Here is a 72,089-nt window from a genome sequence, read left to right on the forward strand (position 1 = left end):
TATTACTAGGACCTAGATTTATTATGTTGTGATTATTTAGTGAACTATAGCGCATCATCAATCAACATAAAATAAATCTATCATGCATAATCTACTAATGCATAAGTAAAACATGACATAGTATGGCCCCTTAATCCTAAGAAAACTAAAAAAGCAGAAAATACTCCCACTTGAATTTTTATGGATCTCATCCATCTTATTCCTTTGGGCCTCCACTCCATAGGCTTCTTAGATCAACTACAACGTGTAATATTATTCTATTCTATCTACTACTTAAATAAAATAAATTAAATTACAAAAATACTTAACAGTATGCAGACCATATTTAGATAACAAAAATACAAAACGATGCATAGATCGTATTTAGAATCTATTGGCCATACTAGTATATATATAGAAATAAATAATATACTATATTATAAAGTACCGCATAATAAATCACTCATCATGCTTTCCTAAACTGCAACATCAAATGTTCACAATAAAGGAAACATGGCTCCAAAATATCTCATTTTTTTTAAATTTATTACCGCAATTAGATAATATCACATATTATTTCTAAACAACCATAAAATATCATATATTTTATTTTAGGTAAGAGATAGAATCAAATCATATTTTAATTATGAAAGATAAATCATATTTATTTTCCATGATTATCCTAACTAATTTAGGAGATTCTATCCTAATTGCCTAGCCAATCACATAATTTTAAATCAATTATTATCCAAAATTAATTGTGGGATAGACTCATTAAATCAAATATTATCCAAATAGAATCTTTTTTCTCCATAATTATCCAATCTTAACAAAATTAACAACTCTAACTTTGTTAATTATCTTTCAAAATAAAAATTATCTCTTTAATATTAATTTTGATATCTGATTTTTATTAAAATAAAATTTAAAAAAATCATGCATTAGCCACCATGGTGTGGCCAGCCGAAGCCGGCCACGGTGGCCGTACACCGTAAGGTGTACGATGTGATGGGTGTCATTAATGGAACCCGTTTGATGAGAATTTAGGTTGTTTTCTTCCCCTTTTCATAAATTTCATGCTCAATAATTGCCTAGTTTTATGCTTTTGCTCTTGGTTTTACCATTTCTTTCACATTTTGTAGCTTTTGTGCATTTTTATGGTTTTTCTAATCTTTTCTCCATTATTTGCTCTATTTTCGTGGTTTTAGTTATTGTACGAGGTCTGATCTTGATATTTGTGATTTACTAATGTGGAAGATGCTTTTGGAGCAAAATCAAGGCAATTGGAAAGTTTAAGATACAAAGAAGTTGATTCTCCAACTTCTAGCTCTTGCGCTCTCGAGACGTCCTCTCATGAAGATGGGGTGTTGAACCAACTATCAAGTACTTTTTAGGACCGCCACTATTAGTGTTCATCATCATTATATCGCGCGTCCACTCGAAGACCTCAGCGAAGGCGCGAAGCCGCGTGAAGATCCAAGAAACCCAAGGCAATACAGGCGCGCGCCTCCTAGGGTATTCGTCTTGCTCGGTTTTTGTTCACGCCTCCTATATATATCTTTGTAACCCGATTTTTGGGGTAAGTTTTTAGAGAAAGTTTCATTTTAGATTTTGATCATACTTTTAGCTTAGTTGAGAGTTTCTCTCTCTAGTTTTAGGTTTAGTTTTAGGAGTAGAATTTAGAGGTAGAAAGTGAGGAATTTCAATGGTTATTTGAGAGGGTTGTAGATTCAAGATGACAATTATATTAAAGATCTCCATTAACAATCAATGAGGATTTCTCACTCTCTCTTCTCTTGATTGCTTTGTTTGATCTCATTTTTGTTTGGTTTGATTTTGATGTTTGATGCTTGATTAGTGTAGTTGTTTTTCATATATTGTTGATTCTTCATTTCTTTAGTTGTTTGTTGATTAGATGATGATGTTTGAGTAGTTTTTTGGCAAGGGATAGGATAAAACTTGTATGATTTATTGATTATTCTTAATTTTGGGATTGTGTTGATTAATTGTTGAGATTAAAGTGATTAATGGAAGTTTACATGTGTGTCATTCAATTAGGCCTTGAGAATTATGCTAGATTGCAATGTAGTTTCTAATGATACGGACCATTGATTTAGGAATTGCAATTGTCAATTGATCTTGATTAGTAATACTCCTAGTTAGAGTCTCTCGTAGTTGGCGCTAGTTTGACCTTTAAGAGATAACGTTTTTACTCTTTTGATTGAGCTTGCAATTAGTCTTCACAACCATTGACTTGAAATTATTTTTGAGTTGGTAAAATTGTTATGATTACTTGTTGATCCCCATTCCTAGTGTTTTATTTGTTTTGTTCTTCGTTTTGTTAGTTGGTTAGTGTTTACCTTTAATCCTTAAACTTTGACCTAGCTTAGGCGCATAATTGAGAGCACTTGAACATTACCATTCCTTTGGGTCTGACCCTTGACTTGTCGCTATACTAGTATTTGGGTTGGTTAAGTGTTTGTAAATTTAGATTGACCGATGGTGGATTAGTTTCAACGACCTAGTTCCACCCCTCGTCAAAATGGCGTCGTTGCTGGGGAACGGTGTCTATGTTTGAGTATTTTTTATTGCTTGAGTTTAGGTCTTTATATATAGTTTTCTTTTATTTGATTTTTGTTTGTTTTGTGAAAAAATGGCATGTCTATCATTTCCACAATATAACAATGAGCCTTTTGTGAATATTTCCGTAGACTTGAGAAATTTATTGATTATAATTGTTGTAATCTTTGTGAAGCTTGTGAGATATGTTATTTTGGTTTGAATGAGAAACCTGGGAATGTAGTTGAAAGCATGTATAATTTTGAATTTAGTGCATTGTCAATAGATGATGCTTGGGATTTCTATGTTTAGTTTGCTAGGGATATTTATAATAAGGTGTAATCATGATTTTAGTGTTGATGTGCAATGTGTTGAATCTTCTAATGTTAGCATGATTTCTCATGATTTGTTACATGATCCCATAGTTAAACCTGGAACAAATGATTTCAATTATATTTCCTCTTTCGCTCATGATGATGAAGTACATGCTCAAGTTGATGCTAATGGTGTATTTCAATTTTCTTCATTATTTGCCATGTCTTCTTGTGATGTAGTTCATTCCCTTAGTAACGAATCTCATATGCTTGATTGTGCCCCCACTTCCCCATTTAATGAAAATGCTCATGATTTTATTGTGCATGGTCCCACGCTTGGTTATGATTCTTCTTTTACTATTGATCAACCCTTTTTGCCTTTTCATTCTCTAAACTCTTGTTATGAGTCTCTAGTCCCCTATAGCCAAATTGATGAATCTTTGAGGGAGTTAGAGATGAATCCTAACTTAAGGCCCTTGGAGAGACAAATAATGGAAACTTTAAGGAGCCAAATGGACATGATTAGAGAGCGTGAGGGTGTTTTGAATGAAGAATTGAAAAGAAGAGAAGAGTTGGAAAATCAATTGTTATCTTTGATGCTTGTGTGTGAAAATTTCTAATCCAATAATGTGTGTGTTTAAGATGATAATGATAATTTATAGCAACCAAGAGAGTGTGAGGATCCCTTTGATGAGCATATGAGCGATGGTGAAAGAGTTGAGAATGAAGAGAGTGTTGAATTTGAAAATCCTAACCCTCTTTCCCATCTTGATGAGCCACAAAAATATGTGTAAGAGCCTTCAATCTATGAATACGTAGACTCTTTTGAGGTAATGTCCCATTTGTTTTACGAAAGTCATATGAAGATTTATAGATTTTTGGATGTGTTCATCGAGAACGCTTTTTGGGATTTAGATGAGTTTACAATGACTCTACCTCCATTCATGCATGATTTTAAGGACTTAGGTTTTGAGATAGTTGAAGGAAAGGTTGTTTATTATGGGGGAAAGGAGGATGAGGTTGATTCCCTGGGAGTTTTTGAGCTTGAGGGAGGTGTAGATTGTGACAGCTCTTCATTTGAAGACTCTATGATTGATTTCCATGCCCTCATTGGCGATGTGAGACCTTGTGTTAAGGGAGTAGCTACCCATTTTCCTATTTCTCATACCCCTTTTTCTCAAATGTTTGACCACATCTCTTCTTGCCCTTTTTTTTCCCATCCTATCTAAAAGAGTCTATTGGGGAGCCGATTTCTATTGGTGATCTTATTGTCCCTCATTCGTCTTTTGTTGAGGAAAAAGGTGATGTTGCCACCCAAAAATATTTTAGTGAGGAGGATTTTCCTTTCTCTTTTTCTTTCCATTTTTTTAATTCCCCCTTCTTCTTCTTATTTTATTGTTTTTCTTTTTGATCCTTCTTCTTCTTTCTTTTGGCATCTCCCTTCTCACTTGCGTGCAATAATCCTATTGCACGTTCTTATCTCTTTATTTGCCTACCGTTTATCTTATGAAATGATTAGTAGTGCATTTGAAAAGCTCTTGCGTTCGTTGCAATACTATTTTACTAAAGCGGTCAAGCTTAGACCTTAAGCAAGCCTTTCTCGGGAAGTAACCCGTGTTTTATTGCTTTCATTTTATTTTCTTTTTAGAATAGATTTTCTCTAATGGGAATGTTTGTGTGCCTTTTGCTAGGTACATGACCTGATATACTATGGTGCATTGCTTTGGATCAAGAATCAAGGAAGTTTGACTCCTATTTTTGCTAGCATATGGAAGGCAAGGTTCAATTCTTTAGGAAATTAGCTTTGAAAGGTTTAATAAGGTCATTTGCGGGTATTTACACCCACCTAACATCCGGTAATATTTTTCTTTGCTCCTTCTCTAATAGATGATTCCTAGTTGGACTTGTGTTGGTATGGTTGGATTCACTACTACAAAAAAGCCTTTAGAGAACGGTTGGAATAGGCTTTATAGAACGCCTTAGAACCGTTCTTCTGCTAAGCGATGTGTAAAGTATATAGATCACCTTAAAGAGGCGTTCTATATGTTGAACAATAGAGTACGGTTCTTTGTCATAACTGTTCTCTTTTCCCTTCTTGAAATTAGCAAATAATGAAGGAAAAGAGAACGGTCAGAGTACTTAACAGTTCTATATTATCCTTACAAAATAGAACTGTTACCTAAGACAACAGTTCTATAGAAAAAAAAAAAATAAACCCAAAATTGCTAGCTTATACATCATACCGTTGTATTCCTATATTTTCAACTGTATTTTTCTTCTATATCTTTTTTTTTTATATATTACTATGAAATTACACTAATGAAAAAATTATTTTGCATTTATATAATATCAAGCAAAAAAATTATGCATTTCTTATGTATAAACACTCCCTGTATAATATGAACTATAAAATACGGAGTATATTAAAAGTACCTACCAAATTCAAAGGTTTCAATTAAAAGTACTACTAAATTCAAAGGTTTCATTGCTACTAACTTGTTTGTTGTGATGTATCTGGAATTGGTAATACAATTAAAAGCAAAACAAAAGCCAAGAAAACAAAATCCACATGCAAACTATGGAGTAAGAAATGAAAGCTCCCAGCAAAATCATTTCATTACTTTGTAATATATATTGTACTTAAAAACAAATTTTGACTTGACATCTAATCTTGTGCTTGAGTAACCTCAGAAATTATACTTCGTATATCAAGGGCCGAATTTTTGTACTTCGCTTTATTTGAAGATTGTATTCTCTGAAGCTAAGCAACAGAAATTTGCATTATTCTTCATTGGATGATTGAGATTTAAACCCATGTTCTGTGAGCTGCCAATAATTTATAAGCCGGGTTAATCCAACAATAAATTTAGCAATCACAGCTTCATTACCAAACAATAAAATTCATATACCACACAATTAAACAAAAAACCCAATTCAACAAGTGAGAACAACAAAAAGTCACGAAGTTGTATATGATGATTTAAAAAGGAAGATAAAAAGGAAAACTCACAAAAAATGGAGGAGAGAAGCCCGTCAATTAAGAGCACGAAAACACTTCAATGGAGAACGCGAAAATCGTTTCAATGGAAAACTAGCACAGAGAAGGTGACGACGGAGGCAGTAATTTCCGAGCTCTCCATTGAAGGTCCCACCACCCACAACCACCACCTCTGCCGACAACGCCGGCACTACTATCACCGCTGACGTAATAAATTATCAAGATTTAAACATATCGACCGTAATTAGCCATAAATTCCTTAACAAATGCATGAGGATAATCATATAAATGAGTAATTTCTACAATTAGATTGTAGATCAATACCAACCAAATTCAATTGATAGAGAAATTGATACTAGAGCAGAATAGAATCAATACAAATTTTTGATCTATCTTATATATAAATTAGGATTGAATTTTTTTGTTGCTAAAATGAAATAAAAATAGAGTATGTATGTGAAAGTTGAGCAATAAAGCTAGAGGAAGAAAGAGGAGGCGGGTAGAATAACATGATTTCTTTAGTTGTTTGTTGATTAGATGATGATGTTTGAGTAGTTTTTTGGCAAGGGATAGGGTGAAACTTGTATGATTGATTGATTATGCTTAATTTAGGGATTGTGTTGATTCATTGTTGAGATTAAAGTGATTAATGGAAGTTTTCATGTGTGTAATTCGATTAGGCCTTGAGAATTATGCTAGACTTCATTGTAGTTTCTAATGATATGGACCATTGATTTAGGAATTGCAATTGTCGATTGAGCTTGATTAGTAATGCTCCTAGTTAGAGTCTCTCGTAGTTGGCGCTAGTTTGACCTCTAGGAGATAGCTTGTTGACTCTTTTGATTGAGCTTTCCATTAGTATTCATTACTATTGACTTGCATGTATTTCCGAGTTGCTACAATTGTTATGATTACTTGTTGATCCCCGTTCCTAGTGTTATATTTGTTTGGTTCTTCGTTTTGTTAGTTGATTAGTGTTTACCTTTAACCGTTAGACTTTGACCTAGCTTAGGCGTATAATAGAGAGCGCTTGAACATTACCATTCCTTTGGGTTCAACCCTTAACTTGCCTCTATACTAGTATTTTGGTTGGTTAAGTGTTTATAAATTTAGTTTGACCAAGGGAGGATTAGTTTCAACGACCTAGTTCCACCCCTCGTCACGTTGCTATGCAGCGGTGCACAACAGCAACAGTAGTGCCACGCAACCCTTGCACGGTGCTGATGTTGCTGCCCTTACTGACCCGACTTTCTGCCCACCCCCCTCCCTCCGGACTGTCTGTAGCAGCAGCCGCCGTGGCTGCGCCACCCAGCCGCAGTTGTCGCTGCTTAAAAAACCTTTTTTTAAATTTAAATAAATTAAAACACATTTTTTTAAAATTAAATTAATCTTAATCTGGTTTAAATAATTTCAAAATTAAATCATATTCAATCTTGAAATTAGTGTTTTTCATGAAATTAATCCCTAATTTAATTTAACTCTTAAATTAAATAATTTGACTATGAAAATTCATAATTTAGGATGAAATCAAATACTCCCTCCGCTTCATGTTACTCGCAACAAAGGACATGATTGCGGAGGTCGAGGCAAAAGATTGAAAGAATGATTATGGAAAAATAAGGGTATATGTTTAACTATTAATCCACCCTAAAAAAAAGGAAAAACAAATTCGACATTAATTAAATTAAATACCCACCACCACCCACACCACCAAGCAGCAACCGAAGCCAACCACCACCACCCAGCATCAACGAAACCACCCATCACCACCACCACCAAGCACCACCGATGCACCCAACACCACCCACGAACCCTCCATAGCACCGACCACCCAACACTGAACCCTGCTCCACCACCCAACACAACCACGTACCCAGCACTACCGCGAACCCAACACTACCACCTAACACCGATGCATCCAACACCACTTACGAACCTCCAATCAAATACCCCAAAACCACCAAACCTCGCAGCAACTGAAACAAAAATCCCAATGTAACCCATGATGCCCTAATCCCCTCTCAAACCAAGAACTAGCAATCAAACCAATTCCAAAATCAAACCCACAAATCGAAACCGAAACCAAACCCACAATCGAAATCAAACCCACAATTTGAAACCGAAACGAATCCCACAATCCTTCTCTATAATCAATTAAAGCTCGAATTAGTTAAATTTAACCATCAAAACTCTTTAAAACTCTAGATCTAGAGTTTTGATGGTTAAATTTGACAATAAACCTTTCGAATTTAGGTTTCATCGCCTATGAGGAAAACAAAGGCAAAGGAAGAGAGAGAAATTGCGGCGGCGATGTTGATGGTGGTTTCCATTAAAGATGGTGGTCGGTGGTATTGGCAGTGGTGATGGTGGTGGTTGCCATTGAAGGTCGTAGATTATGAAGGAAGAGAGAGAAAATAATGAAAGAAGATGTTGAATGTAGATGAGGAGGGGAATAAATTAGGATGGATGTGGTAGTAAGGTAAAATTAATTAACTTTAGTGATTAATGTAATAAGAATAGATTTATAATTTAATTATTTTTTTAAAAAAAGTAAGGGTATAATTGTCATTTTGTAGCAAAAAACATACTAAAAAGGGAAAGAAAATGATTTGTTGCAAGTAATGTGAAGCAACCATTTAAGGAAACAGTTGCGAGTAATCCGAAGCGGAGGGAGTAGATTAAATTAATTAATCACATAACTATCGAATTAAATCAAAACCAAAACAAAAATTTCACAAAATATGGTTTAAGGTTTCGAATTTTTCGAAAATTAGGGTTGGGGGTTCGAATTTTTCGAGTGGTTTAGGGCAAAAAATCAGATCTTTGATGGCTAATTTGGAGCAAATTAAACAACTTTTAATGATTCTATATTGTTAAATCACATTTAAAATAATAATTGACCCATAATTAAATTATTCTCCCTCCTAATTAAATAAAAATTGTGGACTATCAAAGAATTAATATTCAATATATGTAAATGCATAGGCTAACTGATACCACTATAGGAGTTTTTATAGGTACGAATTGCGGAAGCATGGATCACATTCATATAGCACCTAATACCAAGATCATGCATAACACATAAAGAATTAGAATTAATACCTTTGAAGCGTGATTCCACATGTGATCGAGCAAGAATAATAAGGAGAATAAGAACCCCACGTGTGATTCCTCTACTAAGTCCACGAGCACGGATCAAACCTCCACTAATGCTAGTTAGTTATGATCTAACACTTTAATCAACCTTTTACGGATATGTGAGTCACGAGCACACTACGAACAACCCAGACAACCACCACAGGCGCCACCCAAGGAGGGGGGCCATACGGACAAGGAGGAGAGATAGAGGGCCGAGTGGAGAGAGAGAGAGAATTAGGGTTTTGGGAGTTTGTTGCTTGGTTCACAATTAACTTTTAATTGTTATATCAAACAACCCTAGGCATGGATTATTTTTATAGATAACATCTCTAAATAAATCCATGTCAAGCCCAATACAGACTAAGCTCTTCTAACTATTCTAGCCCAACAATCAATGTGGCATGTCATAAACTCATGAGGCCCAATAATCGGCCTCTAACTTGTTTCACCCAATACTCTTGTGTGTGACCTCATAGGATTCATTCTATAAGGCTTTGGACTACTCAACTAGCCCAAAGATCAATTGTCATATCTAGCACCAAACATTGACGACTCTATAGAATGAACTAATTATATCCATAACTGTGATCCTTGATATATCTAGTATTGCACTTATCGAAGACAAAAATCCTTCAACACAAACACACAAGGCACCCCCCTTTGCAGCCACATGCTAGCTGCGGTGCAGCCCGGCTAGTCAAGGGTGGATTTTGCCTCAATTTTTGAGCCAAAGCCTCAGGATTTAAACTGAATTTTGCGTGACTTAAATAATTAATTCCAAATTAGTTTAGAACTAATATAATGAGAAAAATGAAAATTATAACAAGTCCAACTTAAATAAATTCATCCATATGTCCACTAAACCAAAATTATTTCTAAGAACTATTCTTGAATAAAAGTGGTTCAACTTAATGCTACAAAATGAATTAAGGGAAATACTCACTATTAATTTAATTAACTTAAATTCATGATGAGATTTGACTAAAAATAAAGGGGGGTTGGAATTATGAACACAAATATTCAAATAAAGATTCCAACTTTAACTTGTGAATCTTTGAAAAATTCATCTTCCAACCTAAAGATTAATGAAATTTCTATCACAATATTGAGACTTTATGATATTAATCAACCTAAAATGATTAAATCAACAAAGTTCAACAAAAATTTATGGAATTTAGTAACTCAAAGTTTCAATCACTTAAAATAATTAAAGATTGAATCTTTATTACTTAGAAGCCTTAAATAATAAACTTTTCATACTTAATGCAATGAATTTGCAATTATGTGAAAAATTAACCAATCTTTCAAGAACTTATTACTACCAAGCAACCATGCTTAAAGAGGTTCAAAAATGCAGAAACATTAAGGAAAGAACCAAATACATAATCACCATAAATATGCCATTAAGATTCAAGGTTAGAAAGACTTAAAAAATTTCGTCAAAACGAAAAATCCCTCAAAATTACTTGAGCCAAAATCAAACTCACAATTAATTTAATCAAAAGACATAATTAACAAGAAGTAAGGAAAAATGAAATTACCCTTGTAGCGTGCTTTGCTCGTCCACAGAGCTCTTACTTGAGAAAGCTTAAGTCTCGCAACATGCGATAACCTCCTACGGTATCCATCCGCAACACGACCACGACTAGGTCTACTACTTGGAGGTTAGCAATGTCCGACCAATAAAACTACTTGAGAAATTTTGAGTTTAAAGGTTTTCTTTCAAGTGGGGATGCCTTTTCTAACTCTTACTCAAGTTAGTTATCTCATACCGCAAGTTGGGTATTGTAGACACCTAAAAATGTCTCCCCAAAACCAAACCCGATGATGAACAACATTTCACCGCCATTATTGGTTGGGTTGAGTATTTAATCTTGGAGTGCTTAAATCCATATTTCTATTTCATAAAACCTACCGAACTTTTATTCCATTTCCCCAAACCATAACTTATTTTCCTCTTTTCGTGCCTTTAAACCCAAAATAATTCATTTCGTGTCCTTTAAAATCATTCATTTCGTGTCCTATTTATAAAAACGTTTAGTCTAGTTTATTTTGGTCAATTATCTAGGTTCAATAATTGAATAGTTGGATGAAGATTTGAAAGATCTTTCCAATGATATATTATAAGCCCAAATCCGAGTTATAACAAATAAGTTATGGCCAAAATATTAAATTGAGCCCAAACCGAACCTAAGCCCACCTTACCTACGACCCAATGATCATGTGGAGGGTCCAAATTATTTAATCCCATTCCTAAACCAATTAGGATTAATTAGAAGCTTCTATAAGTTTCTAAAAGATCTTAATTATCCTTTTTGAAAAGATAAGATCAAAGAGTTTGAAATTGAATAAAACTTTTCTTTTTGAAAATCCTATTTCTATCCGAATTGAAAGACGTTCAAAGATAGTCAGATATGATTTTCATGCCTCATATTTTTTATCTTAATTTTATTTGGTCTGATATCCCTTGAAATTATCTTTCCAATGATATATTATAATATCAATTCAGAGCCAGAACGGAAAAGATATGAATAAAATGTCAAACTCTATCTAAAACTGACACCGTCTCACTATTTTGGCCATATCTTTTATTCTAAAAACTATTTTAATCTGATTCTAATTGTATTAGAAATTATAATTCAAGATATTTCCAAAACTATCTTATTTATCATATTCCGATTTTTGTATTAAATGATATGATAAAAACAAAAACCGCAAAACCTGCAGTCTATCGAGTTTTATTCCGATTTAATTCGGATCTTATCTTGTTTTTTCGACTCTTCTTTTTTCTCTATAAATAGAGGTCATATCTCCACTTTTTCAATCATAAACAATATTGATCACAAATTTATTCTCTTCTCACTTTTTAGCCTAAACACTAGCTTCCCCATTCTTTCACTATTCCTTCCTTTAAGCACTCCAAGGAATCCATACAATACCTGAAGTTCTATACTTTAATCAAGGCGTGATAGGTATTAATAACTGAGGGTTTGGACCAAATAAACTCTACATTTATTTAATTTAATTTTCATTTGCTTTATATTTTTTTATTGAATTTACTAACATTTTATTCAAGATGTAGCAATTTAAAAGAACGCACAGAATGTGAGTAATTAATCAATTTAGTTACTCTTATTTTATTTCAATATTGCTAGCATCATGATTAGGTTATTCTATATTTGATTTGACTAACGCTATTATGGTTAAAATGCTTCCAATATAGATGTTTATTTTATTATATTTATTGATCATCATATTGCATGTTAAAGGGAATATGTAATTGAAAATCACGCCTAATAAGATAATTTGGACAACCGATTTAGGTTCCTTTTTAATCTTATTGTTTAATCAAGTGATCACTAATATTTTAGAATTATGTGTGCATTAATATTAAACATTCTTAGCTTAATAATAGTTTGGATTAAATTTAATATTTGTTTGTATGCCTTTGAGATCGTAGGAATCAATTTTCACTATAAGAATCGAGTAGAGGCCAATACGGGCGAATGTGACTGCATGACTCACTTCGTACCATCAACCCCGATTCTCCTTTCGTGGTTCTGAACCATATGGAGTTAGTAATCTCATGGATTATGAATGGGGTATAACATTCACAGGTCAATCGTTGTTGTCTATCGTTGTCCCTTATCGTGGTTGCCTTTTTATGATCCGTGAACGGTTTACAAGTTCCTTAAAAACTTGTTGGAGGCTCCCTACTTTGCTTTGTCCCTAATCGTTGTCCCTAATCGTAATGTCAATTCCCACTTCCTATGAGTGCCAAGAATATTCACCACATGCTTTAACGTAAGCGCACTTCGAACGACGCCATACAATATGGCGACTCCACTGGGGAGGATTCTTGGTTATTTATCAATTTGAGTGATCGGTATTTAATTGAGATGAGTGGATAAGACTTGAAAGATTCTTGAAAATATTACTGTGATTAATTGGCATTTTCACATATGCATATGCATTTTAGCTTACCTATTTTGCCACAATAATACGTGTTCTACGTATGTGGCTAGCCCGGGGGATTTATGCTCTATCAACCCGAAAACGCTCATGGAAATAAGGGTTCATCCGAATTTTTAAATCCACCCAAACCATGGAGTCGAGTTCGATTTCATCACGAACTCGCGGAGCCACCCGTTGGCATACACCCTCAAGGGAGGCTGCCTTGCTAACGCGTCCTAACTGTTAACCATGGTACCCTTTGACACCCAAAAGCTTGACCATAGTCGAACATAGAACTTGACTTTAGGTTGCGAACTTCATTGCATCATGCGTGACAATATGCTTATATGTGCATTTTATTTATTGAATTTTTTTAATTATTTGTTTTCTCTTATCAAACCCTTTTTATTTGTTTTTTGAGTCGAGTCATAGATTTTTTTTTAATTGAATTAACCCGGATTTTTATTCTCAGGGACTTGAATAGTACACTTGTTCGAAGGACACCATTCCTTTAAAAAATCCCTCACTTCCTTTCAAAACTCCTAATCTAAGCTAATCCTCCTTAAAGGAGAGAGAAACTATTTTAATCTAAAGAATTTCATCTCTATAGAATAAAGAAAGCTTTACAATATATATATTAAAGGAGAAAATAAAGGAAATCGCAAGTAAAACCCAGAAAGCCACGCCCGCAGAGGAGAATAGAGCACGAGGAAAGCCGCGCCCGTGGCCAAAGCCCGTGCCCGCAGGGTGCTTGCAGAGAGTTCCTTGTCGATTTTGGCTGCAGTAACCCCGCGCCCGCGGCCAACAGATCCGCGCCCGCGGCTGCAGGGCCCGCGCCCGTGTCTTGCCTGCGGCTAGGCTTGGCTGCTTGGGTGATTGGCTGCTCCTTGCATTCGAAGCTTCCTTGGTTGGCTTGACATGCATGTTTGGCTTCCCGAACTTGGCTCCGTTAAATTTCCTTAATGCACTTGAGCTCCCTCCTTGATTATTAAATCCCGGGGAACTCGACACACCTACAAAACAAGTCAAATAAACGGAGAAGCGGGGGAAATAGCCGAGAAATGAATAAAATAATAAGAAAACGATTGAAAGCAAGCATTTCTCTAAACTAACACACAAACATGCAGTTCAAGCATTATTACATAAACACACGATATAAAAGACTAAAGACGAGCATAAACATAGGAAGAAAACCTAGCCTAAGAGTGCCATAAATGGCACGCATCAAATTCCCCCAAGCTAAACTTTTGCTCATCCTCGAGCAAAACAAAATCCAACCCAAGGGAAAAATGATGACAATATTCAAGCAAAGAAAGAAATAAGAAACTAGAGAGGATGGGAATATACACTAACTCACTTTCGTAGGAATCACATTCAATTTTATCAATTAAAGACAAGTGATTTAAACCCCTAGATCGGCCTAGAGGACGAGTGATGCTCTCGTAAAGGTTTTCTTAAGAGATTAACCTATAACTCTCATAATAATACAAACAAGGCAAAGCATGAGAAAGAAAACAAAATATTAGAAAAACAAACAAATGTTCATGAAAGGACTTTTCCAAATGTACAAGCACAAATGAGTGCAAATCTTTCTAAACAAGTAAAGGAGTGCACGTTCCAAGATATCCGAGGTTGATTGAAACGTAAATATGCTAAGCATAGGAACTAGTTTTTGAATCCACTTTCATCCAAAACGGTCTTATTACCGCGTTCTCCCTACTAGTCTCATATCTTTCCCTAGGGAGCATCTCATAAGTTTCACGAAGGAACCGGAATAAGAGATAATTTTGGGCTACTCGAAGTCTTGACAATGCATCCCCTCTCCTTAGGCTTTAACTCATAATGCCGTCCCCCTATATGTGACTCAACCTCTAGTTCAAAAGGATATTCCCAGAGGTTGTAATGTAAGGACAAAAGGTTGAGGGTAGGCTTAAAATTTAGAATTTGGCGGTATTCCTAATTAGTGAAGCAAAGGGTGATCAATCCTCAACACCATAATCAAGAAGTCAACAAACAAAAACAAACTAACACCCCAAGCTTATTTAAAGCTATATCCACAAGCATATACACAAAAAGTGTAAACGCTTCTCCCCTAAGCTTAAAGGAAGCATTGTCCTCAATGCTTGAAAAGTAGAAAAAAATCACATCAAAATATTTTTTAATTTTCTCATTTTCACTATTTTTTTTCTTATATTCAAAGCAAATGTCCTTGCCTCTTATAACTTTGGACGGCTTTTGCAATTTCACATTTATTATGTCCTTGCCTCTTTTCACTTTCGAGGGCTTTTTCCATCATTCATTTTCCATGATTCACAATATATACAAAAGACAAGCTTGCTTACAAATAGAACCAATATCCGATCTTATATACCACAAACTACAAACACATGACCATTTGCTTCACAAAAACAAAAAATGGAACAAAAATTAACAAAAGGCTCAAAATTCTAAAGATGTGGCTTGAAAAGAAGGGAAAAAGCTCAAATGGTTATCAAGTAGGCAAATGTAAACCCAAAAACCAAAAATAAGAATACTATCCTAGAAAAGAAAAATTATCACCCCGAAAAGATGCCTTTGTCCTCCCTAAATTGTTCGGTCTCGAGTTTGAGAATTATGAGTCAAGATTCTAGATTAGGTCCGCAATAGTCAAGGATCCATGTCTCTCATGCAAATATATGTTGAAGGCTTGAAAAGTAATGAACCTCACATGATGTAGCAAAAACTCACTATTGGTGTCAATTCGACTGTAGGAAGCAACTACCAACATGCCACAAACAAGTAGAATCCGGTTCCATGATCCCACTAGTTTTAACAAACTAGCTTAGCATGCTTTATCCTAGAATCAAACAAGAATACTCTTAAACCGTGCACATCGTTACCACTTAGAAAGAAAAACATTCAATTATATAAGTCCAAAAGTATTATGTCCAAAGCAAGAACAAAACAAAGATACATTGCAAATTTGCCTTGATAGAAACAAAAATCTTTTTTGGATTTTTTTCAAAATAAAGGAACATGGAAAAACATATAAAAAGGTGCATAGCATATATGAATCAATATCCCACCAAACATGATAGAATACCCTCCCCCAAGCTTCAATGAGACAACATTCTCAAACATAAATCATAGAAACCATGGGAGAGGAAAACAAGGAGATCAATCCAACAATACCAACACATGTCCAACAAGGAATCAACCATTAGAGAGAGAGCAAGGAAAGATATTACCGGATTTAGGTGGGTGTAAATACCTGCAAATGACCCAATTAAAATTTTCAAAACCACTTTCCTTTAGAATTGAATCTTACTTTCCATATGCTAGCAAAATAGGAGTAAATTTTCCTTGATTCTTGATTCTAACCAATGCACTAAAGTATATCTTCAAGTCATTTACCTAGCAAAAGGTACACAAACATTTCCATGGAAGAAAATCTATTCTAAAAACAAAATAAAATGAAAGCAATAAAACACGGGTTACTTCCCTGAGAAAGGCTGGCTTATGGTCCAAGCTTGACCGCTTTAGAAAATAATAATTTAACGCACGCAAGAGCTTATCAAATGCACTACTACACAATTCATATGATATGAGGTTGGCAAATGATGGGAAGAGAACGTGCAACAAGATTATTACATGCAAGTGAGAAGGGAGATGCCAAAAGAAAGAGGAAGAGGGGTCAAAAGGAAAAAAGAAGAAAATAAGAAGGGGGAATAAAAGAATTGGAAAAAAAAAGAAAAAGAAAAACATCACCCTTATCCTCAACAATAGACGAATGAGGGACATTAAGATCATCATAGACAAGGGCGTCCCCAATAGGCTCATCAACAAAGGAAGGAAGGGATAAATGAGTGTAGGTTATGTGGTTGAAATTTCTTGAAAAAGGGAAATAAGAGGAGGGAATAGGGGCTATGGTCTCACAAATGAACTCTTTCTCTCCACCATGCCTCAAATCACCAATAAGAGCATGAAAATCAATCATAAATTCCACAAAAGAAGAACACTCATGATTATCATCTCCCTCAAACATCCAACTTCTAAGAGGAACTACATGATCCCCTTCACTACAATCATAAACAACAACTCCCTTAACTTCCTTAAAGCCTAAAGTCTCAAAGCCATGCATTAATGGATGCAAATTCATTTCAAACTCATCTCTCTCCCATGAAGCATTCTTAATGAACTCACTCAAAAGGCTATGGATTTTCATTTGACACTCAATAAACACATTGGTCATAACCTCAAATGAATCCAAATACTTATGGATAAAAGAATCACAATCATGCACTTGAGACTCATCAAGATGGGAAAGAGGATTAGGATTTTCAATATCAACACTCTCTTCATTCTCAACTCCTTCATCATCACTCAAATGCTCACCAATGGGATCCTTACATTCTCATGGTTGCTCAAAATCATCATCATCATCCTCAACATACTCATTAAATTGGGATTTTTCACAAACAAGCATCAAGGATGACAATTGGCTTTCTAACTCTTCTTTTCTTTTCCTTCCCTCCTCTAGACGCTCCTCATTCTTTTTCATTATCGCTAATTGACCTCTCATAGATTGAAGAATCATCTCCTTACTAGGCCCAAGGTCGGTATCCAACTCAATGCGCCTAATTTGAGACTCAAATATATCAACAAGAGATTCAAAAGATGTAGATGGTTGAGGCTCAACAAAAGAAGAAGAAGTACAACCAAGATTAGAAGAATCAACGTTAATATCATGAGCATATACATCACATTGGGGAGTGGGGGCTCAATCAAACACATGAGATTCATCATTAAGGGAACGAAGCACATCACAAGAAGGCATGGTAAATAATGAAGAATATTGAAACACACCATTAGCATCAACTTGAGCATGCACTTCATCATCATGAACAAAAGGGGAAATAGAGTTGAAATCATGTGTTCTAGGTTCACTTAAGGGATCATGTAACAAATCATGGGAAATCATGCTAATATTAGAAGAATCAAGACATTGCGCATCAATATTAGAATAATGATTACCCCTATTATAAACATCCCTAGCAAACAAAACATAAAAATCCCAAACATCATCAATTGACAATGCTCTAAATTCACCATTATGCATGCATTCAACTTCATCTCTAGTTTGCTAATTCAAACCAAAATAACAAATCTCACAAGCCTCCCAAAGACTACAACAATTATAGTCCAAAAATCCCTCAAGTCTATTGAAATATTCAAAAAAGGCTCATTGTTAAATTGAGGAAACGCGAGATATACCATTTTTATACAAAACAAAAAAAAATCAAATAAAAGAAAATTATAAACAAAGTCATAGACTCAAGAAATCAAAAACACTCAAACATAGACATCGTTCCCCGGCAACGACGCCATTTTGACGAGGGGAAAAATAGGTCATTATCTAATCTTCCCTCGGTCAAACTAAATTTATAAACACTTAACAAACCTTAATACGAGTATAGAGGCAAGTCAAGGGTTGAACCCAAAGGAACGGTAATATTCAAGTACTTCCAATTATGCGCCTAAGCTAGGTCGAAGACGAAGGTAAGAGAGAATACTATCAACTAACAAAACAAGTAACTAAGGAAATAAAACACTAGGAACGAAGATCAACAAGTAATCATGTGAATTGCAACAACTTGGAAAGATTATGCCAATCAAAGGTTGTGAAGACTAATGATAAGAGCAATCAATTGGAATCAAAGAGCTATCTCCTAATTGTTAAGCTAGGTTTCACTATGAATAACAAACTAAGAGAATCACAATCAAAACTAATCGATAATTGCAATTCCTAAATCAATGGTTCGTGTCATAAGCAATTACAATGCAATCTAGCATAATTCTCAAGGCCTAATCGAATTACATGTATGCAAAACTTCACTAATCACTTTAATTTCAACAATCAATCAACACAATTCCCAAATTAAACATAGTTATTTAATCATACAAGTTTCACCCATTTCCTAACCAACAACTACTCAAATATCATCATCTAACAACTAACAACTAAAGAATCCAAGAATCAACAATATATCAAGAACAACTACACTAATCAAGCATCAAACATCAAAATTAAACCAAACAAACATGAAATTACATAAAGCAATAAGGTGAGATAGAGTTATAAATGCTCATTGATAATAGAGAAGATGTTCAACACAATTGGCACCCTTGTATCTTCAACCTCTCAATCACCATTGAAATCCCTCACTTTCTCTCTCTAAAACTACTTCTAATCTAGAGACAGGAACTCCTAATCTAAGCTAATCCTCCTGAGAGGAGAGAGAAACTATTCTAAACTAAAGAATTTCATCTTTATAGAATAAAGAAAGCTTTACAATATATATAGAAATGGAGAAAATAAATGAAATTGCAGGTAAAACCTAGAAAGCCGCGCCCGCGAAGGAGAACAAAGCACGAAGAAAGTTGCGCCCGCAGGGTGCCCGCGGCCTGCCCACGTAGAGTTCTTGGTCGAATTTGTCGATTTTAGCTGCAGCAACCCCGCGCCCACGGCTGCAGGGCTCGCGCCCGCGGGTTTAGGCTGGGCTGCTTTGGTGCTCGGCTGATCTTTGCTTGCGAAGCTTCCTTGGTTGGATTGACTTGCACACTTGGCTTCCCAAACTTGGCTCCGTTGAATTCCTTGAATGCACTTGAGCTCCCTCCTTTATTATGAAATCCTGGGGAACTCGACACACCTACAAATTAAAAAAGTCAAATAAACGGAGAAACAAGAGAAATAGCCGAGAAATGAATAAAATAATAAGAAAACAATTGAAAGCACGCATTTCTCTAAACAAACACACAAACATGCAATTCAAGCATTATTACCTAAAAACACGATATAAAAGACTAAAGACGAGCATAAAAATAAGAAGAAAACCTAGCCTAAGAGTGCCATAAATGGCACGCATCACTTAGCATTTATGTTTCTCAGGTATGGTACCAAGCACTCGATGAGAGACGCAATTTGAGATGTCTTCATATCAAAGACATTGGAACACTTGCCTTTAGACATTGTTTTTTTTTTTTTACTCATTTTTTTTAATCTCTTTTTTTATTTATTTGAACTTGCTTTCTGACTGTTACACAAATTTCACACCATCCCATCCCAGGGTTAAGTGAATGTCGATTGAATAAATAGTAAGGTCAATCGTTAGACGAGGCTCAAAGTGGTTGACGAAGAAATTGATATTCGATTGAATGGTTAATTAATTGATTTTTTTTTTCTGAATTAGTGAATGAAAAATACTATGATTGAGATATAAAGGAAATATGCTCATTTTATTAATGGAAAAGGTGAACGAAACACATGAAACATATATAAATTCGAAATGGAAAACCTATGCTAGACATGAATGGGGGAATGGAGATGAATGATGAAGAAAAAGAAACAAAAGAAATCATGAAATCTTGCACGAAGGATCTGCTATGCGACTTGTGTTCATTACTTCTTGCCGCTTGCAGGGATAGGAAGATTGTTTGCATCCACCAAGTCTTGAATGACGTCCTTCAAATTCCAACATTGCTCAGTGGTGGCCACTTCCTTGATGGTACTTGCAATGGGAATTGGGATTCCATTTGCCGATCCTTTCTTCAGGTTTTGGCTCTGGAAATGGCCTAATAGGTGTGATCAAGCCTTGACCGTAAAGGCGGTCAAAGGCCGCATCATAAGTCATTCCTAAAGGAGTGTAAGTTCTCCTTTTCTTGGGAAATGGAGCATCAAGAGCTAACACTTCATTGAGATCAACTTGGCTTATATTGTTGGTAGTATTCTCTTGCTAAGAAGACGAAGAAGAAGGATGGTAGTTCTTCTTGTTTTTCCAAGTGTTATTATTGTTACTCTCTCCTCAATATTGATGCCAATGTCGTATACAGCTTCAAAAGTGTTCAGTGTAAGAAATTTAAGATGTTCCTTATACTTGTGATTCAGATTTTGAATAAAGAGACGAACCATCTCTCTTTCTTTGGGAGGATTTACCAAGAGTGAAGTCTTTTCCCTCCACCTGTTCAGATAAGCGGTGAAGCCTTAATTCTCTTTCTGTTTGAGAATGGAGAGTTCACGTTCACAAGTTTCAGCTTGAATGTTACACTTGTAAAGATTCATGAAACTGTCAGTGACATCTTACCAAGTCGCCGTACGCTTGACATCTAGGGAATAAAACCATTGTTGGCAAGTGACGCGGGTGCATGGAACTTAGTGGAAGAATGGGAAGACTTGCAACGTGTCGTGACACGAATTCGGGCCAAGCTCCTAAGAGGTCACCTTTCAAGACTAACCATCATCACACTTGAAGACAAGAAGAATTGAAGAGGTTTGGCCGAACCTGGGAATTAAGACCGAACCATTTTGGCAGTTTCAAACCCGATTTTTTCAGTTTTGCAGCAGTGGTCAAACTCCAAAGGTTCGACCGAACCAAGAGCAGGACCATTTGACCGAACCATCCCTAGGTTCGGCCGAATTTACCCACAAGTTCGACCTAACTTACCCTTAGTTCAGCTGAACTTATTCCCGTTTTTCTGTCAGCTTGTGCGAACTATATAAGTTGGTTTAAGACGTTTTTGCATTTTAATTAATGTTGAACTTTGCTTGATTTTTTTAATTAAAGAGACTTTCTCTCTCTACCATAATTTTTGTGAATATCTTACTTTCTTTGTGATTGCTACCTTGTAATCTTTGTGGTTACACCTTAATCCTAGCTTTACTTTGTGTTGGCTTTGATTAAGACCCCTATTTTCATTATCTTGGTGTTTTTGAGATAGGTTTGCCTTATTTTGTTGGTTTGAACTTGTTGTTACTTGATTTCTCCTCCCTTTTTCTTGGGTTTTGTTGGTTATTTCGTATCAGCAAGCATGCTCTAAGGAGAGAGTAAACACCGTAGGGAAGAGTGTTACGCCCAATCCCTTACGAGACATGGTTGCATAGAATACCTTCAAATGGATTATTGTATTATAAGTAGGCTTGAAATTTTGAATATCAGCAGTGGAGAGCTTTTTAGGGAGCCTATCCTTCACATTTAAAGCAGTGGGAGGTTGTTCCACATAGGTTAATTGTTCAGAGATCTTAATCATTTGCTCTTTAATCTTGTCCATTGCAGCCACAGTGACATTGTTTTGATGTTTTTGCTCTACTGTGTTAACTCTGGTAGTGAGCTCTTGCATCATGGTAGATAATCTCTTGATGGACCTTTTAATGTTCTTAATATCCTCCTTAGAAGCCATTGGTTGAAAGTAAACAGGAGATAGCGAAGTTCTCTTTGAACGCCCCTTAGATTGAAGAGATTGTTGCGATAATCACTCGAAACGTATTAATATACCCTTGCTCCTTGACTAAGTATTGTGAAATAAAACAATTCACTTAATTGTTTTACTCATAGCTCAAGATAGGAAAGGAAGGAAAAAAATAGACATTTGAAAACATGTGAGAAAAACTCCACTCATTTTTTTTTATTATGACAAAAAAAAGGGTGCATGGACCTAGAATACGATAGAAAACGACATGGTGCACGACTCGAGTCGGAACATAAAGAAAGTTTGTGGACTATACTTGACTCGTGAGTAATTAAGTGATGTTATAAAAATCGTGGTATGATCGTATGGCTAGACATGTGAATAGTAACCAAAATGACTGACACGCGGACCAAATTAGCATGGAAGACCAAAAGACAAACTAACTTGATTAATTTTGTCCAATTTTAATGTTTATGTTATTTACTAGGTGAGAACGGTCTATTGGCAATTGTTAGTAGTCATAAAATAATCCACCATAGACAAAGAAAGATCGTTAAGGTTAGGATCAAAACAGCCAAATATATATAAATAGGACACGTAGGCACAATGATGCAAAGAATAGTTCGCAACCGAAGGTCCAGTTCTATGTTTAACAATGGTCAGGTTTTATTTCATGTCAAAAGGGTACCATGGTTAAGAGTTTGGACGCGTTAGCGAGGCAGCCTCCCTTGAGGGTCTATGCCAACGGGCGGCTCCTCAAGTTCGTGATGAAATCGAACTCGACTCCATGGTTTTGGTGTATTTAAAAACTTGGATGAATCCTTATTTCCATGAGAGTTTTTCGGTTAATAGAGCTTAAATCCCCCGGGGCTAAGACGTATGTAGAACACACACGTTTTTTCAGACAAATCGAAGGAAGCTGACTGTGAGAAGAAAAATAAAGCCACTAGAAGGATTTCAAGAATGCCGTGACATGGCAGAATCTTCCATGTCAAAGTTCAAAACACCACGTGACGGTTCCTAGAGTCGTGACACGGCAAGCTCTGTCATGGCGCGACAGTCAAGAAATCTAACCGGTGCCTCCGTTTTCTTCGTTCACGACTACGTTATTCAATTTTTCCTACGGGACAGGCCTGAGATACGACGTTAAAACGTCTATGCATATGAAAAAATGCCAAATTAATCACAAGAATACTTTTAAAGAATCTTTCAAGTCTCATACACTCATCATAATTAAATACCGATCGCTTAAATCGATAAATAATCAAGAATCCTCCCCAATGGAGTCGCCAAGTTGTAGGCGTCTTTAAAACCATGATAACATTTGATTCGTAACTCGGAATAAGGAATATAATATATCATTGGAAATCTTATCAAGTTATACTCTCCAACTCAATTGGAATCAGGTAAAAATAATTTGTATATTTTAAGATATGGCCATTTTAGTAGAAGGGTGTCGGTTTTGGGCCGAGTTTAGTGTTTGGGCCATATCTTCTTCGTTTTAAATCAAAATTGGGCTTATGATATATTTTTGGAAAGCTTATTTAAAGGCCTATCCAACCAAATAATATTAGATCAAAATTTTATGACAAAAAAAATCAGTTTCTCTCGGTTTTGCGATGTAGACACGAAAAGTGGAAAACAAGTTATGGTGTAGGGAAATGAGCTAGGAAATGGATTGGTTTATGAAATGTATTGAATGCAAACATGGATTTAAACACTTCAAAGATTAAATACTCAACATGAACAATAATGGAAGTGAAAGGTTGTTCATCATCGGGTTTTGTTTTTGGGATTTTTAGGTGTCTACAGTTACTGATTTTTACTAAACTGAACTTATTATTTTACTGAAATAAAATTATTTTTTAATAAATATTATTTTTATTAGGTGACGTGAATAGAGTACAGGTTAATAGGCACATGCATACAATAGAACATTCATTCCTCAACAATCAACTTGTGTCATGCTAGATACCAATTGATTGTTGGTGTAGTGGTGATTGGGACTACAATTGGTAGGGAGGACCCGTGTTCGATCCCCCGCAACAACAATTGGGAGGAAACTGGAACCTATACACCCATAATTGATCTCCATATCCTAATTAGTCCATAGGGTAAACCGGGTGAAACACCATAAAAAAAATTAAAAAAAAAATAAAAAAATAAAAAAATTGTGTCACGCTAGATTAGGGATTAGAAGAAAGTAGCTTCTTGTATTTTGACTTCGTATAATGTTGGGTTTTTGTTTGTAAAAATTATGTAAGAATGGAGTTCCTCCTTACAGGTATTGGCCTATATTTAAATGTGCTAGCATTTTTAAATCCCACAGGATATGAATTAGAATTAAAGCCCACATGTCGCAAGCACCAATTTAAAATATCCATTTTTTTTATGGAACAAAAACATATAGTTGATGTTGTATAATTATTCTTAACCATTTTGATTATGATTGTCATAATGAGTGATAATATCTCAAGTTCATTAACAATTGTGGTAGGTTTTACAAGTTTTTCATCATTTTTTTCGATGCTTATGCTCGGCAAAAAAGACAATAATTTAATTAAGATTCACATTTTTAGCAAGTTTGGCAAAATTAATACTCGCAGTAGCTAGTATGTATCATATGTATATATTAGCTGTGATACTAGATGTTAAGCTAATTTGGCCTCAATAACACAAATTATGGCTTCAGTGCACTGAGTGAGTAGCACCACCTACTTGTAGCAAGAAAATCACCAACTTAGGTAATGGGTGGAACGTGTGTCATATAAGGCCAAATGTCACCAAATACGCTTATTTATAGGGTTGATATCATTTATAAAAGTTGGTGTTATTTTAACTATTCGTTATAGGTAGACTTGGCAATCCTGACCCAGACCCGATGACCCGATCCGAATGACCCGACCCATGACTTGAAATCGACCCAAAAACAGTGACCCGAAATTGACCCAAACCCTGAATCAACCCAACCTGAACCATACCCAACCCGATGTGGAATTGACCCGACCTTAACCCGAAACCCGAAATGACCTGACCCGAGATGACCCGACCCGAAGTTGACCCGAGACCCAAAATGACCTGACTCGAAGTGATCCGAGACCTGAAATTGACCCAATACCCAAAATAACCCAACCTTTAACTTGAATTAATTGACCCAAATAGACTTGAAACCCAAAGTGACCCAAACAAAAATTATCTTATACCTTAAAGACTTGACCTGAGCAAACCGAAATACAAAAAAACCGCAATCAAACTGACTTAATTATTTTAATTAAATTGTAATGTGTAACAGTGTAAGTAATTTACATATTTTTTACCATTACTTTTCTCGATTTTTTCGGCCTTTTATCTCTATAAGTTATTAAAAACTCGTAAAAAAAATTGAAATTTTACGACTATTCTACGGAGTTTGTCCATAAGATTAAAAAATTAACTAAACCTCGAAATGAAAGTTACAATTCTCACAAGTCTACAATAATAATGCGTACATAACATAATGTGCGATTGTTCATTACCATATGAAATTGCAAAATAATCTAAATTCAAACAATAATTGTATTCCAAGAAAAAAGTAGCCTTAATAAAAATAGTGAGTTTCTCTTCAAAAAATATATAAATATGTATAGAGTTGAATTTAACCCAATGCATCGACCCGAATATGACCTGACCCAAAGTTGACCGGAAAATTGGACCTGAAGATTGACCCGACCCTAACTGAATCGACCCGAAAATTGACCCAACTCGAACTGACCCGGCCCAAATTTGACTTGACCCGAACTCGACCCGAAACCTGACTCGACCTGATTATCAGTTGACCCAAAATCAACCCGAAACTCGAAATGACCGACCTGACCCGAACTTGACCAAATGACTTTTTGACCCGAACTTGACCCAACCCATACCCGACCCAAATGTCCCATTTGCCAGGTCAAGTTATAGGTGGTGTTGCACACTACACCAAAGTCATAGTTGTTTTGTTGAGACTAATCTTTCCTAGATGTTATAATTATATTTTGTAAATTTTGATTAATAGAGATTTAATTACTAAAAGGAGAAAGTTATAACTTATAAAGAGTTAAGCTGCAACCACCAAAACACCACAAGATCACAAAGGTCAAACACCCACCACACCTATTTGAGGGACAAAAGTGTCACATACTAGGAAGGGTTCATTTTTTAGAACAAGAAGCAACAAACTAGACTCAGGATCAAGAAAGCCATCTTTTAGGAAGGGTGCTCCCTACACCAGACAACACAACAAGAGGTAAAGAAAAGATTACATAAAAAGTAAACGAATGTTACTAATAGATTATTTACAAACAAACATTACAAATAAAATCCCTAACAACACTGTCTGCAGATTTACAACTTCCAATGAAAATCAGAGTCCTCTGTAACCAAATGCTATGCAATGTTTTAACAAACTACAAGTTCAACAATCTTCTTCTTGGTCTAGCCTTCCTGACATTCTGAAGCACCCATCTAACTTCTGCATCAAAATTCTGAACAATTCTATTATATTTCAGCAGCACCCGAATCTTCTCTAAAATTTATAAAGGGTAAGAACATTTAAAGAAAAAATGTTGAACAAATTCAGCTTCATGAGCACACAAAAAAACACCTCAAATCACATTACATATTCTAGATCGTCATCTTATCTTTAGTCACCTATCTATTCCTCAAAGTTAACCATGTAATAAAAAAGACTTTTTGGGGAAGCCAAGTTATTACAAATCACCCTTTTCAAGAGAACTCTAGGCATATAAAGTATAAGCGACTAATAAACTTTCTTGATACTCCTTTTTCACCAAGTTACACTCCTTTCAACCCCCAATATCATCAACAACTTTCATGCAGCCCAAGAATTTCCTAATTAAGAACCCAATAACATTTCTTAGATGTAACTTTATCAACAAGGGGTTTATACGAATTGTTTATACTAAATTTCGTCAAGTAGGATTTGATTTGGGCTACGGGCTACATATCAACAAATTAAAATAGGGGGTATGGAATGCAAAAAAAAATGACAGAAAAATAAAGGGAGAGGGAGGAGGCACGATATGATGACGCGGAAAACCCCAATGAAGGTGGGTAAAAACCACGGGTGGCAATGAGTCCATCAATCCACTATAATACGGGCATAAAGCCAATGTTTACAAGTACAATATATCTATGATAATCGATATCAATAGAGCATGCATAGAAATAAATATAACGAGCTTGGTCATAGCTATATAGTATGGCCAGGAAGGTATCTAGCGCAGTAGATTAGTAATATTGCAGAAATACATTATAGTAGTGGTCTTTTGGATGAGTGGTGTTAGGATTAGAATATAGTAGTTGGGAAATGATACTTCTGGTGGAAAGTCCATGTGGATGGATGTTGGTCACATTGCATGGGAATTAAGGGGTAACATGTAGTGTATTTAAGAGGAGGTTAAATACGTAGGATGTCAGTGGAAGTTGTAGTGATATTCCTATGTGGATGGAGATATTAAGGATTAGATGTGTAGGTATCAATTGTATGGTATTCGTGGGATTGTAAATGAGGAAATGGGATTGCATAGTAGAAGTATTATACGTGGAGATGGCCTAGTCTTTGTGAGAGGAAGTGCTTCTATTGATAGAGCCTCAAGCAAGCGGTTGGAGGAAGATAAAGATATGATCATGACTCCTTGAATTTAGGAAGTGGTTAATCACCCTTTTACTTGGTCCTTTGACAAACTTGGACTGCTTTAGGGAGTATGTACATCCAACAACCTCTAATTAACTTATTTTTGTTAAGTGATAATCCTTCCTTGATTGTAGAAACGCTTGCAACAACCTTGACTTGCTCTTGTTTATCTTCGTCTTGATTGTCAACGTTGGTCAATGGTCGTACAAATGACCCTTAACAATAGCCCCATTTTCTAAGTTGGAGCACAAAAAAAACTAGGAAAATTATACTTAGTTTTGACTTTACATCCACATCAATGTTAATGTCGTTGCATGCCTTTGTCATTGTCTTTTTCTAATGGTGCACTTTTTTCATATGCAACCTTAAGTTGCTATCATGTCAATGTCGATGAATTCTTTGGACGTTGTTCGTCGACGTCAAAATCTAGTATCAACTTTGGAAACAAGTGTCGCCAATGAGGGACGGAAGATGGTTGTCAACGCACGGAAGGAAGCAGGTGTCAATGACGAATGAAAGATGGTCGTCGATGAAAGGAAGTTGATGTTGTCAATGAATGGAAGGCGGTGTCGTCGACGTACGGAAGGCGGTGTTTTCAACAGACAGAAAATGATGTTATCGGCGGAAGGAAGCTGATATCTTCGACGGACGGAAGCTAATATCGTCGACGGACGAAAGTTGATCGCCGACGGACGGCTTTAATGTCGTCGACGTCGGAAGGACTTTGTCGATGTTGAACGTTGGTTGTGACAATGGTCACGACATTAGTCATAGATTGTCAACAAATAATAAACTGGAGACAAGGCTAAAACAGGTGATTTGGGTGCTAAGACCATTGAAGAAAGTGACAATGTCTGTGTACACTTGCGATAATGCCAAATCTCAAATATACATAGATTGAGTACTTTGACAACTAGATGATAGAAATAGTTTAAATATGTATAATGACTATAGAAAGACAATAAATATACTTACTTTTGATCCTACATGAACATATCATTAGAGGAAATATAATAATTCAATAATATGAAAGATATTAGATTAAACCAAACTGTTAATGATTGTAATGTTGCTTTATGGTCGCTTAATTCGAGGGTAGATCTATTGAATCGTCGTCATTATGACGATAACAAAAATATTAAATAAACAATGACACGTTAGCTCTTTTTTGTGACATATGTTGTCGAACTTGGCCCATTTAGGCAACAAAAACACTTTTCAACATGGTGTCTGGCGACGAGGCCATATATGTAATTTGAATGCAATTGATAAATGATTTCTTGATGTGTTAACTTATTTTATGGCGTTAAAGCCAATCCGAGAACTTTTTTGCGATGTCCAATGCTAAGTTCATTAAATGTATTTAGTGCTCACACTTGCACTAGTAGAAAAAAGCTCATTTGCGTCGCCATATTTGCGTCACTCATTCTAAAGAACGAAGCAAATGTGTATTTTTACCCTCCTTTAAAGTTATTTGCGTCGCTTGTTATTAAAGAAGCGACGCAAAAAACAAGTGTATGTTAGCTTTCTATCATTTGCGTCGCTTCTATTTATTGCGTCACTCCTTTAATAAATGAGCGACGCAAATAACAAATTTTCAGCATTTCAGATTTTGTTATTTGCGTCGCATTTTTATTATAAAGTTACGCAAATAACTCTGTTGCACTTTAGGTTATTCTTTTTGACCTTAGCTTTTCACGCCTACCTTTCACTAATTCACTAAACATAAAGAAAAAAACAGAGTTGCAACAAATTCAACATCCAAAATCGACCCTTCAATCCAACAAATTCGCCCAAAAAACTGCAATTCCCCAGCAAATTCAACATCCAAAATCGCAATCAAGTTCAACACCCATAATCGGCAGCAAATCCGAGCAATTTCGAGCAAAAATTTAGACCAAAAACCCTAATTAATTCGAATCCTTAAACCCCAGAAAAATTGATTATTTTCGACCAAAAATCCCCCATTTCGAGCAAAAAATGTACTCAATTCCATACGAATTTGAACCCTAGAAACCCCAAAAAATTCAATTAAAAATCCTGCTGAAAAAATTCGAGCAATAACTGAAATTTTCGAGTGGAAAAATCGCTGAATTTTCGCCCCCAAAAACCCGAGGAAGTTCAAGCAAATTACAGCAATGTTGAATTTTTGATTTTCGAGTGGAAAAATCGCTTAATTTTGCCCCCGAAAATCGATTTCGGCTCGACATTGTTGAATTTTTTAAATCAAGTTCACCTATGGTAAGATTGCTTCTATTTATGTTCAATCTTTTGATGGTAGATAGAATGTAGCATTTAACTTGAACAATGACTTAGTTTAATTTCAAGTTTAGTGTTAGTTCACTAATTAGAAATTATATGGCAGATTTAATTGAATTTTTATAATTTCAGTCATAATAATAATTATAATACACATAATAATAATTAAGAACACAATTACTAGGTCATCTGATAATGGAATACACATAATAATTCTTGGCTAATTGCATTGAAAATTGGAAATGTATGTACTTAAATTGACTGATAAATTGCCCAAGAGAACTTTCTTGGAATAATTATGGATGGGTGTAACCAGAATTCCGCTTTCGCCGTCTTTACATATGGTAGGATAATTTAATTACTATAACTCCGTTACTGCAATTTGAGCATATAGCCTGTTAAACACCCAAACAAGTGAAATAATTTTCAGTTACAAAATTCAATTTACAGAATACTAGAAATAATCATGCATGTAGATGTTGCATGTGATAGTAGTGTAGGAAAATTAATCAAAACTTGGTTGTTAATTATGGGTTTAATTATTTTAACTGGTGGGTATTTGAAGGGGCAGAGTTTTATTACTACCAAGTATGCCACAAATTTTAGTTTCAGAACTGATGCTTGTGAAAAGTGTGCTATGTTGGGTTGATAAAACAGTGGCTCTAAGCGTGGAAAAATGGTTAGCTTTATATTTTCACCATTACTTTATAAAAGACTAGGATCTATAGAGTGAAAAGAGGAAAAGGCGTTGGGTACGTGATATTGGAGTATCATCATCCATTTTAGTCGATCTAATTATTAGGAATCTTAAAAGATAAGCTGGTTGGATTTAGTCCATTGAATGCTAATGGAGTTATCTTAAAACTAGTTTCCAGTTTCCTTGACTGTTTTTCCAATCAAAGTTTTCTGTTTTGGCTACCTCTCTTAAAACTGGCAAATCTGATACTGATTTATTAGTGAGTTGGTGCTTGGCAAGGCAGTAGGCAAACTCAGCTTATGTATTACTCCGTATGTGGTTCCTTATTTAACCGCTCTTGTTTGGCATATGATTGGTTTTTGAAGAAGGCATTATTAACCCTAGTTTTTGTAGGGACTGTTTTCCGTGAGCCAATCTTGTGTAAGAACATTCCTAGGATTGTTTCTGGTATGTTTATTTGCCTTTCAAATCGTTCTTACCGTCATGCTCTTTTAAATCATAACACTGTCACTCATGTCCTTTGGCTTCTTTTGTATTGGCAGACATGCTTTTGGTGATCAATATCGAGCCACTGATACACTCATCCCAGGTCTTGGAAAGCTTAAATTGCTATTCGGTATGAATTTAGACCCTGTGGTCTCTTTAATTGTGTCTGCATTTTATAGTCAATTCTCAGTAGGAAAGCAGCACAGGTAAATCACTGTCTACAGAATATAATATAATCCTTGATAAGTGGATTTTATTATCATGCAGTCCCAGAGGATGGAAACTGGAAAGGATCATGATGTACACGACTTTAAAGGGCCTGGAGTCACATTGGCAATGTATAACATTGATTCGGTATGTCTTATTGCTCTAGCATTTATTTCACATGGCAGATTAAGTTGGACCTAGCATTTAACACTCGTTTCAGGTCTTCAAGTTTTACACCATGATTGGCTAATAAGCAATGCCGAATAACAACTTTTATGTCACATGGTAGATTAAGTTGAATCAACTATGTTGGTTTAATATATGTAATTTTTTATGGCAGATTCTTAATTATGCGGAAGTGAATTCCACAAGTTGCTCGAGGTTCTGGTTGTGGACAAACGATTAAGGCGGTAGTACGCATACGAGATTGTCTTCACTTGTGGTATATATATCTGAACCATTCTTTGCAATATTAACTTATTTGTTCTGGTTGGTATAATGATTGTGAATTGTATGAGATTTTTAATTGTGATATAATTGATTGGCATTGCAATAATACTTGCATCATTGGCTTAGATACCCGTTCAGGGCTTACTCATTAGGAGTAAGTCTTGAATAGTCCCCGGTTTGGGACTGTTCTTGAATGTTCTATCTCATTTAGGTGATAACTACTTGAACTGTTTTGGGTCTAAGAAGATCATGGCTCACTATTTCCCGATTTGGGACTGTTCTTCAAATGTGTAGTGCTTTTCGAAGTTTTAAGGCATTAAGTGGACAATCTAGGGGAAGTAAATTGACATGGCATTTGGGACAGGTTACCTTAATTTCTTACCCTAACTTTTAGTTTCTTAATAATTGAAGTATATCAATTTAATTCAACTTACAAATATATTACATGTAGTGTCCTCAACAATTGGGTGGACGTGAGTGTGGCTACTACGTCATGTGTTATATGTACGAAATACTTGAACATCACCATAGCAGTGAAGATCTTATTCAGGTATGAATTGTCAAATATTTCATTTTTGTTTGATAAATACAATTTGATGTTAGCTACAATCTTGAATTAACACTTTCCTCTTGTATATTTGTTGTGTTGATAGGATTTTTCAAGAACTACACCGTACACCGAGGAGGAGATAAATGAGATCCGAGAGATTTGGGCAGAGTATTTTATATGTAATGTTGAACTTTAGATTTACCACTTAGCGCATGTTTGACTCTTGTTTTGGATTATAGGCTTGAAATGAAGTAATTTGGTTAATTGGTGTTGGGATGATGAGTATAATGTCTATGATATTGAGATGTAAATTATTGGACAGGTTGTTAATATAATGCCGTCATTCCCAATTTTATGGGTAGGCCAAATTACAAAGGAGACTCTGCCGAAATTTACATTTGCATTTTTCAATAATATTGCATTTTAATTTCAATTATATTAGCGTTAGCATATTACTTTATACCTAGGAAAACAGGTACTACAAACATATACAAGTCAATTATTATATTATAATTTAAAAAAAAAAAAAATTCACCTCATTTGCGTCACTCATTAAACAAACAAGTGACGCAAATACAGCAGTTTTGTATTGTCTACTCAGTCATTTGCGTCACTCCTATATAAACAAGTGACGCAAATAACAAAAAATAAGTTAATTGGAAGAGTCATTTGCGTCGCTTGTTTATAAAGGAGCGACGCAAATAACAAAAAAAGTTTATCTGAAGAGTCATTTGCGTCGCTTGTTTATAAAGGAGCGACGCAAATGATTAAAAATAAGTTTATCAGAAAAGTCATTTGCGTCGCTCTTTTATAAAGGAGCGACGCAAATAACAAAAAATAAGTTAATCAGAAAAGTCATTTGCGTCGCTCCTTTATAAAAGAGTGACGCAAATGACAAAAAATAAGTTTATCAGAAAAGTCATTTGCGTCGCTTATTTATAAAGGAGCGACGCAAATGACTCAAAAGTCATTTGCGTCGCGAGCAGTTGCGTCGCTCATAGAAGCGACGCAAATACACTATAAATGAGTGACGCAAATAAGCCTTTTTCTACTAGTGTTGGTGTCACAACCAAGTGGTACTTTCGTCATAATAAATTCAAGCGTCAAGGCCACTAACATTTCAAACGTTTTCTTTGTACGGAGATTACATTTGATCTCTTTGTAAAGCATAAAATTTTTATCATATGCGAAAACATTTGTAACATTGTTGAGAAAAAAGACTTGTAAGCAAATATAATAATTGCATGACTTTGTATCGGAGGATAAACTCTAATGTAGTTACGGGGTTGTCAACATGGGGCATTATGTGTCTATGTTACTAATGCATGACAAAACCAAATTAAATTAGAGAATGAAAAATAAAACGTTTCATAGATAAAATATTTAAGACATGCAAATGAATAAAAGAATGTTTTCTAAAACGATTTTTATCGACACTAACGATACTCTACATGCTTATGACACTTTTTAGACTTAAGACACTATATGTACTTTAGGACTTGCGAGCTTTATGGTGTTTCTTTTGTCAATATGATCAATTGTTACGACCAATACTTTTGGTGTACTTTTGAAGAATAACTTTACAAAAGTTATACTATCGTTGTATTGCCATCGTTGTAAGCCAATACCTCTTGCACCCTGATGTCTGACGCTTAACATTGAGGATTAAATAGGTAGTTCAGGTACTAGGTGTTTGGCGTCTGATGCTAGGGTTTATTTTCCCGGAATTCGTTTGCTACGATGTTCTTTTGAGCAGTAGTTTTCCTCATCCCTTTTGGGGATGTCAGTGTAACTGACGCCTTTGTTATCAGTAACCGTTGTTTGGAGCTTTGGTCATGACCTTTTTTCCTTTGACACCGTCGTTCATTGCATTCTACAAAATATTGGATAAAGCAATGGATATTCTTTTGATGACTTAGTTAGTGACTTATCGTAAGCATTTAAAATATTTTGTTACAATAATCGCTATTTCTAAGAATACATACATCATATATGTGTAGAAAACATAAAGATATAATTATAAAGAACGTACAAGATGATCAAATCAAATGTATTTAAGTGGGTTAGAGTTTACTTTTGTGTCATAATGGTCTTTGATCATGATCATTTGATGTTTCCATCCCTTGTCAATGTCACTACAGTTTGTTAGCGTTGAACCTTGGTTGTCATAACCATGACATTGAAGTTTCGTCTTCACACATGTCATCATGATCTTTGATTACGTCATCATCTTCATGGCATCAAGTTATATGATGTTTTCATACATAATATTGAAATCATTATGCTTAATTTCGGCGTCGAGTAACATGTTCGTCATTACTCTAAACACTCATGTCGGATTTTTGCATTAAGTCATAAATATATTGAAAATGTGAATTGTAAACGATGCGTAAAAAGATTTCGATATTGCATATGACATTGATTCGTAAATCAAGATGTAACCACATGTTTCGTCACGAGAATTACTAATAATCAATTAAGAACAATAAATAGGCCAAATAACGGAAATGTAAATTAAGTATGTGTAATACTATGTTGACAAAGATGATAGACATAACAAGTAAAACTTTAAGGCGGTAGAATCATGTCAATGACAATGCTAATTAGAAAATCAAAATAATAACACGTTAAAGAAGATGATCAATGGAAACAGGAATAAATACTTTAAGCTAGGTGTAGGGAATATTTTAAGCATTACCCCAAACTTGAACCCCACTATGATCATATATTTAAGCATGGTGGCATCCAAAGGGAAGGAAGCTATAGCAAAAGAGTTGCCAACAAGTTTTAGGAACTTGTAAACCATTCACAGGGTCAAGGTTACACCCCTTAACGATCCAAGAGATCGTTAACTCCAATAGGTTTGGAACCAAGACTGGAAGTTCGGGGATGGAGGTACAAATCCAACCTAAATGAGAATGAACCTGCCCTAATAATAGGCCTCTACTTTATTGTTCTCGTATTCATGTGCGCTTTCTGACTAACATGCAATCAATAGGTTTACCCTAAACCTTTTTAATCTATGTTGGTTGAACATTAATGCACAAATAAAACTATTATTAGCGATCACTTGAATTATAATCAAAATAACCCTAAAAAAGATTATTAATTATCTTATTAAGCGTGATTACAAGTACAAGTTCCCTTTAAACATGCATAAAAGGCGTGATCAAGCAATAACAATAAATAATATAATCAAGCAACATAATAATCATCATAATAATAATCATGTTAAAGCATAATAATAGCAAGATCCTAGGCATAATACTAACAAGATTAATAACAAACCGTAGCATGTCACTAAACATTAAAAATCAAAGCTTTTTTCCTAACATGATACTAACATAAATATTAGGAAAGAAAATAGGAAGCATCATAGAAATCATAATTGATATAAGGAACTTATTGTTGTCAGCCTAAACATCATACTAAGAAAAGCTATAAAACATCCAAACATGATACTAGGAATCAAAATAACAATCTAAGTATGATTTCTATATCAAAATATCAATCAAACAATTAAAGCACTTACTTGGATGTCTCGTATCTCTTTCTAATAACAAAATACACACGTTAGTAACTTCAAGGAAAATATAAAATTAAAGAATTAAATTAAATAATTGAAATAAAGATTTAAGAAACTTAAGACTAAATTTGGGACCAAACTCTCGAAAATATCAAACCTTTCAAGTCTAGGGCAAAGGCTACTTCGAACTTGGCTAGGTGTATCAAGATCTTGTGAATGCGGAATTGTGTTTGTAAAAGAGTAGGTTTAGAAAGAGAGAGAGAGAGAGAGAGAGATTAAATCAAGAAATTCTTGATGAGAATTGGTGATTAAAAACGGAGGTTTAAGGAGAATATTTATAACGAAAATTAGCTGGAATATGATAAAAAAAAAAAATCAAAGTTTCGAGAAGAATAAAACACGACGCTGTCGCCACGCATGCCTCTGTCGCCGAGCGACAGACGTGTCGCTGCAACGACAAGCCTGTCGCTAGGCGACAACCTGTGGTGCGGCGCTGCAGGCAGTTTTTTCATACGTTTTCATAATTTTAATAAAATTAAGCGTTCGTGGGGTAAAACTGTAATTTCCTTTAAAACACTTCTTTTATTAGAAATAAAACTCTTAAAACTCAATTATCAATACTAATTACATTAGGATTCACAAGAACCTTCTAGAAGATTCTAGAAGACTATTATCAATCCTAATTGCATTAGGAATGATAAATCATAATAGGCCCTCCTCAAGATCAGTGGGCCGCATATAAAGATCAAACCGGGCAAGTTTAGTAATTTGGCCGTAACTTCCTCATTATTCCTCGAAATTGGGCTTATAATATATCGTAGGAAAGCTCTTTTCAAACACGATCCAACTACATCATTATTGGACCCTTTCCATGGACCAAACTAAACTGAATTGGCTATTTTCATAAAATAGGTTTTTAAAACATAAGGAAAGAAAAGAAATTAAAACTAACCGCAACACTAGACTTTCCACACTTTCACTTCATTCCGCTAGGTTTATTTTGGGGAGACACATTTGGGTATCTATAGAAGCCCCCACTTTGACTGAGTTTGGAGAAACACGAGTTTTAAAAACAAAAGTCAGAGTATCGATAGGGACGGAGAATGATTCCGAACGTTCTGCGATCCTAAATCATTCTTGTAACGCCGATAACTGCATACTAGTGTTAGTTAAACAGATAACAGAGTTAAGAAACGTTTATCTTGCACCATAAAGCACACGTCTTCGGGGGTAACTGATTTGTTGCATTTGCCGTTGTGATAACCTTCCACAAGCTAGGGAACGCTATCTTGTTGTTTTGATGTTCACTCATCTCTTAACAATGGAGCTTTGACAATCTTCTTCAAGCTAGGGGATAATGCCTGAAGACTGCTACGCCTATAACTGCCTCCAATTCTGCTGTGATAGACTTCTGCAAGCCAGAGAATACAATCGAAGATTGCTTTTCCTGAAACGATCTTCTAGCGCTTTGAGACCATCTTCTGCAAGCCAGGGATTATGATCGAATATTGCTTATCCTGAAGCTATCCTCATTTGTTCCGATAACACTCTAAAGAGTATCACCGAAGACCAACACTTGTCGATCCTTTAAAGTACGCTTGAATTTGATTTTGCTATGCCAATGCGTCGGCGCTTTCGCTGCTTGTGAACCAGTATGTCGGTGCTTTTGAATTGTGAACCATTATGTCGGTGCCTTTGCTGTTTATGAACTATTATGTCGGTGCCTTTGCGGTGAGCCAATGTTTAGGCGCTTTAAGCTAAGTGAGACGATCATCTATCATGTCGATCACTTAATGCGATTGTAACCGAGCCGATTACTAAATCATGTCAAATTTCCTAGAGGGGCTAACTAGCGTACCAAGGAACCCAAAAATTGTTGCATTAGGTCTAAATAATCGTTCTGAGAGGCTTCGCGTTTTGTCGCCGCTGCAACGTTGCTGGCGCCGCGATTTCTCCCTTTCACTTAGCGCTACACTTTGTCGCTCGGCGACAGAGCTGTCGAGCGATGCTGTTGTCGGGATTTCCACATAAATCCCATTTCTACCTCATTTCGCTGCTACTGCTTTCATTCATTCGAGTTTCGCCACGAAAACTTTGAATTGTCCGTTCTTTCTCGTTTCTCAACCAAATTCGCTCAAAATTGTTGCAAATCAAATCTTTGTTCATCTAGTTTGCTGATTTATGTATTTTATTTGCAAACTCACTTGAATTTTGCTGAATTTCATCCATTTTTATTCATAAATTTCTTGAAAATTCAAAACTTATATTGCTCAATTTTCTTTGTTTGTCAAATTTTATCCCATGAAATTGTTTGATTATGTTTGTATATTGCCTTGGGAGTATTTTAAGACTTGTTTGAATCAATTTGGTGAAGAAACGAGTGATTCACCATTGTTGAACCTCTTAAGGTCGTGAGAACAATGTGACTCATTCTTGATGTTTTTGCTATCAATTCTTGTTCAATTTGTCACAATAATTATCATATTCTTGCAAGAAATTGTTTGGTTACTGAAAAATGACATAAATGCTTGATTTGTAATTGTGCTCTGTTTTAGTACTACGTTCTCTGTTTTTTTTTTTTTTTTTTTTTTTTTTTGCGAACATAGTATCATGTGGCTAGGAGAACCTTAGATATTATAGAACCTTAATTTTTGTCTATTTTTCACAATGTAGTATGGCTAAAAATCAAGGATCCGGTTCTCGGTCCCGAGACACACGACGGGAGCACGAGCCCATTCAGAAGGACGTCGATCCGTCCATTTCTCTAAGTCCCTTTCCTGAGTGGGACGAGCAGACGTTGTTCTTTGCCCCCGAGCACCACATTTCTAAGAGGGTGCGTCGTTGGATTGCTAGTGGTAGGACGCGCAGCCATGGCTTGGGCAACGACACCCTAGGCAAGCTGTACAACAAGTATTTCAGCGGCGATGAGGGGCTGCGACTTCTTTGGGAGTCTTGTGTGCTGATTACCCTATTCCGGGCTATGCAGGTCATGTACTCATTTGACGCGGGCTACCACGTGGTTTGCGCTTTGGTGGAGTTCTTCTAGGACACCACCAACACTTTTCACTTTCCTTGGGGTGAGATGACTATCACCCCATCCGACTTCAGTCCCATCTCAGGACTGGAGTTCCGCTCGACTGCACTGCCGTTAGGGACCTTTTCTCGTGACAAGGGTAGTCGGGTGCTGCTTTACTACCTTCCTGCTCTTCGCGATCTTCAGCTGATCGTGACTTACGATTGGGCCAACTTGGCCCATGATGACTTTCTACGAGGATTGAGAGACTCTTGTCGACATCGGTCTTACATAAAAGACATCGCTCTCTCTAGCTTCTGGAGAGTCGTAGAGGTACACTTTATCTCTTAAAAGTTAGCTCTAACACTCTTATTAGCACTTGCTGATATCTTTTTATCTTTGTAGATCTGGTTCTACGAGTACTTTCCTTCGCTTGCGCCAGCGAGACCCTCTCCACGCGAGCTCTCTGTAGGCGCATGTTGGGGAGGTCGCTTCAGTAACCAGGTGACTACTGCCAGATTCAAGAGCTGATCCTCTCGGTATGTTTATTTTGCATAGTTGAAATATTTGTATTGCTTTTGGTAGAGCTTTATCTTATAGACATTCTTTGCAAGAGCCTGATGTGTTATACCGGCCATGGGGCGGTCTTGTTATTCCTGCGCTGGCCGCGCAATACATTGCTGAGAGTCGCTACTTTCAAGGGACGTATGAGGCGGCGGTGTACCTAGGAGAAAGAGTTGCTATTCAGCACTCCTCAGAGATTTTCGTCGTCTCTGATCCTCCGCCTTGCCACATGTTCCTTGAAGCGATGCTGCTCAACTTATCGAAGAGGTCGCCTGCTGGTACCCCTTGGCGATCTTATGCTAGCTCAGGGCGATGCTACGAGGAGGATATGCTGCCCTTGTTAGCTCCGACCCCTTTTTTGTCTAAGGAGGAGGCGGTATGATTTTTGTCTTCTTATCTTTTTGCTAAGTAACCCCCAAGTGGTATTTTATTCACTTTGGTTTATTTTTTGCAAGACCGAACCTACTATGTTTGTTCCCCCTCGTATGTCCATCCACTATTAGGGGATATACGGGCCTATTGAAGAGATGATCCCTCTGGCTCTTGAGGATCATCGTTTCGTTGAGCGATCTATCCCTCCTCACAAGACTCGGGTGATTTATTTACTTGCTTTTTGTTTATATATATTTTGTATTGTTACTGACTTTATTTCTCGGACAGTTCTCGCGCGAGGTGGTTACGGCGATGGCGAGGTGTATAGACGCCTTTCGGAGCCAGCTAGTGCGAATGAGGAACGTGGCTCACTATCGTCGCGACGAAACCGTTTAGGAGGTTGCTTTTCCTCTTTATTTCTACATTTTTTATATTACTATTTTCTTTGCATCGGACTTGATTTCTTTTTGCAGGGAAAGCCTATTCCTTCTCGTACTCGGACGAGACCTGAGGTTCGGAAAGAGCCGGCTAGGTCTAGCTCGAGGCATCGCCGTACTACTTCCGGTGGTCGGGGTGGCCAATCTGATGCTACCCGGACCGAGGCGGTGGAGGGCTCGGGCTCTTCATATGATAGTGCACAGGCTGGGCCAATAGGCTAGGGAGAGGCGACATCGGCTCCGGTAGGTAGTGAGACATACGAGGTCGGCTCGTCGTCGCAGCAGCCTCCGCAGTCTCAGCCTTTGATGTATCATCACCAGGGTAACCGTGGGTGGACTGGTCCTGAGTTGAGTTTCCCTCCTCCTGGTGAAACCGGAGCTGGTGGGGAGCATACTCCTCGATCTGCGCAGTTCTTTGATATGATGAACATTCCTCATCATCTGCGTCCTCCAGCACCATAGTTGTACATGGGTTAATTTATTTTGAATTTTATAAGACTTTGCCTACCGACTCATTTATTAGCTACATTTGTTAGACATATTTTGTATATACAGACTATTATATATTATGACTTTATTATCTTTGCATTTATTTTTCATTTTTATGTGCATATGTGTGTGTGCAAAAAATTGTGTTTAATTTTGCGCAAAAATTTCCATCATTTTTATTACTAATGGAGGGTATTCGACTTTCTCCCCCAAAAAGAAAAATGAAAAATAAATTGGACTTAAAACAAACCTAAACTTAATTAAGTTTGAATAAATCCAAAAAGGAAAGAGAAGGAAAATATATTGTAAAGTCATTGTATGAATTCAAATTATAGGGGATTTGAACAAAGGGTGAAATTGTAAAGTCATTGTATGAATTCAAATCATAGCCAGAAAAACGCGGTTTGAATAGCACGTTGAGGAAACGCTGCAGCGCCGCGTGTCGCCACGCATTTTGCGCTGTCACCGATCGCTGCTGCTGTCGCCAGGGGACAGACTCTGTTGCTAAGCGGCAGGCTTGTCGTTGGCGCTGCAGTGCGCTGCATCTGAATCCTTTTCGGAGTCAAACTGCATCAATTTTGTAAATAAATAGCCCCATAATTTGCCGATTTTCTGTATAATTCGAACAGATTAATTATAACCTTAGTTTCTCAACAGATAATCATGTCTTTATTCACTAAGAGTTTTACCAATTTCACTCATGAATGGTGTCAGTCTTTAACTACTAAAGAGAGAAAGGAACTCGACTTTTTCACATGGGAGATATTTATGGTGTTAAGGGGGTAGATCTTGACATAGATTTTATTCATACCGCCTTAGAATACTAGGACACCGATACACATTACATAAGATTATGGTGTGATGAAATTAGCCCTGTACCGGAAGAATTTGGTGCCATCCTAGGTTTCCCTTCATTAAATCTTGCGGTAATCACTAGAATAAGTGAATATTATTATAATGATTTTGAGCGCTTCTTTAATTTAAGAGACAGAGATCTAACAAATATTGTAGATGGTAGCTTAGTGAATCTAAAAGAATTTGCATGCCACTACTTTGATAGACCTTATTCTGAATCTTTTCATGTTTATAGAAGAAGGGTTTTTCACATTTGCATGCTTAACCAATATCTTCTCACTAGTGGTAGAACTAATGAGGGTCAAGCAATTATATTAACTGTCTTGGAGCAAATTAAATCTGGAAGGAATCTAATGCCATTAATTGTTGGAGAGACTATGCTTAGTCTTGATGAATTAAAGAAAAATCCAAAAGCACCTTTTCGGGGCTCTCCAATTTTATTACAGGTAGAAAAATAATATTTTTAATTAAAGAAATCAAAAACATATTTCTGTATAGTAATACTAACTTATTTGAATTGAATTTTTACAGATATGGCTAATAAAGAGTCTAGAATTAATTAGTCCTCCTAACAATATTGAAAATTATACTCCAAATTATTTTGTGAGGCGAAAGAAACGTTTCTCTAAGATGGGGCGCCATGAGTGGAATAAAGTCTTTGCTTCTTGTAACTTTTCTATCAAATGGGTTGTCCCATGGTGGAAAATAGATAAGATGGTTGGTGTCAACAAGCAACCCTTCTGCCGTCTTCCAAGCTTAACCAAGATGACTTTTTATTATCCCTGTAGGGTAAAAAGGTTGTACGGTCTACTTCAAAATATTCCTTCTGGGGATCTCCGTCATCCCTATGAATTTGCTATTTCACAAGAACTAGAGAAATTTGACACATATTGTAGTTCTAGGCCTTTATAGGAAGTGAATACCCAAAAGGTTCCTCCTTCATTGCCCAATGATGTGAACAAATGGCTTCTTAAAAAGATTACAAAAGGACATGAAGAAAAATCATAGTAGAACCAATGTGAAGAATCGTTTAGGTGACAAAGTGATTCATGTTAAGGAACGCTTGGGTGAAAATATTGAATTTAAAAGACCTATGATGCCCAAGAAGAAAGACTCTATAAAGGATAAAGGGAAAAGAAAAGCTGACACTTCAGAAAAGAAGGTTCGGTTAGAAAAGAAACATAGAGTCCTAGCTAAGGGGGAAACCATTTACTCAAAAATTGAATGTAGGTCCTCTAAAGGATGCCTACTAGCTAAAGTCATGGACGATGAAGAAGATGTAGATAAAAATTGGAAAAGGGCAAAGAAAGAGAAGAAAGATCGAAGCATTGCTTAATTTCCAATTTATTAGACTAGTTTAAATTTAAAGTTAATTTGTTAAAGCTTTCATTTAAATTCAATCAATAATGTAATTTTTATTTTATTTTATTAATGAAATTTAAGCTTTTTAATTAAATCAACTTTTTTAAATTTAATTGATTAATGCAATGAAAACAAATTAAATTATTTTATTTTCCAGAAATTTTCTCGAGTACGGAAGTCGAAAATTTTCTAAAAAACACAGAAATTTGCCCATATATTCCCAGAAAAATGGCACCGTTGATTTGCAGTTGTCGCCAAGCAACATGCTCTGTCGCTTTGCGCTGCGGTCTGTCGGTCGGCGACAGACCTCTTTTGTGGCGCTGCTATTTCATCGAAAATTTCTTTTATTTTTAATTCTTCTGGGATGCGAGGATTGCGAAAATTAAAGTGGCCGCACTTTGTAAAGTGTTGCCTACGTATCCTTTCTTAAGGAATCAGGCCAAACATAGCTCATTTGAGTGTCCTACTCAAGTAATTATGGGTAGTAATTTTAAAGTTGGTCAAGGTTCGTCATGTTTGAGAACTCATTGCCATCCATGTCAGTTAGTTTTGCTGCACCTCCTGATAGGATGGTTTTGACGGTATATGGTCCGGACCAATTAGGCCTAAATTTTCCACTTGGGTCCATAACGTTTTTCCTTAATGCTTTTGACACCAAGTCTCCTACTTTGATGTTTCTTGTCTTGACCTTCTTGTGAAAGTTCCTAGCCATACGGGTTTGATAGCATTCGGTATGATGTAGAGCTTCTAGTCGCTTTTCATCAAGTAGAATTATCTCTTTATCCCTTGCTCTAGTCCATTTGACTTTATCGAGTTTACTTTCTAGTGCAATGCGTAGAGACGGCATCTTTAGCTCTACAGGTTGTACGGCATCCATTCCATAAACCAAGGAGAATGGTGTATTTCCTATTGATGTGCGAATTGACGTGCGATAGCCCCAAAGTGCAAAATGGAGTTTGTCAGGCCAATCCTTGTAATTTTCTGTCATTTTCTCGATAATAGTCTTTAAATTTTTATTAGCTGCCTCAACTGCTCCATTTTATTGAGGTCTATAGGGGGAGGAATGATAATGTTGAATGCCTTTTTTTTTGTAGCAATTCCTCACATTCAGCCTGAAAGTGACTTCCATTGTCACTTATCATCTCATGTGGGACTCCGTATCGACAAATAATATTCCTTTCGATAAAGAGTGATACATGTTTTCTAATGAGATTAGCATATGATTGTGCTTTAACCCACGTTGTGAAGTAATCAATTGCCACTAAGATGTATTCGTGACCTCCTGTCCTAGGAGGAGTAATTTTACAAATAATATCAATTCCCCATGTAGAGAATGGCCATGGTGAAGTGTAAGTGTAAAGTAGAGACGGAGGAACATGTTGTAAATTGGCATAAATTTGGTATTTAGGGCATCTTTTTACATATTGATGACAATCCCTATTCATGGTAGTCCAATAGTACCCTTCTCGCATTATCTTTTGGACTAGCATTTTGCCATTAACATGGGTTCCACAAATTCCTTCGTGGACTATCCTCATAGCTCTTTGGGCATCCTTTTTCCCTACACATAAGAGAGCTCGACCCTTAGGTACCCTTTTATGTAACTCGTTGTCTATGAGTACATATTGGGAAGCGAAGAGTCTTAATGCTCGTTTTGCTCTTTTGTCAGCATGAGGAGGGTATTCTCCTTTGGTGACGTAATTAAGTATATCTGTATACCAAATTTCATCATCTTCTTCTTCTTCATCTTGGACCACTTCATCATCTTCTATGGCTTGAATATAAGCCGGTTTATGCCTTTTCTTTATGGTTAGAGGCATTTGCTCGATTTCAGTAGGAATCTTAACAATTGAGGCTAGTCTTGCCAAGGCATTAGCAAATTGGTTTTCCTCTCTAAGTAGATAGGTGTATTCTACCTTTTCCAGCTGGTTGGTGAGAGTTTCCAGATAAGTTTGGTAAGGGGCTAGACTTTCACCCCTTAATTTCCATCTTTTAGAGATTTAGTTGATGATCAACGAAGAGTCTCTGAACATTCGCAATTTCTTCACTCACAATGCCAAAGCTGTTTCAAGGACTACCACGCATGCTTCGTATTCGGCAACGTTGTTAGTAACGTCGAAATCTAGCTTTATAGAGATTGGAACGTGTTCTTCTTTAGGTGATACTAATAGTACTCCAACGCCACATCCCTTTTGGTTTGAGGCTCCATCGAAGTATAAAGTCCAAGTATCATCTTTTGTGACAATCAAGTCTTCGTCTGGAAATTCATTGTCAGGTACTGGCGTCGAATCTTCTATTGGGAAGTCTGCTATGAAGTCCGAGACCACAGATCCTTTAATAGCCTTTTGAAGCATGAATCTTACATCGAACTAGACTAAATTGACTATCCATCTTGATATGCGTCCATTGAGTGCAGACTTTTCGAATAGATACTTAAGTGGATCCATTTGAGAAACTACAAAGACTGTATGCACGAGCATGTAATTTCTTAGCTTGATTATGACCCACACCAATGCGAGACACAATTTCCAAGTGGTGTGTAGCGTACTTCATACACGAGCATTTTCTTGCTTAGATAATAGATTGCATTTTCTTTACCTGCTACTTCTTGTGAAACCATAGCCCCCATTGTCTCCTTGGTGACTGTTAAGAACAACCTAAGAGGGATCCCTAGAAGCGCTGGCGCTAATACAGGAGGATTTGCGAGATAGGCTTTGATCTTTTTAAAGGATTTTTGACACTCGTCATCCCATATTATTGGCACATTCTTTTGAGCTTCTTGAATATTGGTTCGCATATCGTTGTTAACTTCGATATGAACCTACTTATATATTGCAACGACCAATAAACCCTCGAATTTGTTTCTCGCTGTTGGGCGGTGGCATTAACATGATCGCCTTGATCTTGGTTGGGTCTATCTCTATTCCTCTAAAGCTTATGACATACCCCTAGAGCTTGCCTGAGGTGACTCCAAAAGCACACTTAAATGGATTCAACCTCATGTTGTATTTTCTTTGCCTTTTGAAAAATTTCCTCAAGGCTACTTGTTGTCCTTGGCAATCTTTTGATTTCACAATCATATCGCCGACATATACTTTGACCTCTTTGTGCATCATGGCATGGAGTAGGGTAGTTGCTGCTCGGTTGTAAGTAGCACCCGCGTTTTTCAACCCGAATTGCATTACCGTGTAACAGTATGTACCCCATGGTGTTATGAATGTTGTTTTCTCCATGTCTTCTTTTGCCATGAGAATCTGGTTGTATCCCGTATATCCATCCATAAATTAGAGAAGCGCATGATTTGCTGTATTATCTACTAAAATATCGATGTGTGGTAAAGGGAAGTCGTCCTTTGGACTTGCCTTATTTAATTTCAATATAGTCGACACACATTCTTACCCTTCCATCCTTCTTCGGAACTGGGACAACATTTGCTACCCATTCCGGGTATTTAGATTCCCTAATAAAACCTACAGTTATTTGTTTTTGAACTTCTTCTTTTATTTTAAGAGCTACGTCGGGTTTCATTCGACGCAGCTTTTGTTTTACATGTTTCATTCCTGGAATTAGTGGTATAGTGTGTTGAGCTATTTCTCTATTAATGCCTAACATATCTTCATATGATTAAGCAAATACATCGATAAATTCTTTGAGTAGATTAATTAAATCGGTTCTTTCTTTTTTATTAAGCGTTAATCCGATTTTAACTTCTCTTATAGTGGTTGAATCATTTGAGATATCAACCGTCTCAGTATCCTCAATTATCAGTGTTTTCTTTTCAAGTGTTTCCATTGCTTTAATAATTTCTTTGTCATTTTCATTATTAGTTAAGAAATGTTCGTCATCTTGGGTTAATGAAAAACACGATGAGTAAGAGGAAGAAGACATATTATTAAATTCTGAAATCATTACATCGAAAAGAGAAATGTCCTCAGGGACTTGATTGCTAACTATCCTAGGAGTAGAAATTGAAGAATTAGAAATAGGGGGTGCTATAGCTAAAGACTTGGAAGACTCTACAGGAATAGACTCTAACTCTAACTCTGACTTAGACGACTCTTCAAACATTGGTCCTTGCCCTATTGTTATTGAGAATTTTCTTCCACTCGGAGTAGTCACATTGACCGTCTTGCACCATCCTTGCAATAAACCCTCCGCTGGGGTGATGAGCTTCGAAGGGTCAAAGTTCTCGCATTATAGGACCGTTAGGATGAGCGAGGAATTATCCTTTACATACTTTGGCTCATCTTTTTTGCGCCGAAATAGTAGTCCCATGACATTAAAGTCAAAGCATTGGGGTGCTTTCTCCTTGTGAATAGAAGTTGGGATCTCATCTAGAAAGTAACAATCCAGAAAGATTTCAAACCCAGGTTGCCTTATGCCATTTACAACAAAAGGTTCGGGAAATTCATAGCATGGATAGTCCTCTCCTTCTCTCATGAACTGTCCGTTGAGAGTAAGAGGGTACTGATCCATTGGGATTGCTTTCATTTGGGTGCGAGCGTTTCTATGCACCTTAGACCTTTCATGGGCTCGCTTAAAATCTTCCCGAGTCGGTTCAAAACCAAGTCCAAAAGTATCTAACTTAGGGTGGCCAGGTAATTCAATTTGTTTTGCTATCTCCTTTTTCTTTCCTAGAGTCATCCCGGGAAAGTGGCCCTATCTCTTGAGAATATCATTTACCGTCATATTAGAGTGGGGGTCGTGACAAAGAGGGGTCTTTTCATCCTCCTCCATTAAGGAGACCTCTTCATTAAAGCCCCACAAGTCTTCATCATCCTCATCGTGCTCCACATTAATGATCGGATTTTCGACAGCTTTAATCCTCATAAGTTAAGTCTCAATTGTAATAGGGATCCCTCTAACTATAGCTTTTACTTGTTCGTGAAGAGATGAAGGGACGGCCTTGAGGTCATGAAGCCAAGGGTGTCCTAACAATAGGTTGAAGGAGGCCTTAATATCTACCACTTGGAAGGTAGTTTCATGTTCTATTTCTCCCGCCATCACATTCATAGTGATTTTTCTAAGAGCTTGGCGACGAGTATTGTCGTAGGCTCTTATTCCTTGTGTTGACGGGGTTAAATCTTCATCCCTTATGCCTAACATCCTCGTAGTTCTAAGTGGACAGACATTAATTGCCGGTCCGTTGTCTACCAGAGTCATTGGGATGTTCATCCTCTTGCAGAATAATGTGAGGTTTAGAGCCTTGTAATGCTTGTCACCTTCTGAAGGTAAATCTTTGTCAGAAAAGGTGATCAAGTTGATAGGACTAGGGAGATCACTCATAAGGAAGTTAGCCAACCCCTCATAAGTTTCCATACGTTCATTTCGACCTTGGTCTTCTTGAATTGTTTAACAATATCATTGTCCTCTATAATAGGTATGGGAACTTGTTGCACGGTAGGAATAGGTTGTGTAGAGATGGGAGGTTTCATTCTCCCAGATCTTGTGAGGACGTTTATGGGTGATCTTCTTTATCCCAAAAATCACTTATTGAATATGACATTGAAAGTGGAGGTTCTTCCATGTCCTTAAGATAGACGTCTTCATCATAACTGTCCTAAACCTCGTTGATGCTTATATCTTGTTCTTGTGGGATTTGAACTAGCTTCTTGTCATCAATCATCTTCTAAATTAAATCTTTGAATTTAAAACAGTTTTCAATGTTATGTCTCCCTGATTGATGGTATGGACAGTAGAACCTATCTGTCCTCTTTAGAGTTTCAAATGGTCTCGGTTCGAGAGGTTTGACCTTACCATTCTCGGAGAGCATTTTGAACATTTTAGCATAGGAAGTCGCAATTGGAGTGTAGAGTTTATTACTCTTCTTGAATGTGTCAATTACTTGGAGAGGGAATGATTTCTTCTCCATATGTATAACATTAGCATGCTTGCTTTGAAGTTCCTTTCCTTGTTTCTCCGCTAATTCAATAGCTTCATGTAACAAGTCTATTCCCTCCCACATTGACCATATGAGAATCCGTACTTCTTCCTTGGTTACAAGTTCTTGTTCAGAAGGAAAATCATCCATGGCATTGAAAAAGGTTTTTTCCTCTTCTTCGATAGTATGAATTTCTTCAACAGGTTTGATGAGAGATGATGGATCAATACGGTCTTCCTCATGAGAGATATCCAATGAGTCAGAGAGTGGTGCATTATTAATACTTGGCTTCTTGCTTGCAGGGGGCAATGGTAGCTTATTATTGTCAATCAAATCTTGGATAGCTTCCTTAAGCTTCCAACAAATCTCAGTGGCATGGCCCCTCCCTTGGTGATACTTGCAATAGGCATTGGGGTTTCAATTAGCTGTCCTCTTTTCAACTGGTGGATCCCCAAATGGTTCAATAGGAGTTATAAGACCTTTTGCATTCAGTCAATCGAATGCGGTGTCATAACTCATACCAATAGGAGTAAAGTTCCTCCTACATGGTTTCTTTTTTCCTTGGTTGTTCATAGCAAGGACTTCACTCAAATTAAAGGTGCTAACATTATTTGAGTGGGTGGTTTTGGAAGAAGAAGGATTGTCATTCTTCTTTCTAGCCACTGTTGGAATTATTGTTAGCAGCTTTTTGTTTAGCAAGGTGGTCTTCAATGTTAATTCCAATATCATAGATGGCCTTGAAATGTGTAGATTGTTTTGATATTTAAGATGTTTGGAATACTTTTCTTGGAGGTTCTTCATAAACAACCTCACAGATTCCTTTTCACTTGGTACTTCAGTCATCCTAGCAGAGGTTTCTCTCCATTAATTGAAGAAAGAAGTTAAACCTTCATTCTCTTTTTGCTTAAGTATTTCAACTTCCCAATGATCATTTTCAACTTGAATATTGCATTAATACCTATCAATGAAAGCGTTTACAATTGATTCCCAAGTAGAGGTTTTCTCTTTATCAAGGGAAAAGAACCATTGTTGGCAAACGGTTTCAAGAGATAAGGAAAATAAAGAATGAAATACTTTTCTATTAATACCCTTAATATTCATTATAGTTTCAAAGACTCTTAAATAAAAGTAAGGGTTATCAGTTGCCTTGAATTTTTGGATGTCGTTGGCATTGAACTTCTGCGGACGAAGCTCCTTGTCCACCGAGACCCCTTGTGAGCTAATGCCCTGGAACCTGTAATCATTGGATATCTTGATCAAGCTCTCTTGAATGAGCTCCATTTTTTGTTGTTTCACAGGGTCATTAATTTGGAGGGTTAAGGTTTTTAGCAGTTCAGTAACACCGGCCATTTGCTTTTTAAGCTCATTAACTTCTTCTTGACTCGCCATTATCTTTTTAGCTTTCCTTTTTCGACCGATTGGTTTTTCAAAAAGTTGTACTTGAACGAAAAGGTTGTCTCTGATCAAACGCCCTTCCTTTCTTGACCACACGCTGTAAATTAAACCACTTTTTATTTTAATGACTTGACTCAAATTGACTTTGACTTTACGGGCTTATAAAGTAAAAGGAGAAAAGCAAAAGTAGGGTGTATATTTTTTGGAATCAAGTATATGGGTTCAAACAAGTGGTTTAATTGGAGTATTAATATCCGACTAACCTCCCTAAAAAATTGACAGAAAACACGTTAATACCAGACTTTCTAGACATGGTTAAATTATATATACATATTAGTGTGAGCTTTATTTGTGAGTGCAAGTGACATGCTTTGACTCTTGTGTAAGAACATGGGACTTAGTGCCTAGGCTCAATGAAGGACTAAACAAGGGTACTGTTATTAACAAAATAATCGAACTAATTAGCAAACCGCTTAAATAGACTCGTCGTCATGACTCGAGCAAAATCCAGAACTGTCGCCAAAGCAGCAGGACTGTCGCTGCACACTGCAATGTAGCGTTAGACGACAGCGTTGTCGCTCAAATTTTTGCGCCATTACTAGAGCATTAATCTGGGACTGCTTTCAATATTTTTACTCTACGGGACAGGCCTAAAGTCATGCTAAGTCAATTTTAATTAATTCATTAGACTTTATTAACTCAAATTAATTCGGAAAAGTCCTTTTAGTCATTAATTAGTTTATTTAAGGCTTAAACACAAGTCAAACAAATGGTTAAGAAAAACACATAGAGTATGCACAACAAATAATGCACGAATAGTCAAGCAGGCACAATATGATGCAATGAGTTTGCAACCTAACCATGGCTCTAGTTCTCTAAAGTTTGGGATATGGGTTATTCAAAGAAAGTCCATGGTTATGAGTTCAAATGCACTGCGCGGAAGCCTTACCTTTGGAAGGGTTGGCGCGTGTGGATGGGACCTCGCGAGTTAAACTCGCTTCCATGGTTTGGTGAATTCAACATTCTCGGATGTACCCTTTGTTGCTTAGAGAGTTCAATTAGAAGAGGGAGAATGAATTCCCAGAGGGATATGTCCATATGTAGAACACATATGGATATCTGAAAAGTGAGAAAAACTCAATCAGGAAGTAGAATCGAGCCAACAGTGCTAGAACTGGTTGAAATTAGAACTCATATTTCTGGCTCGATATTGGAAGAATGTAGCGCCAGCCAACAGAGACTGTTGCCGCAATATAGCCCTGTCGCCTGCCTACTGATTTGTCGCTCGGCGACAGAGCCATATCCTCGAGGACAGGCTTTGTTTGCTAGACGCCAGCCCCTACATGCCTCAATATCTTTCTGTGTTCGTAAAATTTTCCAGTTTTTCGCAGCATTATTTCGGTTCTAGTTCTGCAAGATATTCCTCAAATTTCCTACGTGTAAAAATCCTATTTTTTTACTCATTAAGGATGGTATTCCCAAAGATCCTTTTTTATGCATATGACAATAATGCTAATCAAAATTACGCACATGAAATACTTATAACTTTTCGAGTCTCATCCACTCATTCTAAATAATTGCCAAAATAAATTTTAGGAATTGAAATAGAAATCCACCCCAGTGGAGTCGCCAAAAACCGTAGGGAATATTTCAAGCATTACCCAAAACTTGAACCCCACTTTGATCATACATTTAAGCATGGTGGCGTCCAAAGGGAAGGAAGCTAGAGCAAAAGGGTCCCCAATAAGTTTTAGGAACTTGTAAACCGTTCACAGGGTGAAGGTTACACCCCTTAACGATCCAGGAGATCGTTAACTCCAATAGGTCTGGAATCATGACTGGAAGTTCGGGGATGAAGGTACAAATCCAACCTAAAAGAGATTGAACCTGCCCTGATAATAGGCCTCTATTTTATTCTTCTCGCATTCATGTGCGCTTTCTGACTAACATGCAATCAATAGGTTTACCCTAAACCTGTTTAATCTATGTTCGTTGAACATTAATGCACAAATAAAACTATTATTAGCGATCACTTGAATTATAATCAAATTAACCCTAAACAAGATTATTAATTATCTTATTAAGCGTGATTACAAGTACTAGTTCTCTTTAAACATGCATAAAAGGCATGTTCAAGCAATAACAATAAATAATATAATCAAGCAACATAATAATCATCATAATAATAATAATCATGTTAAAACATAATAATAGCAAGATCCTAGGCATGATACTAATAAGATTAATAAAAAAAACCCTAACATATCACTAAAAAATAAAAATCAAAGCTTTATTCATATCATGATACTAACATAAATATTAGGAAAGAAAATAGGAAGCATCATAGAAATCATAATTGTTATAAGGAACTTATTGTTGTCACCCTAAACATCATACTAAGAAAAGCAATAAAACATCCTAACATGATACTAGGAATCAAAATAACAATCTAAGCATGATTTCTATATCAAAATATCAATCAAACAATTAAAGCACTTACTTGAATGCCTCGTATCTCTTTCGAATAACAAAATACACACGTTAGTAACTTAAAGGAAAATATAAAATTAAATAATTAAATTAAATAATTGAAATAAAGATTTAAGAAAGTTTAGACTAGATTTGGGACCAAACCCTCGGAAATATCAAACCTTTCACGTCTAGGGCGAAGGCTACTTCGAACTTGGCTAGGTGTGTCTAGATCTTATGAATGCGGAATTGTGTTTGTAAAAGAGTTCGTTTAAAAAGAAAGAGAGAGAATATATCAAGATATTCTAGATAAGAATCTGTGATTAAAAACAGAGGTTTAAGGAGGTTATTTATAACGGATTTCAGCCAGAACATGATAAAAAAGAATCAGAGTTTCGAGAAGAATAAAACACGACGTTATCGCCACACATGCCTCTGTCGCCGAGCGACAGACGTGTCGCCGCAACGACAGGCCTGTCGCCAGACGACAACCTGTGGTGCAGCGTTGCAGGCAGTTTTTTTACAAGTTTTCATAATTTTGATAAAATTAAGGGGTGAAATTGTAATTTCCTTTAAAACACTTCTTTTATTAGAAATAAAACTCTTAAAACTCAATTATCAATACTAATTACATTAGGATTCACAAGAACCTTCTAGAAGATTCTAGAAGACTATTATCAATCCTAATTGCATTAGGAATGATAAATCATAATAGGCCCTCCTCAAGATCAGTGGGCCGCATATAAAGATCAAACCGGGCAAGTTTAGTAATTTGGCCGTAACTTCCTCATTATTCATCGAAATTGGGCTTATAATATATCGTAGGCAAGCTCTTTTAAAACACGATCCAACTACATCATTATTGGACCCTTTCCATGGACCAAACTAAACTGGATTGGCTATTTTAATAAAATAGGTTTGTAAAAACAAAAAGAAAGAAAAGGATTAAAACTAACCGCAACACTAGACTTTCCACATTGTCTGTTATACCCCTCATGATTTTTTTAAAGGATTTGATATACTGCTCATATCAAAAAGGTGCATCTTCCTTTTAGGGAGCTCATTTGCTAAGATACTTCATAGTTAAGCATGCTCGGCTGGGAGTAGTCTTGGGATGTGTGACCTCTTGGGAAGTTTTCTCGGGGTGCGCATGAGTGAGGAAAAAATGAACCAGAAGGACTTGTGTTGGTTTGTAAGGACAGTTGTTGGCCCTTGATGCACATTGCGTTACAATAGGCCCCTCCCTAATTTGTTTGGGGCCGGGGTGTTACAAATGGTATCAGAGCAACCCTGCGACCGCGTGCTGACCATGGATAATGAATCCTATGTCAGTCGTCTAGCGGGGAAGAATTCTGGGGCCATATGGCCGTAGCCAGACTGGATGTAACACTTTGGCTACCCAGTTGCCATTAGGCATAATACTAGAGTCCCTAGCTTTCCAGGCGCAACGAGGGCTTGCCATTCTTAAGTGGGGGTGTATGTAATACCCCTCATGATTGCTTTAAAAGGATTTGATATACTACTCATGTGAACAAGGTGCATCTTCCTTTTAGGGAGCTCATTTGATAAGATAATCCATAGTTAAATGTGCTTGGGTGGGAGTAGTCTTGGGATGGGTGACCTCCTCGAAAGTTTTCTCGGGGTGCGCATGAGTGAGGACAAAATGCGTCGGAAAGATTGTGTTGGTTTGTGGCGACAATTGTTGGCCGACGATGCACATTTCGTGACAATAGGCCCCTCCCTAATTTGTTTGGGGTGTGGGTGTTACAAATGGTATCAGAGCAACCCTGCGACCGCGTGTTGGCCGTGTTACACTTTCACGTCATTCGATTTTGTTGCGACGTGAAAGGTATTCATCACTGGGTTTGGTTTTTGGGAGTTACATTTGGGTGTCTACACTAGGCAACATATTAAAGAGCATGATCATGACAATGTAAATGTAGAAACAAAAAGCGATAATGCGGTGTACCTCAATAGTGTCAGTGACTACCACGGTTTGTGACAAGATTGATGGAAGTTGACAAACACTTTAAATAATAAAAAGTTTCCTTGATAAGAATTGAAATCATTTATATTGAGCCCCCAATGTTGGATTACTTGGGAAGGTTAAGTAGTTTAGCCCCCTCTGTCATATTCTAGATTGGTAAATTATCTATAAGAGCATCTCATATATACCAACTTGTTGTTAATTATTCACGAAATAATAACAAATAACATTATCCACCGTATGTATTCGAAAAAGCGTTAAGCATTCATAATTACATTAGAAAGAACCACAATCAAATCATCGATAGTTAATCAAAGTATAATGATCAAAGCGTCAAAAACTAAGGAAAAATATTCATAATAACCAAAGCATGATGCATTGAAGCATCAGGGATCAAATAATAAAATTTAATCAAAGCGTTAGATTGATAATAAGATCATACTATTTTTCCCCCTTGTGGCAACTTCATGAAAAAATGCAAACAATATGAAATGAAGTTAGCCACAAAAATATAATGTTACCGTCAACTTGTTGTTGTGGATGACAATATTCCGATGTCATAATCAATTAACATTATAAATCTCCACCTGTAACCTTACTTTATCTAAAAATACGCTTGGTACGACATAAATATGTCATCATAAGATATAAAAATCTAAGCACTACATAAGCTAATGTCATGAGTTATAGATACAAGTCAATGAAATTATTTTTAGAATAGAATAGTTTCTAGTAATAAATCTGAATTTTGCATTAGGCAAAAGCTTACTTGCATCGTCGTTTAAAGCAACAATTGTCTTAATGTTGTCGTCACTATCTAATGATTTTAGACTGTTGACGACGTTACTGACTGGTATCGTCGTAACTGATTGATGTCGTCATCGACACTGGCTGTTATCGTCAGAACTGACTAAAGTCGTCGGAATAGACTATCGTTGTCAAAACTTTAATGCTGGTTTATTTAGCGACAACATAGCCTAAAATAATGTTAGTTAAACAAAAAATAGGATTGTGAATGACGACAAACCCTGAATTTTTGTGGCATCATGAGACCCATGACTTAAAGAAGTGTTTTCCATGGCGTCCTTCCCTTTAAGTGTGATGTTTACTTCGTTGGTGATAATATAGTCTGTCCTAATGTAGCTTAAAGAAGACACAAAAATGGTTAGTTAAAATTAAACCACAAGAAGGAACATTACCAAAACTCTTAATGTTGTCAAAGATAATCGCCCTTGTTGCAGCATATTGAGTTAAGTTGGCGTCGATCACCACTTCTCATTGCCGGGACCACGAACAATAATTCTTATATAGTCACTTTACGAGATTGAATATATCTTGATGATGGGAATGTGTTTGAATGTGTTTGGAGAGGAACTTCTGTAGGGTTAAGATTTTAATCTAGCTGCATCCCCACAGACGGTGCCATATTGTTTATGCTAAATTTCGTCAAGTAGGATTTGATGTGGGATACGAGCTACGGATCAACTAAATTAAAATAGGGGGTATGGAATGCGAAAAATAAATGACAAAAAAATAAAGGGAGAGGGAGGAGGCACGATATCATGACGCGAAAAACCCCAATGAAGGTGGGTAAAAACCACGGGTGGCAATGACTCCAACATTCCACTATAGTACGGGCATAAAGCCAATATTTACAAGTACAATATATATATGATAATTGATATCAATAGAGCATGCGTAGTAATAAATATAACGAGCTTGGGCGTAGCTATATAGTGTGGTCAGGAAGGAATTTGGCGTAGTAGATTAGTAATATTGCAGAAGTACATTATAGTAGTGGTCTTTTGGATGAGTGGTGTTGGGATTAGAATGTAGTAGTTGGGCAATGATACTTCTAGTGGAAAGTCCATGTGGAAAGAGGTTGGTGACATTGCAGAGGAATAAAGGGGTAGTATGTAGTGTATTTAAGAGGAGGTTATATACGTAGGATGTCAGTGGCAGTTGTAGTGGTATTCTTATGTGGATGGAGATATTAAGGATTAGATGTGTAGGTATCAATTGTATGGGATTTGCAGGATTGTCAATGGGGAAATGGGATTTCATAGTAGAAGTATTATACGTGGAGATGGCCTGGTCTTTGTGAGAGGAAGTGCTTCTATTTATAGAGCCTCAAGCAAGCGGTTGGAGGAAGATAAAGATATGATCATGACTCCTTGAATTTATGAAGTGGTGATTCATTCTTTTACTTGGTCCTTTGACAAACTTGGACTGATTTAGGGAGTATATACATCCAACAACCTCCAATTGACTTATTCTTGTTAAGAGATAATCCTTCCTTGATCGTAGGAACGCTTGCAACAACCTTGACTTGTTCTTGTATATCTTCGTCTTGACTATCAACGTCGGTCAATGGTCGTACAAAATGACCCATAACACGGATCCAATCTATTGTAAGCGTTTTTGAAGAGAAAAGGACACCAAGTTATCTGGTCGAAAAGAATAGAACCCTGAGCGACACCAAGAAGTGTCATTCAGTGATTCGATCATCACCAGAAATACCCAATTTCAAATTTGGACCATTTCTCGCTTTTTGCGTGTCATCCTCGCATCGGAGTCATGCAAATCTTCTCTATATCATTCAAATTTCATTACATACCTCCAAGAGATAATCTTTGAAAGCATGCACCGGCTAAGAACCTAGATGCTATAGTTGCTACTAGTACTTCCCCTAGTTTAAATTTTATAGTCTTATTTTGACTTTGAATGGCATTTTAATATGAACCTTTGACTAATAATTTTTTTTTTGAACCAAATTTTTTGTTATACATAGCCCTTAGAGCTACATATAAGCATTAAATTTACATTTAAAAATCGTAAAAAATTAAGATATCGTAAAAATATAGACACTGATTTACGCGTGTTTTAAAAATATAATCATAAAAAACAAAATGGATCTATCAAATTGAAACAATGGAGTAGTTCCTAAAGTAGATCTTGGTTCGTGTTTGGAAGGTAAGATTCATAGTTTCTTTTTTTTTTAGTGGACACATTTGTTTGTTTTGGTACATTCGTCAATATATGATTTCAGATATCAATAATCTCATTTATCGATAGGTCAAAAATTATAAAACATGTTATTCAATAAATAGATGGTTTCATTACGAATCTAAAAGGAACTCACATGACTATTTTATATTCTTATGTTTAAGAAATTTAAAGTATTTAAAGTAACTAATTAAAGTGAATATTATTAATATGAAAGCATGTTAAGTAGTAATAAAAAAATATATATATGATGCACATAATCTTAAGCATTGCGCAACATTTGGTTTTTTTCTATGTTTTCTTGGCACATCATGAACTTATATTTTTTGTGGAGGTGTTTGTTCTTTTTCCTATGTTTTCTTAGCATATCATGGATCCATATTTTATATATAGTGTTGTCCATAAATAAAATGGTCTAATAAAGAAGAAAACCAATTTTTTTTTTTTAATTTTATTTTGAATTGGTTATATTATATGTTAGAACCTAGTAGCCTAACTACTACTTACTAAAGAGTGAGAATACACTAACAACAGTGGTGGAGCCAGGGTTTTGAGAATGGTAGGGCACTGCCTTATCGACTATCTAAAATCTATCTCATAATATCCCTACAATAACATCTACGTACCGCATAGTCACCATGAAACAAAGTCTTAATACTCATATATGTCAAACTTTACTTTACTTGTTACACCCAAATTCCAGCCTTTATAAGCAATGATTCTATTATAATTTTCTTTGTAAAAACTTTTCTTATAGGTTAAAATCACAAAATGCATTCTTTATAACAAATAGCATGATCTAAAAAAAAAAATTCCTCAAAATGAATATGAGTGCAAATTATAAGTAATAATTTGGATATGTATATGTTAAAAGAAATATTAGAAAAACCAATTGCAATAAAATACTTAGAAATTATTTTAGGTCTAATAATTTAGGTATTGTTCAAAAAAAAAAAAAAAAAAGTTTGTTGTTGGGAGGAAGAACTGAACCCATGACCATTGGGGAAAAGAGTAATACTCTTACCACTAGGCTACTAGTTCCTCATAACATTATTAGGTGCAATGTACTTATTTAACTAAATTTAAATTGATTTGTTTTTTTTTTGGTTGGTAGGGCACGTGCCCTACCAAGACCTAGATTAGTTCCGCCCCTGACTAACAACATCGACTCTCACGAGTGGGGAAAATCAAGCTAGTAAGTTCTTGAACTAAAAAGACATTAATTCAATCTATTCAATTTGATTCATCATAAAAGAGTTAATCAGCTTTAGTCACTCTAGTTAGTTGATCCTAAAATAAAAATAAGCACATCATCACACATAGAACATAAGCATAGATACTAACACTTCAAAGGTTGCTTTTGAGTGGTCAAAAAGGTACCGCTTAGAGATTACCCAACTAAATAACTAATTTGCACTTTTGTGTAAGCAAATCGATCTACCACCTTGACATTTTGTTGATGAAGTGGATGGGATAAGTGCAGTGTTGTCATCGACATTTTTAGGGCCCGGAGCGAAAATTAAACAAGGGGCCTCTATACAACGAAGAATTAGAAGCCTAAGTGGGAAGCCCCTAACTGACAAGTTAGTCCCCAAGTTTAGTATCTGGTGCTAAGATTATGAATGATGTAATGTGGTTTTGCCTGTTGGGTATCTATGTGTCAAACTCACCGTGGAAATAAAACCCGAGCCCAAGGAAAAACTCACAATTAATATAACCAAAAGACATAAATAACATGTTTAGAGAAAAGACTAAATTACCCTAATAGCGTGCTTTGCTTGACATCCGACGATATCCACCCACAACACCACCAGTCTCTTACTTGGAGGTTAGCCAAGTCGGACCAAAACACAACTCGATTAATTAATGAGCTTAAATGTTTTCTTTCAAGTGGAGGTGACTTTTTGAGCTCTTACTCAAGTAAGTTTTCCCGATTCCCAAGTGGGATAATTTTAAAGAAACTCAAGTGCGAAATCCACTCTCCGATCAATGTGGAAGAGTTGCTAAAATCAATTTTTCCTTTTTATTTTTAAATCAAAAATAAAAGAAAAAAGTCAACAACTAATTAATCAATAAGTGGCATTCTAAGAGGAGAGGTTAGGTAAGGACCACAAGAGAAAGGGGGGGACCAATAATTGATCCCCAAGGCTTCCCCAAACCAACTCTCACATTGCCACACACCCCAATCAATATGTGTCAGTTGGCGCTGCCAGCTGGCTGCCTTATCCTGTGGTTGGGCCTACCAACTGGTCGCACGGGCCAACAGCAAGCACCACCAAGCCTTGCATTGCTGCGGGCTGTTGTGCGCTACTGCCAGCCCTCCCCGCATCAGTTAGCGCGCTGTTGTGCGCTGCTACCAGCCCTCCCCGCACCAGCTAGCGCGCTGCTAGCTTGATGCTGCTGCTTGCTTACGCATGCTAGCAATGCTTGCAAGCCTTGTGCTAGTAGAATTGCTAGAGAAGATGCGCTATGTCGCACCATGCACCAGCCAGCATTGGCTTGGTGCGGTGCGCATGCTAGCAACCATTTTATTCCAAATGCCCATAACACTGGGTTTGCTAAGGGCATTTCGATGGTAGGGGTATTTAGGTAACTTGTTGATTAATTATTGATTTGACCGTCTCGTCTTTTATTAATTTGACTCGACTTGCGATGCTCGGTTTCGACGCTCCTAGCTCGATTTCCAACGTCTAAATTCATATCATTCGAGGGAGTCATTAATTCGGATTAATTCGTCGTGTCGGATCGTTAGTTGTTTGGGTGACACCCGAAGGCTTCAGTCAAGATTAAGCAGTAATATTGATTATTAATTAATATTACTGATCGGAGGCGACCTCCACCTAGGCATTCCGATCACTTGAACTTACGTAATAATTATCTTTCTAATAGCTCTGAACCCTCTATAGTAGTAATACACTTGTTTGAAGGACACCATTCCTTTCATTTTCTGATGACTTCTATTTTTTGTAAATGAAACGATAATAAATTTAAGTTTCGATTTCTATTTAGAGATCAAATTAAAGTTCTTAAAGCGACAAAATGAAAAGCCTTTAAATCAAAAGAAGAACTGCGTACAAGATCTTGTAACACCTTAACTCAACGCAACATGATCCCATTAATAGAGATTTACCACTCTTAGTCCATCCTATAAAGATTTGCTTTGGTGCAAGAGTCTTAACTAAAAAACCACTATTAGGTTGAGATATCAACCCCCATACAGAAAGGCTTCGTTCTCCTAAATTTCCGATGTGGGTCATTTTCAGCACAATGCCGACATGCCATGGACATTAAGAAATTCAATGCACAAATCTCTAAGGGCACTTGGGAGAATTACTTCCACAACTTCCACTTTATAAAATTAAAGATGTCATAGTTAAGAGTATGCATAACCATTGACCATTGAGGTTGGTTATTGGGAGAGAGAAACTAAAAAAATAATAAAAAAAAATGAAGATAGAGAAAAACTTGGGGAAATTTTGCAATAACCAGGTTATTCCTATAACTAGTTATTTGCTTGTGGTTATGCAATAAAATATTGCAAGTGTGTGGGTTTTTATGACTACCCTTGATGACGTGGCACACGAAGATTGTGACACTTATGTATTTAATCAATGGCTAAGTTTTATTCTGAATTTATAACTGTTGTAATTTTTATAACGGCCATAATTTTTAAATAACAATTCTAAAAATAATACCAACGGCTTTTTTTTTTTTTGCTATACAAAATGAGCCCAATATTGAGGTATTTTGAAACAATTTTTATGAAACTGCATATTACTCTCTTATAAATCAAATTGTGTAGAGATTAATATTCCAAAATCCAATAGTAAAAAAAACCTACAAAATCTCAGAACTCATCACAACCCCAAAATAATCTAAATCTTAAACCTTACTATTGTAACCTTCCGATTGTTCTCAACTCAGATTTAGATACAAACTTTCCACAATTTTCGAACAGTTTGTGTCTGGTGCGGCCAGCCACACCATGTGGCAGGGTGTCAAATCAGCAAATGACAAATTAACCCCACCAATCAACCTAGTAACCCCTCCAACCAAATAACCCCTTAAGCTACGTAACCCCTCCGACTTAGTAACCCTTGACCGGACCAGGTAACCCCTCTTGTAACCCCAATTAAGTAACCCCTCTACTAACCCCTTCCAGTAACCCCTAAAGTAACCACACTTAAATAACCTCCCAAGTAACCCCTTCAAGTAACCCCACTTAAGTAACCTATCTAGTAACCCCTTTAGTAATTCCCGACCTACCCATCTAGTAACCCCCAACCTAGTAACCCTTGACCCACCACAACCCCCAAAACGCCACTAGCCCCACCCCCAATTTGTCATGCCACCACCACCACCATAACCAACAACACAAACAAACAGATATCCAATCGAACCCACAATCAAATCATTAAAAAAATTAAATCGAACAAATAAATACCTTAAAAATTAACAATGGCTTCGAATTTCACTTCAAATATGTCTAAAAAGGCCAAATTCGACTATGAAAACTCCAGATCTAGAGTTTTCATGGCCATATTTGGCCTTAAATACCTTTAAATTGTTTTTCGATGACAGAGTACGAGGAGCTCACGAAGTACAACGGGTTAATGGAGGATTTGTGTGTAGGCGTCGTTCGAAGTGCGCCTACGTTAAAGCATGTGTGAATATGCTTGGCACTCATAGTAAGTGAGAATTGACATAATACGATTAGGGATAAGGAAAGTAGGGAGCCGCCAACATGTTTTTAAGGAACTTGTAAACCGTTCACGGATCATAAAAGGCAACCACGATAAAGGGACAACGAAGGCAACAACGATTGAGCCGTGAAGGTTACACTGTACCCCATTCATAATCAATGAGATTACTAACTCCATATGGTTTGGAACCACGAAAGGAGGATCGAGGATGATGGTACAAAGTGAGTCATGGAGTCACATTCGCACATATTGGCCTCTACTCGATTCTTATAGTGAAAACCATTTCTGCGATCTCAAAGGCATACAAACAGAGATTCAATTTGCTCCAAACTATTATTAAGCTAAGTTGGTTGAATATTAATGCAACATATAACTCTAAAATATTAGTGACCACTTGAATTAATAACAAGATTAAAAAGGAACCTAAACCGGTTGTCCAAATTATCTTATTAGGCGTGATTTTCAATTACATATTCCCTTTAAACACGAAATATGGTGATCATAATAACAATAGAATAAACATTTATATTGGAAGCAATTTAACAATAAATCCGACAACATAAAATCGTTAGAAAATTAATAGAAATAAAAGGAACATAATTCTTACTTTGATTCTTTTTGCTTGCAACTATAAAACAATAATTAAATTAAATTAAATAGAGTTGATTTGGGGCCAAACCCTTAAACAGTTCTACCTTTCACGCCTTGGTTTAAGGTCAGAACCACGAGTAAAGTATGGACTCCTTGGAGTGCTTGAAAAGGGAATTTTGAAAGAGAAAAGGTAGGCTAGTGTTTAGGCTAGAGCATAAAAGAGAGAAAAAGAGAGAATTAATTGATGCCCCGTACATGAGAAATAAGAGGGTATTTATAGAAAAAATAAGCAAAAGGAACACACGGAACCCTAAAAAGATAAATAAAAAACCCTAGAAAATAGCACCGCAACACGGCAGAGAGCACCATGACACAGTGCCTGGCACCGTCAGACGGGGCAAATTCCCGTGACACGGTGGACAGCTGTGTGACGCAGGAAATATTTAGGGTATGGGGAATAAATCGCGTGAAGGGTTTATGCGGAAAGGACACGGAATTGCCCTGTGTCACAGCACAGGCACCGTGTCACGGAGAATCCCACCGTGGCGCGGCACTGGATCCCGTGACACGGTGCTTACTGCCGTGACGCAAGAACCTGTAGTCCATTTTTTCGTCTAAATTCATTTTTACCCTAATTTCGTTCAGCATTTTTAAGTGCGGATTGATAATTTCGGACCATTTATGATTTATTATTTATTAATTGGGCTAAAACAAAATAATTAATAAAAGTTTTGGGCCAAAATAATTAAAAAAATAAAATAAAATAAATAAAAGGTTTGGGCCAAAATAATAAAATAAAATAACAAGGTTTGGGTTGAAATTAAAAATAAATTATGCTTTAACTAACATCAAGACTGGTCCATGGACTACTCAAAAACTGAATTTAATTAAACAAAATTTTTTAAGCACTCTCGGGATTAAATACTAAACCCTACCAATAATGGTGGTGAAAGATTGTTCATCATCGGGTTTGGTTTTAGGGAGTAATTTTTAAGTGTCTAAAGAAGCCCCCACTTTGACGGAGATTGTAGAAACGTCAGTTTCGAAAACGATAGACATAGTAGTCGATAGGGACGGAGAATGATTTAAGACGTTCTGCGATCCTAAATCACTATGTACATGCCGATACCTGCAGAAAAATGTTATTTCCACCGATAAAAGAGTAAAGGGATAGAATACATATCTGACACCAGCGTATCGGTGACAAATGAGTTTGGCAGCTTCCTATGCTTGAAAGAATCCACCGGATGATGTTTCGTTGAAATGCTTTCCATGCCTGAGGATAGTCGGCTGATGAATTTGGTAGCTTTCTAAGCCTGAAGAAACCTGCCGAATGATACTTTCCTTGCATGAGGAAAGTCGACATATGATTTTGGTGTTTTTCTATGCTTGAAGAAATCCACCGATAATGCTTTCCATAGTTGAGGAAAGCCGACTTTGCAGTTTTCTATACTTGAAGAAAAATCCACCGATAACGCCTTCCATGCTTGAGGAAAGCCGACTTGGCGGTTTTCTATACTTTAAGAAAAATCCACTGATAACGCCTTCCATGCTTGAGGAAAGACGACTTGGAGGATTTCTATACTTGAAGAAAAATCCACCGATGATGTTTTCCATGCTTGAGGAAATCCGACAACTGATATAATCGCTGAAATTTGCAAGTGCGTGATGGTTCGATTATCCCCGAACGTGGGCTATAGATGATTTACCTTCAAGTCTACTATCCGACTATATTAGGCGCTTAAAGTGTCGAAAATACAACCCTAATGCTTGTTAGGAGTAAATCGGTAATTTTAGTACCCTTTTTAATACCAATTAAAATTTTCCGCGCAATTCTGGTGAGAAAATAACTGACCAAAAGTTGCGGAAAATCGTTCTAACCGGGTCAAAGATGCTAAAATATCTGCCAAAAGGTAAAAAGGAGCATACAGGACAAACAATGGGCACCACGTCCCGGGGATTAATCCCGCGACACGGTGGATTGCCCCGTCTGACGGTCGAAATCCCCGTGACGCAGGACCCCTTTTTTTATGTTTTGATTTTTTTTGTTTTGTCTTTTTTTCTGCTGAAATTGTCAACGCGCCACGATAATAACACCGTCCCATGCGCGTGAATGTTGTTACGTGGTAATGGGAATTGTGGCACGGGAACGGGGTAGTGTAACGGTTATATTTTTGTCTTTAAATTCGAGCTCCTGCTTCCCATTTTTGCCATTTTCGTTCTCGAATTGCTTCTGTTCTCACCTTTTCTTCTCTCTTTTTTTTTATTTTGGCATCTCCTGCCACCGTGCCACGAAGCCTAGCACCGTCACTTGTCAGTTGCCACCGTGACGCGGCGCCAGTCACCGTGACACCGTGTCTGTTCTCAGTGTGTGAGAACCTATTTCAACGTTTTCTCGCCGTTGCTGCTGCTGCGTGAGCTACGCTGCTTCCCGCTGCTGCTACCTGAGCTCTGTCGCTGTCCCGGATACACCGTGACATGGGGAAGCTTTACCGCACCGTGTTGCGGTGGTTACTGCACCATTTTTTCGGGTTTTTCGAGCTTCTATAGCTCAAATATCCACAAAATTCACTCCAATTTTTTGCTAATTTCCTCATTTTTTATTTCTCACAAGGATCTATGTAAGTTTCCTTTGATTTGCCTCAAAATTTGTTGTACATTCCATACTTACTTGAAACCCTATAAAATCAAATTGGGGGTTTTTGTTTTGAGCTTCCATGTAAAAATTCTGGCTATGAATTGACTTATATATGAATGTATGTGTGTTTGTGAGCAATTTGAGACCAAGTTTGTGTGTTTTGGTGAGAAATTGAGCAAATCACCATTTTTTGGTACTACTTGTGTGAAATGGTGTTCTTTTTGTTCATGTTGTTCTTTTGCACTTGAAATGATGATATATTGGTTGTAGATCTTGTAAAATATGCCATGATATGTCGATCTATTGTTTTCGTGCAATTTTGAAACATGTTTTGTGTTGTGTATGTACTACATTGTCATGGAGAACATATTATTTTGTGGATATTTGAGCTATAGAGTTTCAGACAGGCACAGGAGTCTTTGCCTAATGTGTTTGAGCTGGTAAGCTTTTTAACACACTATTCATCCTTTTTAATACCGCTTGTTACTAATTTTTCTTTGCTTTGTTCCCAGCCTACACACTCGACCATGATGGGATTCATGAAGATGGTTGACGCTTTGAAGTAGTGCATCATCAATCTTCGTTGTGGCGCAAGTTGTCAGTGCGGTTCTAGCGATGTTTTCGAGGTATATTCACTCTTTTCCCCATATTTACCATTTGTTCTATCTTGCACCATTAATATCTTTTCATTTTGTGTTTTTCAGGAGCAACGGAGGTCTCGCTGGTGCTCGAGGTACAGAGGCTCGGACGAGGGGGAGCCTAGTCGCGGAAGACGATCTCCTGAGGTTCGTCGGCATTCTCAATTTCAGTGGCAGCCTCAGCTTTCTCAGCCATTTCAGGAGGCTCAGTGGTAGCAGCCTCGGCCTTCTCAGCCATTCCAGCACTTTCAGGGTTAGTGGCAGCGGCCTTCATCTTCACAGCCTTCACAACCTGAGTTCAGGCCAGTCATTACTCCTGTGGACCAGGGTTTATACTCAGTTCCATTGTCTGGGGCTCTTCCTCCACCGGTGCCCGGCTTATTTTCAGTTCTAGTGTGTCTGGGACGATGCCTCCATCAACGCTTCCTACCTCTTGGAGTCAGTCTACGCCATTTTCCAGTTGGACGGGTTCTGCTTTGAGTTTATCTGCTACTGGAGCTACAGGGACTAGTAAGGATACTACTCCTCGTACTCGGATGATGGTGGGAATCTTTTGTTCACCATTCCCGTATTCACAGGTTGGAGATGACACTGATCCTCACTCTTCTAGTTCTACAAATTTTTGACCGAGGGTTTTAATTTTGTACTTTGGTTGATGACACTTGACATTTTTTATGCATCATGATTCACTTTGTACATTTTATTCACAGTTTATGCATTTATTAGTGTGTATTAGTGTGTACTTGAGACTCATTGTGTGTGATGACGTGAAAAAATTGTAAGTGGAGGGTACCGACCTTCCCCAAAAGAAAAAAGAAATAAAAAAAAAAAGAAAATGTGACAAGTTTTACAACTCCCCTAAAATAAACATAAAAATGGGACAAGTTTTACAACTTCCCCAAAAGAAAAAGGAAAATAAAAAAATAAAAAATGGAAATAAGAATAAAGTAATAATAAATAATAAAATAATATAATAATAAATAATAAAGATAAAAAATAAAAATAAAATAAAATAAAAACTAAATAAAATAAAAAATAAAATAAATGGAGAATTTTATTAGGAATGAAACTCTCGAAAAACAAAATTAGAAGATAAACGGTGAAGACAAAACAATAAAAATCTGGACAAAAATAGGTAATGAATTAAAAAATGAAAACGCGTGGGTACCGCGACACAGCAGTGTGCACAGTGTCACGGCAAAGTCTGCCGTGTCGCGACACTATTTCCCGTGACACGGTGGAATTTTCCGTGTCACGGTGCGCTTATTCTCCAACGATGTAGTTTGCTCGCATAGAAGGATAGATTTTGAATATTTTCAAGCGTTTTGGCTTTAAAATAAGACCAGTTTATTCGTGATATGCATAATTACAAAACATTAAATAATTAGAATTTCATATTTTAATATAAATGTCTCAGAATTTTGATAATACATTGCGCGACTAGTCTTACTCTTTGACCAATGCTGACAAAAGAGAGTTGGAATTGTTTCATGTAAGAGGCTTATTAGCCTTGAGGCATGTAGCAATTGAACATGATTTTCTTATGAAAGCCTTATACTATTGGAGTTAAGAAACACATTGTTTTAAATTTGATTATGATGAAATTTGTCCCCTGCCGGAGGAATTCGATGTCATCTTTGGTTTTCCTGCCAGAAATCTCATTGCTATGCCTTCCCTACGTGAATATTATTACCAAGACTTTGAACGCCATCTGAATCTGACAGATCCAGATTTAAATAAAATTGTGTGTGGTAATGAAGTAGATTTTGAAAAGCTTGCGAATTTGTATTTCAATCGCCCTGTCTCTGAGTCTTATCATGTATACCGTAGAAGGGCTTATATTTTTTACATGTTTACCAAGCTTTTATTTGCAAACGGTAGGGTAGGACATGCTTGTTTAGCGTATGTGCTTGAACATGTTGAATCTGGGAGATCTCCTATGCCTACTTGCCTTGGAGAAACTTTACGTGGCCTTGACGAAGCAAAAGCTGACCGGAAAGCCGTCAGGAAGGGCTCTCTAGTACTGTTGCACGTAAGAAAGCGCTTTGAGTATCCTTGTGACACAAAACAGGCACCATGTCACGGTGCATGTCTGCCGTGACACGGTGCATTCTGCCGTGTCACGGTGGTTTTCTGCAATTTTTTTTTCCGACTGATTTTTTTTATTTTGCATATTTGGTTGATGGAGCGCTTAGAACTTTTTGAAGCCCCCGGCGATATTGAAAAATATGATCCCAACGATCTAGTCCGCACGAAGAAGAATTAATTACTCTACAAACATGTCATATGATGATTGGAAGGTCTTCTTTGCAAAGAGAGAATTTTCCATTTGGTAGGTGGTACTGTGGTGGAGGCTTACTAGGATGGTTGGCACAAATGATACTCCATATTGTCGCGTTCCTAGTATTTCAAAGCTGACTTTTTATTGTCTTTCTCGATTGATGCAACAATATGGACTTGAACAGGTAGTTCCACGCTATAACGATAGTCCTCGTGATGTATCGCTGCATGAAAGTAACGTTCACAAGTACAAGGCTTATTGGATTGGAAGACCTTTGTGGACCGTTTCTGCAAGTAACCAAGCTCCTCCTCCCTTATCTAGTGTATTCAAGGCATGGTTGAATCCTAGAAGTAGAAGGGATCGAGTCGGATCAAACAACTTTGATGTGAAGGGACGTCTTGGAAGCAAAAATGCGCCACCGAAAGATCATCTAGGTCCGAGAACACAAGGACTCGAGTTTAAAACTCCTATAATGCCTAAAAATAAGAATTATCTGAAAGGAAAGGGTAAGGAAAAGATGGTTTAAAGAGAGAAGCAATCGAAGATTTCTAAGAAAGGTGAAAGGGGTGAAAGTTCGACTAGGGGTGTGACGGTTCGGGCTACAAAAGACACATTAATGGTGAAGGCCGACATAGTTGAAAAAGAGAAGGAGGTTCCTAAAGTGAAGAAGGATTCGATCAATACTCTTTTCTTATATGATTTATAATTTTTAATATTTGAATAAGGCGCATGATGCCAATAATTGTAGTCACATTTATTTCAATAATAATAGCATATTTATTTTCGCCTTAAATAAAAATTAAAATGATTTTTTTTATCTTTATTATTTATTTTTTTTTATCCGAGTCAAGAAGTCGGACGCAATGGAAGAATAATAACAATCGTCGAACAGAATTCCCAAAGTCCAGTTTTGCCGCGCCACGGAAAAATTCACCGTGTCACATTGTAAAATACCGTGACGCAAAAATAATCCGCTGATTTTTTTATGCTGGAAATCCACCATGCCACGATGAAAATTGCCGTGACACGGTGAAACTTCCCGCAGCACGACATTTTTTTTTCCGGAATTCCACTGTGCCACGGTGGACCCTGCCATGACACGGTGAACATTCCCGTGGCGCGGGGGATGCTGACGTGGCGCGGCATAATTTTTTTTTCCGTGCCTCGAGGTATTCTGTCGTCTGACGGTGGGGTCTGCCGTGGCGCGGTGGGTGTTGAACTAGCGCAATGTATGATTTTCTTGATTTTAGCTCCGTTTTGCTGTCTTGTGTGTTATACTTGATCGACGGAGGAAGGATTTTAGTTTTTTAAGTGGTCGGGCCCCCTTGAGGGGAGGCCTACGTATCCTTAAAAAGGAATCAGGCCAAACGTAACTCTATCGGGTCATGAACCCATGCAACTAGGCAAAAAGTTTCTTGAGTTGATCCAAGTTGGTTAAATTGTGGAAACCATTGCCATCCATGTCTACCAATTGTGCTGCTTTGCCTGAAAAAATGGATTTAACAATGTACGGACCTGACAAGTATGGTCTAAATTTTCCTCTTGGATCCAACACATTTTTGCAAAGTGCATTAGGCACCAAATCACCTTCCTTGATGCTCCTAGTCTTGACTTTTTTATTGAAATGTCGCACCGTACGCTGTTGGTAGGTTTGGACATGATGCAACGCTGCCAAGCGTTTTTCTTCAAGTAAGACTAGTTCATCATATCTTACTCTAATCCAGCTGACTTCATCTAATTGTCTTTCCAACGCAATTCGGATAGAAATGATTTCGAGGTCTATTAGTTGTACAACTTCAACTCCATAGACCAAAGAGAAAGGGGTAGTCCCCATTGATGTACAAACAGAGGTTCGATAACCCCAAAGGGCAAAATGTAGCTTACTTGGATAATCTTTGTAATTTTCCGTCATCTTTTCGATGATAGTTTTCACATTTTTGTTGGCTGATTCGACCGCACCATTTGTTTGTGGTCCGTAGGGTGATGATCTGTGATGCTTCATATGATATTTCTTTAATAGTTCTGCGCACTCGGCTTGGAAATGTGTCCCATTATCACTGATCATCTCATGAGGTACCCCATATCGGCATATGATATTTTTCTCAATGAATTGAGCTACATGTTTTGCTGTTAGCTTAGCATATGAGGCAACTTCGACCCATTTGGTGAAATAGTCGATTGCTACGAGGATGAATTCTTGCCCCCCTTGTCCTGGTGGCGTTATCTTTCGAATGATGTCGATACCCCAAATAAAGAAAGGCCATGGAGAAGTATATGCATAGAGAAGCGAAGGTGGAACGTGCTGTAACTTTGCGTAGACTTGACACTTCATACATTTCTTGACGTATTCGTGACAATCTCTCTCCATAGTAGTCCAATAATAACCTTGTCGTTGAATCATTTGGACTAACATCTTAGCATTCATATGCGTTCCACATATACCGGCATGAAAGGTTTTCCATGGTTTTGTGTGCTTCTTTTTTAGCTATATACCATGGTTCTTCATCTTCTTCTTGTGCTTCTTGTTCATCATCAAGTGCGTGAACATAAGCCGACTCATATCTTCTTTCTATGGTCAACGGCATTCTGATTGTGTCCGTTGGAATTCGCACCATTGATGCTAATTAAGCCAATGCGTCGGCAAACTGGTTTTTTTCTCTAGGCAAGTACGTATATTCCACTCATCTAGTTGCTCCGTGAGAGTTTCCAGATGAGCTTGATACGTAGCGAGACTTTCACTTCTCACCTTCCATCTCTTGGAGATTTGGTTAATGATTAGTGACGAATCACCGTAGATTATGAGCTTCTTAATTCCCAAGGCCACAGCTGTTTCTAAATCTAAGATGCATGCCTTGTACTCTGCGGCATTGTTGGTGACATCAAAGTCGAGCTTCATAGAAATTAGGATATGCTCTTCATTGGGTGATACAAGCAAGACTCCTACACCACAACCCTTTTGGTTCGAAGCTCGGTCAAAATAGAGAGTCCAGCTATCGTCTTCGCTCATGAGTAAATCTTCGTCAGGGAAATCATACTCATCTTCTTCTTTCTTAACTTCTTCTAGCGTAAAATCTGCTAAGAAGTCAGAAACCGCAGAACCTTTGATGGCTTTTTGTGGTACAAATTTCAAGTCAATCTGAGCAAGGTTGACTATCCACCTTGATAATCTTCCATTGAGTGTTGCTTTTTCGAACAAGTATTTGAGAGGATCCATTTTGGACACGGCATGCACTGTATGAGTGAGCATGTAATGTCTTAATTTCTGCGCAGCCCACACAAGCGCGAGACACGGCTTTTCAAGTGGTGTGTATCGTGTCTCATATCCTTGAAGCTTCTTGCTCAAATAGTAAATTGCATTCTTTTTGCTTTCGATCTCTTGTGCTAGCATTGACCCC

General features: G+C 36.8%; 2 long non-coding RNA genes and 1 other non-coding gene across 3 annotated transcripts; 2 read left to right on the forward strand and 1 right to left on the reverse strand.

The window, feature by feature from the left end:
* Positions 1-29,657: 29,657 nt before the first annotated feature.
* Positions 29,658-31,610, forward strand: LOC145579946 (uncharacterized). Its single transcript, XR_014099251.1, has 4 exons — positions 29,658-30,079; positions 31,188-31,241; positions 31,337-31,410; positions 31,548-31,610. It is a non-coding gene; the product is annotated as an uncharacterized LOC145579946 (long non-coding RNA).
* Positions 31,611-31,829: 219 nt separating this feature from the next.
* LOC145580007 (uncharacterized) lies at positions 31,830-32,836 on the forward strand. The gene is made up of 4 exons (XR_014099259.1): positions 31,830-31,929; positions 32,232-32,301; positions 32,389-32,487; positions 32,591-32,836. It is a non-coding gene; the product is annotated as an uncharacterized LOC145580007 (long non-coding RNA).
* Positions 32,837-57,363: 24,527 nt separating this feature from the next.
* On the reverse strand, positions 57,364-57,465 carry LOC145564129 (U6 spliceosomal RNA). The gene has a single exon (XR_014094754.1). It is a non-coding gene; the product is annotated as a U6 spliceosomal RNA (small nuclear RNA).
* Positions 57,466-72,089: the final 14,624 nt, after the last annotated feature.

This window comes from Chenopodium album, chromosome 1 (genome assembly GCF_948465745.1).
Source record: "Chenopodium album chromosome 1, dcCheAlbu1.1, whole genome shotgun sequence".
Classification (NCBI taxonomy): Eukaryota; Viridiplantae; Streptophyta; class Magnoliopsida; order Caryophyllales; family Amaranthaceae; genus Chenopodium; species Chenopodium album.